We start from the raw sequence: 72,089 nt of genomic DNA, 5'->3' as shown, positions 1-72,089 counted from the left end.
ATATCTATATATATATATATATATATATATATATATATATATATATATATATATATATATATATATATATATATATATATATATATATATATATATATATATATATATATATATATAACGGCTACAAAATAAAAAAAGAGTACAATCCTCGAACTACCAGATAAAACTTTTCTTCATAAACCGCGGTTAAAAAAAAAGTCCATTACCCTCTCAGATGGAACATCATTACGTGAGCATCCAAGGGAAGACATGTTGGCCGCATTAGTTGCGTCTAGGCGTATTTTCCATTCCAGAGTAGCTGAAGAAAACATACCAAGTGACAAAAGGTCGAACTCGCTAATCAGTTTGTACCTATGATTTTAACTCTACATCGAATGATTGAGGCACAAGTTTAAAAAGAAAAACAACTGAAAATACTTTCTATTTCATGACAGTTTCTAATATTTAGAAAGTAACTAAACTTTAAAATTTGGATAAAATAATATTCATGACGAAGCTTGATTTTCGTCGACCTAATATTTTTTTTTCATTATGGCCTTGACATCAAATAATACTTGTGATAACAGTATTGACGGAAGTAGAAATCATTAATTATATATGTGTGTGTGTGTGTGTGTGTGTGTGTGTGTGTGTGTGTGTGTGTCTATGTGTGTCTGTGTGTGTGTATGTGTGTGTATGTGTTCGATTTTCCTCATCATTTGTTCCATGACCAAAACGTAATATAACATGTATGTTTATACTCTTATCTGTTCGTTTTAAACATTATTGTTTGTTTGCCAGAGGGCCAGGCACAAATTTTAAAACTTCTGTTTTATCCTTACCCCAATAATACAAATACTCATGTATTTCAATCCATTATATTCCAGTTTTTGCATTACAGATATAGTGAATTAGAATGAAAACACTGTATTAAATATTAATAAAAACTTAAAGTAGCAGGTACTGCATACATACGTACGTACGTACATGAATTCATACATACATACATACATACATACATACATACATACATACATACATACATGCATGCATACATACATATATACTTACAGGAATATTACAGATTTTGAAGACAAATTTAAATCCAAAGACGAACTTTGAGATTAACACCGTGTCAGATGTATTATAAAATAATGTTGGCTTATTCTCACCTTATCATTCATACATATTTTCTTTTTGTTTATCAATATTTCGCCTTACGTTTTGGAAAGTTATTTACATGCCAAGAGGACCTCCCAAGTAGAGCGACCTCACAAGAGGCGGGAGCGGACTGAAGTCAAACCTGGCAACCAGCATTAATTGGCAGCTTCCAGTCCAAGATGGAATACAAAAAAATGTAGGGCTTATTTGTCAATTGTTAAGCTAGATATGAAGTCATATTATTGCAATTAATAGCAACTTCATAGGTGTCATAAATTAACCCATTTGAGAAATGATACAGGCAGACGAAGAAAAGTCGACGAATGAAAAAATATTTATTAGTTGAGTACAGACGTTAAATGGCATCATGTATCATGACGTTAATGACTGAATACGTATTTTTGTCCTTTGTCTTACTTTTTTGCCGCCAGCCAGCATAGAAACGCTATTAAAACAAAGATATCGTTAGGGCATCATAAGCCGACGTGATAACCTTGCAGTACAAAAAATTGGCATTATGTATGTATGTTGTTAATTGTCAATTTAAAATAGATTTATATTCATTAGATGACTTCAGCTTCCTATCTTGGATCACGACAGCTGTATCCTCTCTTAAGCATGAAAGAGAAATGTTGAAATTATAGCTTTTCTCTAGTCTAAACATTTTGATCAAAGAAAAATGTTCACATATATTTCACGCAGCAATATGCCTTACTCTTCTCTGGGTCGTCAATTTATAGAACCATACTGATTTGCATTAGGAAAGAGTATTACTTTGTTCACGAAATATACTTCTTATCAGTCTGGAAAAATTATTTCTCAACTCCCATGTCTTATTTTATTTCCGAGTTTACTGAAACCATCTTATGCTGTTATAGCACTGGTTGTTTCTAGGTATAACGTAAGTGCCCGTCCCAGAAAAGCGTCATAAGGTTAGGTTTGGCCGACATTGCCAGTTACTATACTTCCGTGAATCCATATACCTTTTCAATTCATGTAGGGACACACTGTTAAATTAAATTAAACATATTTGGAAAATACCTTTATCCTCAGCTCGTTATCGTTGATGAACTTCATATGCATCTTCATAGTTGCTTTCTACGAGAACTTAATTGTGGCATAAAACTTATTATGCTAATGTCGGTAATTGTAATTGTACGTAGTCAAAAGCATTGTCCGACGATCAGACATATTTTATGACATGCACTAAGGCCTTTATATAAACTTTTTTGCCAATAAACTGTTATAACTAAAGTCAAACTAAATCGGGTCGGCCTTGCGGCTGAGAGGTGTCTAGTAGAAAATCTTGCATATATGAGGTCTTTGGGACCTCTGAAGGGTCCATACCCGCCCCCTCCCCGAAAGAAATCTCTTGGCTGACTTCGCATTTTTTTTTCGTGAGATGCCAGTTCTCGTGGATTTCTTGGTTGCCACACGGTAAAACGTTTCAAACACAACGTACACGAGTCCTTCTTTTGAAGCAGCAAGACCCAAATCCGAAAATATTCATGCAAGTATTAACGAAAATATCACTTTGAAGCAACTGAATCCAATTAGCGAATTTACATGTACGTACAGACGAAAATGTAATTTTAAAGCAATCGGACCTCAGTTCACGAAAATACATTTAAGAATAAAGTTGAATTTTTATGCAAAAGGACAACAATCTACGAATATATATTTTAGTACTGGCTAAACTGTAATTTTCCCCAAAAAAGTTACGAAAATTAATATTCAGGAAAATGAATGAATTTAAAGTCGGTAAACGAACTATATTTGTTAGCTTCCTCTGTCGCGCTATTTTCTTTCAATTTTTGGGGGGTAAAAGTCTTGACTTTTATTAACTCTTGAGAGCAGTATCGACCTTAAGCCCACTGGATTGATTTGGCCCAATCGGTTTCCACGCTCGCAGGGACCCCGCGCGTTAGTAATTATTTTCAAAAATATATCTTTAGAGAGAAAATAATTTTATAGCGATTGAAGAAAATGTTAAGTTCAACATCATATAAAACATAAATTTCTAAATGCCGCGCTCACAGAGGGCCCCGCTCGTAAATCGGGGGGGGGGGGGCCGCCAAAATTATCCAAATCGGGATGAGAGAGAGAGAGAGAGAGAGAGAGAGAGAGAGAGAGAGAGAGACTATTTCTTATCTTCTTTATACCCTTTTCCGATTCGGAAGTCTTTGGTCGAGTTTCTACTGGTTTGAAAAAGGGAGGGATTTGTTTTTATTTAAGTTAAGTGCGAACAGATTAGTGAACCAATCTGACGAATTTTAGTAAGAAAGGTATCTAATTCAAGAAATGGCTGATGTTGTAAATTGATCTAAGCTGGAACCGTCTGCGCAAAAGTCCAAAGAGGAAAACCTGGAAGCTTGGACTTTATCGGGCCAGGGTTTTGTTAATTTTCTCCGATATTTATAACTTTTATGCAAACTGTATTGCCAAATGCCAACATAGGGAATCTCGTGTGCAATCGCCCTTATACCAATACGTAAAATGATTATTATTTATTTATTCATTTTGGCACAGCTAGGATTGGGTAGCATGCCATGCCTAGAAACGCCCTCTTCCAATCACAGGACGATGGAAAGTAGAATTATAAAGACAGAGATAATAACTGGCAACATAATAATAATAATAATAATAATAGTCATATTTATTATTATTATTATTATTATTATTATTATTATTATTAGTATTAGTATTATCATTATTATTATTATTATTATTATCATCATCATTATTATTATTATTATTATTATTATTATTATTATTATTATTATTATTATTATTGTATGAAATATTACACGGGTTCGAGTTTTGGTTCGGCCAGTGTGGGTACGTGGGTAGCTTCCCGTGGGGCGGTGGTTTCTTACCGAGATTTTCCTGGGTTCTTTCTAAACCAGTTATACTGGCAGTCATGTGTGCTGAAAATGGCGTTAAACCAACAATAACAACAACAGGGATAAAACAAAATATGGTACAACCACGAAACATAACAATATTAGTATTAACACACTGACTCTCTAATTTTCATACAATTTACCAGATAAAATAAAAGAAAAACATATGTTGGAAATTACTATTTTATTATTAATTTTCTATATAAAGTTATACATCTTTATGTGATTTGCATTACAATGAACATCTGAATGTAAAGCAGCATTATCATACACGGCGCATTTAGCAGCAAACTGAAACTTAAGTTCAATATCTGCACAAAAAGGGCAGAGTCTTTCAGCATAGGGGATATCTTAAAATCTGTTTAATTTACCTTTATTGGAAAGGTTGTATTTCTGAACATACATAGGAAGCAAACTGTGAGTAGAGCTTAAACAATCTATAGTCAACCCAAATTGTTCTGATCTTAGTATATAATCGTAATCTATTTATTGGGGTTAATTTTATGTTAACTTTTGCAGAAAAAAAAATGTTCATGACATTATTGAAATATAAGGAAAAAGAACTTCTCGGCAGATTCTTGACTTTATCTGTCCTTCAATCTCAGTGTTCGCCCCATGTCAATTGTAAGTTATAGCTTTTTCTGGGAAAGCTATCATCCGTTATCTTTTACTGGCAATTCTACATAATCCGTTATAGATTAAATCACTTGGAATTTGTAATGTAACACCCATAGTATATTCACACAAAGATGTACGCACAGCAATGTCATTTGCTTTGTAAAACACAAAATTTCTGACCCATAATTCAAAACTGAAGCTGGTTTAGTATCAAATATTTGAAACAGAGTTTATGTAGACATTTTACCAAAATGATTAAGTATGGTCTTCAAACTATTAGGTGCCTTTGCTATATGTGTTGCTAGCGTTTTTTTTTTTTTGCTTTTTTTTTTTGTCTTTCTTTTTTTCTTTGAACATGTATATGAGTTCAAAAGAAAATACACGTATAATAAGATACCGTCTATATCAGGCAAACAGCAACATATCAGCTTTCGTATCCTCTAAAATACCGCCCGTTTTTGAAAAACAAAACTGTAGTTTTATTGAAATTTAAGTTTATCTTTAATTTCCAGATACTTCTGTATTCTTTTGGTTTATTTTATTATTATCTGACCCCTCCTGTGGAAATGTGGTTAGAGCGTCCGCCTCGGATGCGGGTTGTCGCGGATTTGAATCCCGGCCGAATCATGCCAAAGACATAAAGATAGTACTTAAGCTGTCTCGCTAGGCGCTTAGCATTAAGAGTTTAGTGTTAGAACTGGTCGGCCTGGTGTCAGGATAATGCGACTGGGTAAGACATCATGCTACATGTGTGCCGCATGATGATCCAGTGCTAGACATAGCTGTAAACTGTCACACTGCAGACATCGTAGCGATGTGACTCATTTTTTTTAAAAAAAAGCTACATTAAAAATCCAAATTACACATACACGCACACACGCACGCACACACACGCACACGCACACTATTCTCTGACGCTAATTAGCAGTCTCTCTGCAAAGGCAGCAAAGTCATCTGCATACAACAGTGCAAATAACTTTAATGTTACATAGTTATTATGGTCAGGATTTTTTCATTAGATTCTTTATAAATAATGAAAATACAATAGGTGATAAAATACATCCTTGCCTTACCTCAGCCGGGCAGTTAAATATTTACGTCAAACTATTTGGCGTTTTTACACAAGCTTTAACATTTGCCTATGTCTATTAGTACCGTAAGCATTTTACCGCTTATTTTTCATTTACAAATGAATCTCCAGTCAATACGATTTTTTTTTCCATTGTTCTTCAAATACAATATCATTTTCTTTGATCCAATTAAACAGTCTTTCATTTAAAAGTGAAGTAAATATTTTGCTGATCAAAGGATAAATCCCTTTATAATTTTCAGGCATATTTATTTTCCAGGTTTTTGTGAATGGATGACATATCACGCGTTGTCCAAAATCTCAAGAAGTATCCGATACAAAACAATTTTTGGAAAGTAGTAAAATAAGTTCCGTAATAATTCCACTCGAAAGGCCATTAATGCCACCAACTTTTCCAGACTTTAACTTTTGATAGCACGATGCATTTCTTCAGTTATTAAATATTTTTCCGTTCTTATTTTCATGACGGATATTAGTTGCTTCGTTTGTCTGATATTTTTGTCCATCCCATAACTGATATGAAATAAATCAGAAAAGTACTGGTACCATCTGGTGACGTCTATTACTTCATGCCACGCCGTGTTTATACATTTTAAAAGTCTCCAGAGCGTTTCGAAGTTTTGTCTGAAAGTACTTTATTCAAGTCTTGCAGTTTCCCTTTTTTTCTATACAGGTTTCGTTTATGCCTAGTTTATTTTTTGTACATTCGTGTATTTCTAAGCTGCAAAACTGTCTGTCATGTTATTATTTTGTAAGTTTCTAATTTCATCAATTACGCGATATTTTGCTGCTTTACAGTCTGTATCCTACCACAGCTGTCTGTTGACCAAAACTCGATCCCTTTTATACTTGTATTTATAACGTTTTGATCGATTTTCATCGTATGCGCTGATTCATAAATAATCTCCACGAAAGAATTAATAGCAGTATCGAGCTAATTTTTCTCTATCGTATTTAGTATAGTGTGAGACAACAACAACTACTACTACCACTACTACTAGTACTACCACTACCACTACTACTACTATTACTACTACTACTACCACTACTACTACTATTACTACTACTACTACCACTTCTACTATCTCTACTACTACTACTACTACCAATAATAATAATAATAATAATAATAATAATTAATAATAATAATAATAATTTTTGAGTTATTATTTATACAGTTAATAAATCAGATGTGTGTGTGTAATCGAGTTCCATTATTATGTGATACACTGATTGTAACATTTAACGACATAATGGATGACTTTAACGCACTGTATATTTAATACACCTTTTGTTACCTTGATTACAAGTTGAGTGGATTTATTTTCTATCGCAAAAAAATCTAGTTTTCTCTGCTTCACCTTTTTGTTTTAATAATTTATATGTGTTATCCAAAGTTCTTTCTTTGTACTATTTTTAATATATTTCAGAGAAGGCATCGTCTATAATTGCAAATTTCACAGGGACTTGATTATATTGTTTGATCGTGCATACTATATATATTTACTAATTTTTCTTCTTAATTAATGATTAACTTCTATACTTTAGATCTGCTGCTTTTACCTTTAGGAATCAAATAATAATTCTAAGAAACTCTTATCTTACCTGTGTAGTAAAAGAAATAAAACAAATTATAATGTTAAATAATACGAAGCGGCAACACGAGCAGCCTCACCCTTTTTGTTCCGCTCTACAGTAAAGCTAGTAAGACCTTCTAATAAAGTAACAAATACAAGAAAAAGTTGTACTCAGTTGCAAGAAACATACATTAGCTAATGTTGGCATACCTCTATCTTACTTTCATGGAATGTGACTGAAATACCTTTATGTGTGGCATTGTGTAATAACATGCAGCCAAGTGCAGGCAACTGATCCAAAATGACTGTTCCCATGTGCTCAAGAGTCCAACGTACAATAACATTGACATGTTATTAAGATAGACAAAATAAATGCCACCAGAGTACAAGCTTTTGAAAGTGCCAGAAAGAAATTATAAAACTAACTTTAAAAAAGTCATCAGTTAATTTTATTTCAAATTTACCTGTGAAGTCATTCACCACTTCAAAGTCAGTCCTGTGGATCACACCTAGAATTTTGTCGATAGCCGCCATTTGTTGCCATTCGCATCGCCTCTGTTATTAAAGAACAAGCCAGTGACCGAGAAGTTGCAAATGCATCGAAAAAAATTTCATTCGCAACTTGTCGGTCAATCCTTAGTTAATCTAGTTATAGGAATTTCAGCTGTGGTCCGAATAGATTTTTTTTTTGGGAGGAGGGGAGGAGGTGTTAGAAGAAATGTCCGGCTAACAAAATGTATGCTTTTTCTGAAAATTACTGCGCCCATGTAGTTTTGTCTCGCAGAGAAAGCCAAGATTGTCCAAATGTTCTGATGTCCAGAAGGTGAAACAATCGGAACATCATTTGGCCTTTTATGTGAAGCCCGGAAAGAAACATCAGATGTAATTCACCTCCATTGAGAAGTATATTCGGAGCTACCTTTGTTTACATGACATAAAATGGCGAAGGAAGGAGACAATCAGAAAATTTTCGACCTTGACTTTCTTGACTTTAAAAAAATGGGTGGGCTATGTTCCAATTGGATGAAAATGACAACGCGGCGCTAACAGTCTTTTAAGAAATGAACTCTCTGCAGCCCAAATCATATTCATCAATCATACACCAAAATAAATGGAGTTAAAATGGTTGTCTCTAACATATCCGATATTTGTTTGCTTTTCTTCTTCTTCAAGTTAAAAGAATTGGCTGATGTCGTAAGTTATATTCACTTTGCCTTTGCCTTAGTTATTGAGTGTGTAAAGAAAATTCAAAAATTAATACAATTTAATTAATTATACAACATTTAAAAAATCAGTTTGAAATCTTTAAAAATGAAGGTGTAAATTTTATTGTAAACACATTTTTATAAGTTGAGACAATTGTTTATTAAGAATAAAGTATAATTTTGCACGACCTTTAAGTTACTGACTGTAGTTCTTTATAAAATTGAAATCGATTGCAGATGTAGAGTGTATGTTTTTCATTCTTTACAAAATGTTGATTAGTGTACTATTAGGGCGCTGTAGTTAAGTGGTTAGCATCCTGGACTCGGGTAAGAAGACCGAGTTCAGTCCCAGGTGAGGTCACGTCGACTGCCGTGTTGTGTTTTTAGGCACACCGCTTTATATTACCCTTTTCCCTTGTTGCAAAGGACGTTTCTGGTACTGTTTAAGTGGTTTAAGTTACTACAATACAATATCGACAAGGTCATAATAAAATTTATATTGTCGCTTGTAGCTGCTTTTTAAAATTATTTTTGCAAAAAAAATGTTAATTTTATGTCAGTCGCACACCACGCTCAAGTGTGAGTGTGTGTGATTTGGATTTTTAACGAAGCATTACAAATTTTTCAGTCATATCGCTACGACGTCGCAGTGTGGCATTTTATAGTGATGTCTAGCACTGGGACACATGTAGCATGATGTCCCACCCAGACACATTATCCTGACACAGGCCGACCAGTCCTAACACTAACCTCTTAATGCTGAGCGCCAAGCGAGGCAGCTGTTGGTACCATTTTTATAAGTCTTTAGTATGACTCGGCCGGGGATCGAACCCACGACCTCCCGCATCCGAGGCGGTCGCTCTAACCACTAGGCCACCGGAGCGGTCTCCGCGCTCAAGACTATTTTATATGGTGCGCTTACAGATATCCCAATATGGCTCTGTTATGGCAATATTGGACCTGAGCTTGACACCGCATTTATTTTCGACCAACTATACCTCAAAAGAAGACTTGGAGAAACACTCATGGCAATATAACTTTTCACCCAGGAGGGCTAGCAGTAACAATATAGCCATTGTGGCTATCATATCGGACCTAAAATCTATACCATTTTAATTTAGGAAGTCTTTTACTGGAAACCTCACAACCTCACTCTGATTTGCCCATCCTTTCAAAAGGAGTGACGATTACATGATATTCAAGATGACCGCTGTAGCAGCCATATTGCTTAACAGATTGGCAACATTTTCTTTAGGCCCAAATCAGACTTCAAAGAAAGTCTTTTGGTGAAAATCCCGTGTCAGTGTGACTTTCCGTTCAGGATGGGCAGCGATAAGAAGATTTTCAAGGTGGCCGCTAAGGCGGACATATTGGATATTAACTTGGCATGGTTTTCATTCAGGACCAACCAGACATCATAAGTGAAAACCCCAAGTTGATAGCATCAGCCATTCAAAAGGAAAAGCAATAGCAAGATTTTCAAGATAGTCACTGTGATGGCCATACTTTGAATGTCCGAGCGACAATTTCATTAGGACAAAGTAAACAATGGGATGAATGTGCAAGTGTCATGGCAATCCTCTAAGTTGTTAAGAAAGAATAGCAAAAACAAACTTGTGCTGACTGACAGACGACGGACGAATGACGACTGACGGACGACGGATCATCCAATAAGTACCTCTAACCAGTGGAGCTATATAAAAAAAAAAAAAAAAAAAAAAAAAAAACCACTGTCCATGAGTGAGAGACTACATACCCTTGCACCAAGCCGAACTTCAATCGACACGAAATGGAGGAATTGCAAAGCGAGGGCGCCATAGCTATCCAGGCCGTTATAGGTAGTTAATCGCTTCTTTCATCCCATTTGCAGTCGCTCCTGTATTTGTTTCTTCCTTATTCTAAATATCACAGCGGGATTTCGCTCTACACGCTTATTATTTCTCATGTTTCCTCTCCGCTTGCAAACCCAGCGCCTCTCGCTCTCCACTAATTTATATCTTTTGATAGCCTATGTTAAAGCATGTTTGCAGTTCCACTTGAACATTGTTTACAATACTATATAGTTTCACACCAATCTCTCTCTGATAACGGTATAAGAGAGGATGAAACAGTTCGATGTGTGTGGCAACCACAACTATGTTGCTGATTGACACATACACAAATACATGTGACATTCAAAGGGCATAAATGTAGCCTATCGCTTGTCAAAAAAACCCCGCCATCTTGACCTTTGCGGTGTGGTATAATTTGTTTGGGACCATCTTCAAAGTCTCAAGAGCTGATTTTAAACACCTGTTTGATATCTCTATAATCTGTCCCATTGCTAACTACAAAAAGGCAATACTTAAAACTTTTTTCAGTTTGCTGTAGAAAGAGTTACAAGAAATGCAAAGATCCTTCTCCAGTGTTTGGTACAAGATAATGGTTTGATCTTATCGACTCGCAAGCTTCAACACAAAAGTAATTTCGAAAAAATATGGGCTTATGAGACCCTCTGACAGTATCTCATAACGGAAAAGTTTTCATTTAACACCGTTTATACATATAACATCTGCTTCGAGTTATCGGACACCTGATTATAACGGACAGAATGAGCGAAACAAATACTCTTATATAAATGTACATTTGCAAACATTTTAACAACAAATTTTACCACAAATTGTGAGACGAATATTAATTTCACCTCAGTCTTGTGTGTTATCTCTTAACTTCATTGTTTCTTAATAATGTCATTATTTTAGCCTTTGTTTATTTTTAATGGTTTTGCTGTCATGTGCAATTTTCTAGGTTACATCACGGTATATGAGCAATTCATACTTGACTTAATATACCACATATAATGTTCTCACCTTCGCTTATTTTCTAAATGTATTTTTCACTTTTAGATTTATCTCACTCTCGAGCTTATATTTCTTAACAAAATTGACTTAAGCTAAATCAATATGTAAGCAGACAGAACTTGAAACAGTCTGTAAAGAGTTTTTAATTCCATGCGTGCACGACTCATTCATCGTTTATCAGATTATTCTCTTCGCAAACAAACAAAAAACAAAACAAAACAAAACAAACAAAAACTCTCATACATATGTCGGTCAGATATATCATGCACTTGCCCCCCCCCCCCCCTCCGAGTACCATCTGTAAAATAGTTATCTTGCATTACTGGCCTTATAGGGATTTGGATTGAGTTACTTAGTCATCAATTTGATAGATAACTAAGTATGTTGATATTAGATTTCGTATAAGTTTACCTTTTCCAGAGGACAACTGCGCAAGAAAAACAAAGAGTGGAGAATAAAAAATATTTAAAAAAATCAATAAAACAAACAGCACTCCTTTAAGTATATCACACAAATCCAGATGTGACGAATTTTGTACAATATTACAGTGCTACCAATATATCTTAAGCTCTGATTTTTTGCAAGCCTTGCTTTCTGCCAATTATTTTGTAAATATTTTTCACCAAACTCTGATTGACACCGTCTTCCTATATATATGAATGTTGTCGACAAATCGAGGAAGCAGTGTATGATGAAAAGAAGGAATTATTTCTAGGTCTCCGTGAGAGAAAGCTTTAATCAAAGGTGTTTTTAAACAACGAATCCTACGACATGATGTACACAACAATTTACAAACATGTAAAATAAGGAATTACTTTAATCATTACAATAATACAATCTGAGATGCCACTAATCTTTCGATATGTTATGAACGCTATAAACCCCTTTTAGTGCAGCAAGGTAATATGGTGTACATTGCATAAGTATGTACGATTATTAAAACAAGCTAGAATCCTCCTCCCTTGAATTTACAAGAGGCACAAAATGAATAAACCATAACGCCCCTCTCCTCCTCCACAATTGCTCCAAGAGACAAACAAGAAAGCTAGATTCCAACTTCTGCGGCTGTACTGGAAGTAATGTCATGTCCGAGCAATTACGATTTATACGAAAGTCTCAGATCCGATGGGACGCAGCAAGGGCATCATAAAAAGCTAGAGTTACGCATGTCAGAATCGTTGATACATGAACTAAAATAAATGCTTCATTTATAAATGTGTATTCTCTCTTCATGCTGCGCGTTTAAATACAGATATATATTTCATCAACCCACTTAAAATTACATTTAATAAATATATTTTCTAGAGCTAATCTCTCACTTGTTCAAGTTTGCATTGCAAGTTCGTGAAATAGTTCCATCCATGAATTGTTTTCTGGTAACAGTGGCATCAATTGCCGGAAGTTTTGTTTAATCCGAAACGTGAACATTTACTGAATGTAGTTCATGCTTATCGACACTGCCTATGCATTGCTACATTTTGTAATGTCAACAGAAGCGAAACATCTCATAACCCGTACAAATATCATAAAGACCACATTTTCTGAAAAGCTATTGCAAGCACGGTTAATGGCAGTTTTATCCATGGAAACGTAGGAGTCAACAATTTCACATTCATCTGTTTTATATATATATATATATATATATATATATATATATATATATATATATATATATATATATATATATATATAAAAGAGGCTTTTCAATTTACACACTTGGTGAAATCACAAAACCTGAAATTTGTATAAATGGGATACACTTGGTATGTATATTCCTTTGCCAATCTCGCCAAACTGATGTGATTATGCCTGATAGTACACAACCAAATATTCATGCTTCTTTGCGTCGGGGTCTATATTTTGAATAACCATCCTCTGTATCGTCTTTTCATGGAAAACTGCAACTCCAAACAGCCGAGTTCCACCGATCTCTCGTCAAGTACCCTAAATGTTATGCCATAGTCACCCTGTAAAAAACAAAGATACACGAGGTTTTTAACAGGTAGTTATTAATATCTACTTTTTTAAAAAAATCTTATTCTACTTGATACTTCTCGAAGTTCTTTTGGTTGGACTTCTAAAGAATTTGAAGAAATGTATCCAGAAGAATATGGAGAATTTTAAATATCGTGAAATGCACCACACACTAATCGAACACTAAGATGTGTGCGTACGCTATGAGTCGTCTATTTCCCTATTTTGGTACAAGTCGCTCATGAACAAAGCCTCCGGAAAAAGAAAATTAGTGTAAAACATTCCATTATTTTTCGCGTCATCTAGCGAATGCATGATAAGAATAAAGGTGGGTTCTAATTGTATAACGGTGTGTTCTCTTTTCTACAAAGACTCAGTTGCAATTTGCTAAAGTGTTCAGAGAACCAGTCAGGCCAATGGTTCGAACAAACCTAAAATCAGAAAGTAATGTTACAGATGCAACTGAATGGATAAGGATGGATACGGGGAAGGCAATGAAATTAGCTAGGTAGCTCATTTTAAAAAGACCTGTTTAGCATATATTTGCATCACTGATGCATTGAGTTCGATCGCGGTCCCAGCACGCGCAAGGGTTTGTAGTCGTCCATTTGTGATCGGTATTTTTTTTCTGCTTGTTCTCTTCGCCTCAAAGATCCCTCCCGCAAAAACCATCATCATTATCATTTGACCTATCCAGAAAACGTTACATAAGTTGATTACGTTTTCTGAGCAAATCGACTTAAATGGTTTAAAACTGAAATCTAATTAGGAGCACATGCTCTTAAGCTAATTTCTTTTAAGCGGTTGCAGGTGGTTACCAGTAATAGGTAATATGTGTTTTTATTGATCAACTTTTATCCCATTTTGCTTGGTATTGATTTTGACATGCTACATCCTTCTATCAAATATGAAAGAAAAACAGAAGACCCTACTCAAATGTTTCTATTGGTAAGGCAAAAACCATTGAATCGTCTGCAGAGTGGAGGCGGGTACCGAACGAATGAGATCAAGATTGTATTGTTTTTTTTTAGTTTATTCCCATATGATGATAAAATCACTTACACTTTACTACTGTAACTGGCATACGAGCACGACATTTCTTTTAGTTCCATATTTTACTGACAAGAAAAACCTTCTTCAATAGAGAACCAGTATGAAATCAATTAGTACACCAAACGAAAGATAAGAGTAACGAGTGGGTGACATTGAATGGCAGGTCACGGACGATTTGTGTCAGGGGTGCCTGTAATCCTCGAACGGTACTGTTCTAAACTGCATTTGTGAGCGTAAACATCCCATTAAAAAAGTATTAATCTCGGTTCGTTTCTTCATGTAACCCTTTCAGAATCTCACCGAACCGACAATGTCAGATAAAAAAAATAAAAGGTACCGATAATCTCTGCTCAAAATATAAAAGGCACTATTTCATCTCAGGCACATTGTTATTGTTTGGTAGCATTTGTGTAGTTAAACTGAAAATGACAGTTGATAGCCGACAAACATTTTTCTCTGGTCAACAATAAGGTACACATTTAGTGACAAGCTTGCTCGAAGAACGCCATAGCCGAAATGAGATTGCTTCGCAGTAGAAGAAAATAAATGGAGGTCGTTCGGTCCAACAATAGAGGGCTTAATCCAATACGTTCTGGTTGACTTAGTACTGGTTCATACCATTCTTACCTATTGATATTTATTTTAAAAAAAGACTAAAGAAATGGTTTCTTGGGTATATGTTGCAATACAAATTTGATTAACTTAACGAGTAGAAAGAAAAGAAGGATGATGGTATACTTTGCTCACACGAATTTATGTGCAAATCTCGTATGTGCCGAATCACTTATATTTGCATTAGCCGCAGCTGCAGGAACGGCCTTAGCAAATGCGGGGCCCGATTTGGATCATTTTAGCACACACACCCCCACCCGAGCTTATATTCTTTAAATACTTTTTTTTTTTTAAAATACCAACTTATCTTTTCCAAGATTATTTGAAGACAGATTGTCATAGTCAAGCCCATCAAATCGACGAATAAACTCTTAAGAAGTGCTCCAGTATTTGGGAGTCTCTTGTTTGGTAAAATTATTTATAGTTTGTTTCGATACGATCTTTATTCACTTTAATGTGGATTACTTTCTCTTATAATCCAGTCGCCTTCGAAATACATTTGCCCAGTATCGTTGAACTTAAAGGTGTGCAGAAATTGCATTAGCAGTGTAGCTCATCCACGTAGAACATACTAATACCACATTTATTTTACAAAATATATTATTTGAATACAAGCTACAGGTCTTAAATCCGTCACCAGACGTAAAACTTAACCTAAGTGTCACGGGCGGAGGCTTTTGTTTCTGTTTTTGTTGGTTTTAAAGGCATTTGTAACACATTACTAGCGATACAATGAGAGAAAAAAAAAAACGTGATAAGCGCCTTTCCCCAGGAATTAGAGAGGAAGCCACCGTACTGTCCTGTGCTACCCATGGACGCTCTACCAGCTCAGCTACCATGTCTCTCTACGGACGGACGAAGGATCGGACTGCTTCCATATAGCATTGGTATCATCTTCTTAAGGCAAGGGGTGTCGGTAAACTTCGTTCTGCGTTAATCCATGGTATATGTATCTTATCAGTCTTTTAGACGTGTTTCCTATCGGATAAAAGAGTTACTTCTGTGGAAGGCAAAATTAAATCAACGCGAAAGCTTGTAACATCTGTTAGGTATTTAAGATGAAGAATCTATTGGTATTCACTGCCCTGACTTGGAAAAGGTTGCAAATGACCACAATTTATGTGCGAGAAACCGATACGCGACACGTGAGAAGACTGCAGAGATTATTTTTGACTATCACTGTAGCTAAACGTAAAATCTAATTGGCTCTGGCAACTGCATCCAACCATCCAGTGAAGTTGTAGATATTGATTCGGTCAGCTACATACCCAACGGTCGATGTGGAAAAAGTGGATGGACAGCCCTTGGCTAGCCAAGATGACAACGTGCGTGACCATTCTTATTAAAATCATATCTTCACTGTCCTATGTGAAGATCTGAACGTGATCGCTTTGAATTAGGCAATGGAAATGCAGCTTTCAAAACGTTGAAAGTGAATCAAATCGTTTGGCACTCATAAATACTCTTCACCCATACGGCCCAGTCTCCTAAACGCAAAGGTATAAGACTTCATCTGAATGGCTGATAAAATTAGCAATTATGAAAATAACATAGGTCACCTGAAGTGGTCGCTGTCAGATATTCACGTAGAACAGTATATATTTCATTTTAATTAGATTGTGTATGTGACGGGACATTAAAACATTGTATGCAATGGAATGAACGCATCGGACATGCACAAGTCAAATTACTTTCAGAATTTACTTCGTTTGCCCCTTTTGGATCTAGCTGAAGAAAAAATACAATTTTTTATCTACTAACTGTGGATAATGAAGCATAATTATTTTATACATTAACAAAACTGGAATAGAACGAGTATGTGTTTTGTTACAAAATAACGACTCTCATAATGATTATAATACGTATTACTTAACTGATAACGCCCACCTTTGAGGGCCTTAGAAAAAGATTATCGTATGAAAAGATGAAAAAATACTAGAGCCAAAAAGTTTTTCCTCGTCTCTAATAATTACCTTTACCGTATATTCAGTTATGATGTTCAATTAAATACCATTATATCCAAATACTGACTATTCAAACAACAGACCGCTACCTGTATCTACCTAAGCTGTCCGTCAGCTATTGTTCACAATTTTCTCAAGTGGCCATAAATGAGATGCCTTGAGTTGGCGGTGTATATGATTACAACCATTATCATGATCAGAATACGGGGAATAAACCACAGGTCCTCGACGCTAGCTTGATGTTAAGAAAAAAACAAACAACCAATAATCTGATGGAAAAAAATCATACAGAATGACAAAAATACCTTAGATTAGCCCCATGACCCGTTCTGACATAGGACCCTCTCTATCATAATACATAAGAGAGAAGGTGCGTAACTTCCAAATACTTCGTTCCATCCATGACCCTCGATTTCCTTCTGCTATTTCCGTCTTTAAAGGCACACGTCCATACTATCTGGCTTGTTTTACTTATGAGATACTTTTTCTATTCATCAAGCCATCATTGACTTTTCTGCGTTGTACCAAACCGAAGTTACGGGCAGTAACAACGTACATTTATAGTTCTGGGTTAAGCTACTATCTGCACTAACAATATAAACTGGGAACACTAGGTTAAGATAATATTTGCAGTGGTAATGTAAACTGGGAGTACTGGGCTGAGATACAATCTGCAGTAAAAATGCAATACATTTTGAATACTGGGCAAATATAATACCTACAGTGACAATGTAACTATGGAGTACTGGGTTAAGTTACTATCTGCATTAACGATATAAATTTTGGAGTACTCGGTTAAGATACTATATGCAGTGACAATCTAAATTTGATTCATGTAGCTCTCGAAAGTGATGACAAATTCTGTAACATTAACTAAGCTTGATGCCAGGGGCCAGTTTGTGATCCAGAGCAATTTTCTGATACGAGAAAGGGAGACCTGTTGGCCTTGGTTATGTGGTCGATTTGCACCTCTACATTCATAGATTCGATTCTCGGTTAAGACAAGTACAATTGAAAGCAGTAACTCATTCAAAGCCAGTGGCTCTCTTTATGGTTCTTCAGTTAGTTACATATCAAACACTACATAATACCGACATCTGAACTTTGGAGAACTCGTTTCGTTTCTCGAGGAACATTCTCGTAGAATCCATGAAATATGTACCTAAACAAAGTATTTGAAAAGGAGAAATTATTTTTCATACGAACAAAATTTGTCTAGGTTAGGATATCTTGATAAGGTGATAAGCTCCAGACTTGTGTCATTGCGACGTTTGTTAGGGCCTAAGACAAGCTCTCCTTGTGTCATTGCGACGTTTGTTAGGGCCTAAGACAAGCTCTACTTGTGTCATTGCGACGTTTGTTAGGGCCTAAGACAAGCTCTCCTTGTGTCATTGCGACGTTTGTTAGGGCCTAAGACAAGCTCTCCTTGTGTCATTGCGACGTTTGTTAGGGCTAAGACAAGCTCTCCTTGTATCATTGCGACGTTTGTTAGGGCCTAAGACAAGCTCTCCTTGTGTCATTGCGACGTTTGTTAGGGCCTAAGACAAGCTCTCCTTGTGTCATTGCGACGTTTGTTAGGGCTAAGACAAGCTCTCCTTTTTTCCAGACTTGTGTCATTGTGACTTTTATTAGGGCCTTAGACAAGCTCTCCTTTACTCCAGACTTGTGTCATTGCGACGATTGTTAGGGCCTAAGACAAACTCTCCTTTACTCCAGACTTGTGTCATTGCGACGTTTGTTAGGGCCTAAGACAAGCTATCCTTTACTCATGAACTCTGAGGTTGAGCTTGACACTAATTTTTAAACTCAACAGCTAGTCTGAAGTGACGTAACCAAAGGAAAGTCTTTTGTGATGGGCCAGAAATGACAGAACAAATGGAATGTCTTTTTTGACTGGCTGACACAAGATTTCAAGCTCAAACTCTTTCTCCTAACAGTTTTGATCTCCCTACCTAGTCCTAAAAGGCCTACTTGGTGGACGAACTAGTTTATCGGACCTAGATCTGATCCAAGTTTGTTTTCACTTGGTGAATAATATACAGTCCATCATGTAACTAATTTAAAATGTTTTGAACATAGGAATGTAACCACGAATAAGCGTGTTATTCCACTACCAATCCAGTATATCCAATGTCTAATAAGACCGTTCACAATTACACGGTACATTTGAGGCAAATATTTTTCGATTTAATTCTGAACCATCTGATAAAAAAGATGAAAAATTATCTCCAACGATTATACTTTCGAAGCAGTAGATTGGGATCGGTTATCAAATTTACAGAATGTTTTAATGACAAATTTTAGCAAAGAAACGGACTAAAGTTCAGCCGCTAGATCATTGTAGTCATTTAGACCACCCAGCATATCTATCTATTCCTTCAAAGTATACCCATTAAAACACATAGAAAAACCTATCGTCTGACCATATGTTCAGATAACTTCACGAACGAATTCGCTATTTGAAAAGGCTGACTACGCTTTTTCAGCATTTTATTACTTGTTTTGATTCAAAAGAGAACGTGTAGATATATTAGCCAATTGGCTTACATGACAGAACCTTGATAATTGCATGTAATTAGAATGAAGTAAAGCGCCCATCCACTCCTTTTTCATAGATAATCGAGTGAAAAAATGAATGAAACAATATTAGGTGTCACTTTGTGTGGTTGGAATGTACTTTTAGAACACAAAATTGATTTACAATCCATATGAAAGTATTTTGGGGCTCGGCAAACCATTCTAGACTAATATCGTATAAGTACACGCAAACATTCTTTAAGTGGGCATTAGTCGTTTCTGCACTCGGGTGGATCTAAGAGTCAGTTCGAAGGGGTTCAGAATCAAGACTAAATTCAAGTATATCGATGCTTTCTCTAATACCCACGCGCGTCTTTGATACTCCCGATACAAAAGGCGTATTTATGACTTTAACATGTCTATAGCCGTGTTTCTGATTCAGTCAGCGAGCCACGAACTTGAAAAATACGTTGCATGAAGACTTGAGTAAAAGCTATCGTCCATGTTTGACACTCATGTACGAGCATTAAATGATAGATGAAGATGCTGTCATCAGCCTTATGTATTTAGGTCCAAATTTAAGGTCAAATGTCCACTGAGTACAGAAGCCAATTATTGCAATCCCATGAGCATTATTGTTTGATCATTAATTGCCTATTGAATGCAGTAATGCTAGGACGAGAATCAGAATGGCCCATTCATACTTATCATGTTTATGTATCATTTAAAGGATTTATTAATTAATGCAGATTATCAGAAACCGATAATCTTCTGTTTGGATACTGCTGCAATTGTGGGGAATGATGCATACGGGTCATACACATTTGTTACATTGATCGGTCATACGCATTTGTTAAACTGATCGGTCATACATATTTGTTACATTGATCGGTCATACGCATTTATTACACTGATCCAAGATATCATGCACCAATGCAAACGTTCTTGATTTCATTTTGCCAACAAAATTGCATGTAATCTATCGACACTTTTAAACTTTCAAAAGTTATTGATTCCGAAAATTAATTAAACAAACAACGTACTGAAAGTGTTTCATAACATAAATTATCGCAGAAAATGTTGACTACGGATTTAAATGTAAAAGCAATAACTGCATACTTAATGCATGGCATTAATAGTATTTGTCCCTAAAGCAAAAACATGGCGATTATTCGAGTTGCAGGTCATCACAGGATGTGGAGAGATTATTCGAGTTGTTGGCATCACAGGGCGCGGTGAGATTATTCGAGGTGCCAGTCATCACAGGATGTGGAGAGATTATTCGAGGTGCCGGTCATCACAGGATGTGGAGAGATTATTCGAGTTGCCGGTCATCACAGGATGTGGAGATATTATTCGAGTTGTTGGCATCACAGGGCGTGGATAGATTATTCACGTTCTTGCCTTCACAGAGCACCACTGGGATTAATTTTGAATACCATATACTTCTGGACTTGTGCTAAAACTTTAAGGACTATATGGGATTCAATTCACAATACTGTAAAGTCTTTCTTCATGTCCACTTTATATTCATGGGAAATAAATTATATGTTGTATTTTACAAACCTTGTTATTTTTCGGAAATAAATTATTTGTTGAATTTTATAATCCTTGTTATTTTTCTTTCTTTTATGTTACTTAATTTAAGACCATAAAGTCGTAACAATGATGTGAAGTTGATATGAAAAAGAAAACAGATTCTTTGAAGCTTTACAAAATCAGTCAGGCGGTTACAACACCGTTTGCAAAATCAAATGATAGGGTTTGCTTGGCAGCATAACAATCCGGAGAATTATTAGAAAAATAAATCCAAAGAAATCGTAATTTAGCAAAAAGTTCAACAGAGTACATGCCTAGGAGATTGTCCACCACGATTCTTTCCATTGATTTTACTCACTTATTTTCATTTTTATATTCTTTGGGATATGACTAATTTAAAAAATAAAATTTAAATCAAATCCGAACAGTGAATTTGCACTGATTTGACCTTTGACCCCAGTGCTTACCCTTACAGTGTCTGAATGAGAGTACTACCTACTTCTTTTATTAGGTTGATCTTTGAAGATTTGATTACACATGGATAAGAGTTTCACTTAAACTCGATCAAGGCTGTTATCATGCCCAAGGCTGTCTGATTATATAGTTACCATGACCTTAATTAGATAGGATTTGACCGAAAGGACAGACAGACAGACAGGTAATTGTACAGGTAAATTTGACGTTCAATACTCCATAGGGGGGCGCTCAACAGTTATTATGTACTTTCGAGAGAGTGACGTATGTAAGGTGATGTTGTTAGCATTTGAAACATGCACAGTGGAGAGAATGTTGATATACCTCTATGCTACTTTGATGTAATGTGGCTGACATTTCTTTGGATATTGTACTTATGGAAATTGTACATGATATAAGCACACTGCTAACTAAAATGACTGCTCCCTTATGCTAAACAAATCAGCCTGAATTATTCTAAAGTACATTATCTTTAGCACCTATTAAAATTGGGAAAATGAATTTTGCCAAACTAGACGATACCAGCTTCTGAAAGTGCAATGGATGAATTACTACATATAAAAAATGTATTTAAAAAAAAGTTATCGGCTCTTTTTTTATAACAATTTACCTCTAAAGTCCAGGAAGTGGAAATGACCAAGAGCTAGCAGTTTTTGAAAGATGCACATCTGGAGTAAGGCCAAGCTGTACACTCTATAACCCATATACCTATCAATCATACACCAAAATAAAGGGAATTAAAGGTTCTTTGAACAATACATAAGATATACAAGGTCTTTTTTAAACAGCCAGTGTAACCAGTGAGGAAACCCGGGGAAATTCTTTTTCTTTAAAATTCTATGCAAAATAGGAAATTGTAGAGCGCCACCATAGCTCATGACTGATTGACGATTCTTGTCAAAACGTTTTACGTTTTTGTTGTAAGATTATAGTAAAGTTTCATTCTACAGTACATTGGCAGCTACTTGACCTATGATACTTCACATACAAGATCCTAGATGGCATCCATCCGCACCATAACTTAGAACAGGGTTATAAATGAAACGAGGGTATGCTTGTACTGCTATTAAATGAACAGGTCCAACTTTTGGATACCTTTGAACCGTATCATACACCCTGACTGATGATTCTCCAATGCTTCCAAAAGCAGATATTATCCAAACCAGTCGTAGAAAATATTGAAAACCAGACCTTATCCCGACTAGTCCTAGAAAATATTGAAAACCAGACCTTATCCCGACTAGTCCTAGAAAATATTGAAAGCCAGACCTTATCCCGACTAGTCCTAGAAAATATTGAAAACCAGACCTTATCCCGACTAGTCCTAGAAAATATTGAAAGCCAGACCTTATCCCGACTAGTCCTAGAAAATATTGAAAACCAGACCTTATCCCGACTAGTCCTAGAAAATATTGAAAACCAGACCTTATCCCGACTAGTCCTAGAAAATATTGAAAAGCAGATCTTATATTAGTCCTAAAAATCTTGAACCTCAGATCTTATCCAATCAAGTCCTAGAAAATCTTCAGAAACAGGTCTTATCCAATCAAGTCCTAGAAAATCTTCAGAAACAGGTCTTATCCAATCAAGTCCTAGAAAATCTTCAGAAACAGATCTTATCCAATCAAGTCCTAGAAAATCTTCAGAAACAGATCTTATCCAATCAAGTCCTAGAAAATCTTCAGAAACAGATCTTATCCAATCAAGTCCTAGAAAATCTTCAGAAACAGGTCTTATCCAATCAAGTCCTAGAAAATCTTCAGAAACAGGTCTTATCCAATCAAGTCCTAGAAAATCTTCAGAAACAGATCTTATCCAATCAAGTCCTAGAAAATCTTCAGAAACAGATCTTATCCAATCAAGTCCTAGAAAATCTTCAGAAACAGATCTTATCCAATCAAGTCCTAGAAAATCTTCAGAAACAGATCTTATCCAATCAAGTCCTAGAAAATCTTGAACCTCAGATCTTATCCAATCAAGTCCTAGAAAATCTTCAGAAACAGATCTTATCCAATCAAGTCCTAGAAAATCTTGAACCTCAGATCTTATCCAATCAAGTCCTAGAAAATCTTGAACCTCAGATCTTATCCAATCAAGTCCTAGAAAATCTTAAGAAACAGATCTTATCCAATCAAGTCCTAGAAAATCTTCAGAAACAGATCTTATCCAATCAAGTCCTAGAAAATCTTCAGAAACAGATCTTATCCAATCAAGTCCTAGAAAATCTTGAACCTCAGATCTTATCCAATCAAGTCCTAGAAAATCTTCAGAAACAGATCTTATCCAATCAAGTCCTAGAAAATCTTGAACCTCAGATCTTATCCAATCAAGTCCTAGAAAATCTTGAACCTCAGATCTTATCCAATCAAGTCCTAGAAAATCTTCAGAAACAGATCTTATCCAATCAAGTCCTAGAAAATCTTCAGAAACAGATCTTATGCAATCAAGTTCTAGAAAATCTTCAGAAACAGATCTTATCCAATCAAGTCCTAGAAAATCTTCAGAAACAGATCTTATCCAATCAAGTCCTAGAAAATCTTCAGAAACAGATCTTATCCAATCAAGTCCTAGAAAATCTTCAGAAACAGATCTTATCCAATCAAGTCCTAGAAAATCTTCAGAAACAGATCTTATCCAATCAAGTCCTAGAAAATCTTGAACCTCAGATCTTATCCAATCAAGTCCTAGAAAATCTTCAGAAACAGATCTTATCCAATCAAGTCCTAGAAAATCTTCAGAAACAGATCTTATCCAATCAAGTCCTAGAAAATCTTCAGAAACAGATCTTATCCAATCAAGTCCTAGAAAATCTTCAGAAACAGATCTTATCCAATCAAGTCCTAGAAAATCTTGAACCTCAGATCTTATCCAATCAAGTCCTAGAAAATCTTGAACCTCAGATCTTATCCAATCAAGTCCTAGAAAATCTTGAACCTCAGATCTTATCCAATCAAGTCCTAGAAAATCTTCAGAAACAGATCTTATCCAATCAAGTCCTAGAAAATCTTCAGAAACAGATCTTATCCAATCAAGTCCTAGAAAATCTTCAGAAACAGATCTTATCCAATCAAGTCCTAGAAAATCTTCAGAAACAGATCTTATCCAATCAAGTCCTAGAAAATCTTCAGAAACAGATCTTATCCAATCAAGTCCTAGAAAATCTTCAGAAACAGATCTTATCCAATCAAGTCCTAGAAAATCTTCAGAAACAGGTCTTTTCCAAACTAGTCCTACAAAATCTTGACACTAGCTATGCTACTTCCATCCTATCCAGCGGACATAGGTACCATCGCGGTTGAATGATTTCTGTTGAAATGTCACTGGTGATGGAGGGTGTGAGGGTGGAGTTGGAGTTGGGGTATAACCTGAGGAAAAACTCAACAGAATGTAACATTTCAAAGAAGTTACATTTGTAGGTCATGACCATGACTTCCACCAAATCTCACCTTGATTCAAAAACAGTCGTGAAACTATTTGCTCACACAAGATTTTGTTACAGACGGACAGAGACGAAGAGAAGGATGGACATGGCTAACGTTGTACGCCTTTGGCTATATTGATGGTGGGTTAAGTTATATCCAACTTAAATGAACACAATTTTCAATCCAATTGCAGCTATAACTTGAGAGCCCTCGGAAAAAAAATATTTTATATGTAATGTCTGAAATATATCATTCATGAAGGAATGAAAATAGTTCATATAGTTCAAAAATCAAATATATTTGTTTCTAAATTTTAGGACATATCTAAGTAAATGACTAAAATAATGATGCGCAAAGTAACTACTATAAGTAAAAAAAACGCGTAAATATTTCGAACATTCTACATTTCTGATATACTTGTCTGCTAAATATAAACTAATTCAGATTTTATGTTAGTTTTTTCAGCTTGTAACAGTGATGACATTATTGTGTTAAATTACTAAGCTGGTATACGAAAGATTGAGCATGGTTTAGTAGAGGCACTACTAAATAGATTGTAGAAAATTACGTTTTATGCAAATCCGTGCCATTAATAACTTCTTGCTTTTCATTGTAATTTCAACTTTTCACGCTATTTACAGATGACGTTGTGGTCCTATTTGAATAACACTTCTATGATGCTATGTCTGAAAGTTCTTTTCATGATCAGTGCACGTGCACTGAAATTTGGCAGCATAAATTGAACAGGTAAAAATCGGTGTATTAACGCAGTTAAGGTTTCGTTCACAAAATTGTTTACGTTCTACTTTCTCATACTTACTTCAAAGTATGACCCGTTTACTTGTTTAGACTGGTAGTTAATTAAGGAAGAAAGGAAGAAGCGGCGAAGATGTCTAACAAAAAAAGTACCATAACCTACAAACTGAGATTTTTTTCTGCAGAATCTGTGCCGCGTGCTGAAATGTGGCTTTTTCAATAGTATCGAGATACTTCTGCAACCATGGGCAAGGATTAAGAGGTCGCAATCGGCACATGCCGAGAGAGAAGTCTGGTTTCTGCCTGAAAAGAGCAGATGCTTGCGGATGGCCCCACATGAAGGACATCTGCAAATGGAATGTGCCAGATAAAGCTGGATCATGTTCGGAACATCTCAGCCTTGGGCCGCCTTTCATTCAGATTGAAAGTTCATTCATCGCCGTGTTATGGTTAAAACGACGAACTTAATTTGAGTTAATTTATCTGAATCCAACATACGAAGTTGGTTCCAGGTTTGAACAATCTCAAGATTCAATTTATTGATCGAAGAAGGAAGTTAATAAGTGAGAGAATACTTAATGGGACAACATTAGCATAAAAGCGAAGTGAGTGCTTTGCATCCATATTTTAATTATGTGTAATGACTGACGTTTGTACTCTGTCTTGGATTTTTTTGTTTGCTTTCCTATTTTACCTCTGCCTCTAACGTTACCCTATGACAGCGTATTATAGAGAAATAAGTAACAAAACAAGGAAGCCAAAAACAAAAAAAAACCACTGAAAGAATAATTATTTCTGTGAATTTATATTACTAATCATAGGTTGGAAAGGGAATGGATTGTTTTATTTAAACGTTTTAGCAGAATGTCACTAAAATGTGCTTTGGCACGTAGGAAAATAGCAAATCAATGTCATGTTCAGTTATAAGTGTGTGTCGATTTGATTTGAAGATAATTCGTTAGTAATATTATCAATTAAGATATGACACAGTAAAAGTTGACAATGAATTGTTCATGTGTTGTCTGTAACAAAATATATGTCAAGAGGTTCGGGTGTCTTCTGGAAAACTAAATAAAGACTGGTAAATATCGACAAGGAAGCATGAAATAATTCTCCTGACAGTGCGTTATTATCATCTTGACCGTCGTGTCACGCTCTTTAATCGACCGCCAGAGTGTACCCTGGCAGGGAGAAATTCCAAGCATTTAATCGTGCATATCAGAAGCCTTGAAGACTCATTCACGTCTTTCTTAGTTCTCGTATTCTGTGGTATGGAAGGTTTTGTTTTTAGTTTTTCTGTATACCTTATAAAAAGATATAATATTTACTCTTCTCTGTTAATAATAAAGCAGATAACGTTCGTGAGAGTATCAAGACGCCATTGTAATTTTCGGCATATGTATAATTGTCGAAAAAATATGGATTTGGACCAATTTCGCACATTTATGTTCTTTGTACATTCTTGCAACGACTAAATTTAAGATAAAGTTGAATTGCGACATGTACCCATTCATAACCAAACATTATTGGGGCCCCGGATGACCGTGTGGTCTAAGGCGCTCGCCTTTACAAATCACTGACACGCAGTGTTACCATGTCTGTATCATGGTCACGTCCGTGGTAAATTTCGTTTCCGCTCAGTAATTTTAATAGACTTCTTGACTAAAGTTGTATGTTAAGGCTACATAGAGCAATTCCAATTATCAACATTACCGACAAAATATAACAGAGTTATCGTCCCTATTTATATTTGCCATGCGAATGCATCATATTGGCATATTGCTTAAGTGTCGTATGGAAACGGTTTTTGGGGTGGGGTGGGTGGGGCCTTTTTATTGTTCTTCAAAGTTGATACCTTAATTAGATGCCCAAGGTTTGTGGTTCGCGCAGATTAATGAATGCCTGCTATTAGACCAGGCCTGGTGGTGGGCTGAGTGATCAAAATCGCTTGCCTTTACCAATCACTGTCATCTCATCTCTGTCTGCATGGATTTGAGTCTCGGAAAATGTAGGTATGTAAGAAAGCTGCCAGTAGCGTCACGTGGGTCGGTGGTTCTTATCGGGTTTGTCCGGGTTCTTCCGTCATCAGTTATACTGGCCGCCGTATATATCTTGCACTGAGAACTGGTGCTAAATCCCAAAACAACAACAAGAACAACAACCTGCCATGGAGCTCAAACAACTCAGAGTTTCGTTATTTTATTATGAGATTAAACGTTTTCTCTCAGCCATTTAAAAGAAACTGTCATAAGTAAAGACATAAGGAATTTGTCAGAATAAAATCGAAAGTTTCAAAATAAAAATCGAACATATTATCTTTCATCCGTAATAACATTTAGTACCAGAGATCGTCATATAGGAACAAGAGTATAAAATTTTGAACATCATTTTGTTGTCGGATACCTCCTTCGATCAGACAACTTTGAAACCTAGTTTGCGTTTTTCCGCTGTACATCCTCAGATATAATTTCTTTATAGGAAGCATTTGTGTGACACATGTAATCATGTTTATGGTATTGTCCATCCTTTAGCATTTTCAAAAGAAATCCTTCTGCGGCGGAACAAGGACCATATCACTGCCATGACTATGAAGAGAAAACAGTGAACTGAATGAGAGAGCAGTTCTTACATCTACTTGTCATAAAGAATGGAACTCATCCATCCGTCTTGATTGTTACTTGATGGCGCATGTCTATTATGGGGTTTCAAGACTGGTTCTCTGTTTACCAAGGCGTGTTCATGAGCGACACCATAAAAATACGGAGCTATAATATTTACATGCTATCTAGAGGATTCATTTTTGGATGAATTAATTTTTCAAAAGAAGACATACATACACCTCCAAATAAGACATATAGAGATCTCCAAAGAAGACAAAGGAGAAAACTGCCTGATCATAGCTTACTCTTACACTGACAAAGGCTCCGGCAAATCCTCCGATCTTTGGAATATTCAGCGGAAGATTCCGTAGTGAAAAGTCTCCCGCTTGAAACGGACAATGACACTGGATATTGTACTGCTTGAACTTTTTGGGACATCCCCTGTATTCGTATTGGGCTAAGTTGGCGCATATATTACTGTACAAACTGAAAGAAATTAGGAAAATTGAAACATAAATTAGTCAATGACCTGATACAATAGTTATTCTTTAAAACATAAAGAATTTTTATAATAATTAACACAACAGCTAACAATAAATGAAAAATCAAGTAATTTCTTACAGAGCTCGGAATATTTTTGGGAAAAAATCTAATAGTTACTTCACGTGACAATAAAGTAAAAATAAATCAAAGTACGAACAAAAATAAAGATAAAACATTATTTATAAAGTCTTTTTCTTAATCTTAGTTTTTGAAATAGCAACTGTTCATCATTTCGTTTTGGGCACCATGAATTAAAAAAAATATCTTTATTTAGCTCATGCGCACTGCTTTTATCTTCTGTATACAGTCCGAAGTAATTTTCTTTAGACTGATTCTTTACGGATATATAGAACCATTCCCATATTTCAACCCTTTATGCCAATATCATCAGAAAGTGTATTCAGTATAAGACTGTTTATAGAAAGCCTGAAACAAAACCTACATGATACCTGTATATATGAGAAAGGAAACAAAATAAATGCGGTATGTGTTAAATGTTAAAAACTATATCAGCGTAAATTTCACTGCATCACGTAGAGTTAAGGTGCAAACCATAAATGAAAAGAGATGTGTAAATATTTGTAGTTCTAGGCAACTAGTCAATTAATCCAGTCGCAGATTCATACGTCACGAGCATGCAGAAAAATAATTTGGGCAGTGGCTTCGTGTTTCATCCAATCGCAACCATCGATTGAATGGTTTGAAGACATTAAGCCACTAAAACAAGAAACTAGCAGGGGTAAATATCAACTTTGGTGAGCTACACATTCCTTCCGGTGACGTTTATTATAGTAAACTTACGACCAAAAGCTTGACTCGAACCGGATGCCGCCATCTGGAAAAACACGTTAAATTGCCTCGAATATTGAAATAAAAATGTTCTGTGAAAATGACGTGCGCACGAATGAGATAAAGTAGCAGCTATTTATCTAAACCGGTATTCTTCTCTGAGCCGATTATATTATTTCAGATAACTCGTCCGAAATGTTTCAAAATCCGCCAAGCTTTAAAGCTAAAAATGCCCAAAGTGATCTGAAAATATACATATCACGTTGGATAGCAAGATTATGAAGTAATAATCGTTTTCCATCCTCACCCCACCCACCCAAAAATACACAATGTATGAACCTATGGCGTCACTTGTTTAAAATTATCAATCCAAACGGCGATTAGATTACCACTAACAGCAACAACAGCATATCGTCCTGGGAGAAAAAAAAAAAACTATTGTAAAAGTTATTCATTAAACTCTATAATTTGTGTGTTCTATAATATTTCAACTTTCAGTAGCAGCGGTTACAAGTTTCTCAAACTGTCGACAAGGTGGATATTTTAAAGGCACAAACATTTTTATTTACTTTTCAAAAGGCATGATAAGGTTTGGTGGTTTTGTTGTAAGATATATTTTGGGCTAAACTCCGATTTCATATATATCCAAAGCAGATGTACTCAGATTTACTTGGTCGAGAAACGTTATTACCAAGGCAAAGCTTACGTTCATCTCGTTTCTTAATTTTTCCGTTTTTTATTATACCACGTCCGCAATCAAAGCTACTTTTATTTATAATTTAGAAAATGGAATGGTTCAGCTTTGAGAAGAGAATCTCTGATAATCCATGGAAGCGGTGAATGAGCCGTGAAAACTGCTTTGATGGGACTATGATTGAATTCAAAATTGTTTTCACATCTCTCTATCTCTCTCTTATTGGTGGAACACTTTCCTTTGATGAAGGCAGTATAAGAAAGAACTGAGGAAATTCAGCCTTTGAAAGTCTTGTGGAAGGCATATATTTTTATAAGCATAATCAAAGTCTGGCTCAGATCTGTTAACCACGTGATTACAACAGGAACACTGACACCCACGAGGAAACATCACATACAGGCACATGCTGTAACATACAAAACATGCTTGGCTAAATTCATAAAGGTATTGATAAAATCTCGACATGCTAGTAAACGACCTCAAATGTGAGTAGTGCCGGTTAGGAATTCTAGCCCTACGGCTGTCATATCAGGATAAGGTGATCACGGCACAACAGCTCAATTACTTTCTTAAACACTTTAAACCCTAAAATTATTAGATCCCACCAAAAATCAGGAACGGGTTTTCTATATAAAAATTGGACTGCAGCAACAAACAAAATACTTTAATAAAAACAGGATTAAGATTTTTTTGATTTCGTCGACTGCTATTTTTATATTTGTCTTTCTTCCTGCAAATTCGCTGCTTTGCATATCCAACCAGATGTTTATTATTTAAGTAGCATTACGATTCCCTCCGAATTCCTTTCAAAAGACGAACGTATCCGACTCTCATCTAAGGAGACGGTTTTTTTCCCTAGGGACTACATTTAAATTTTCTTCAACATTGCTCTGCGCCAGCTTGTGTGTCTTATGAATATTTCATTTTTTTAAGATAAAATAAATGAGAATTAGTTCACAACTGAAAGAAATGGTATACAATAAATGTATATACTGTGGTACGAGTATATCAGAATCAAGAGACAGTCCGAATAGAACTTATTAATAAGGAGATCTGACAGGCACCGATTAAAGTTAATGTGCTGGTGACTTTTGGAATTCCCGGTTAACTTATATTTAATAGCCTATCAAATATTCAAACTGGTGCATGTAATATTAATAAATGTGAATGATTGGTGAATCGAAAGGTCAACAGAATATGACCTCGTGTTTGGCGTCAGTCAGATCTCCATTGTGTCGGAGGTCTCTGTTTTCGTCATATTATGGCAAGAAATAGTAACTAAGGAATGAAATACTTATTCGTGCTGGTATGACTTACCATGAACCAAGATGATTATCAAAACACGGTAAAGGGAATGGAATTCCTATCATGTATTTGACAACTCCAAGTTCTACTGATATTCCTCTTGGCAAGTCTTTTGTAATATTTCCAGAAAACGTTAAATACACCGTCCCTGGGGTGACTATTGGCATAGGATGCACACGAACGTCATAGAAAACAATCGGTCGTCGTGGATCTTTTCCTGAAAATGAAATAAAACTATGCAGCGAGTCAAACGTTAAGAAATGACCAATACATTTATTCACAAAGGTATATAAAGTTGCTTCCATTTGCGAATCAGTACAGAGAAATAATGTGCCCACAAAGTGCTTACATGTTCAGAAACAAACACGCAAACAAACAACAAACAAACACCAAATATACACTTTCACTTTTTCACATGAAAAAGAGACAGAAGCATGGTACTTGGATACTAGTAAATAAAAACAAATACCAAAAGTGAAAGAATGATGTGAGTCAACAAGTAAGTTTAAAATATTCTACAATGTCACAAAACCTATTTTCAGTTTGCTTATTCTTTAACAGTGGACAAAATAACCTTTAACGTCTTAAGACTATGAATTAAAACATACAACTTTGAAAATAAAGGAACTCTGTTTAAATAAATAACAGATCTTGTATACTTAATTCCATACCACAAAATACCTATCTATACGAGCTTTTAATCTAAACAAAAGACCATGCAAATATGTTTCTGTCGATTTCCTTTGAAAACTTTACACACACACACACACACACACACACACACACACACAGAGTTTGTGAAGTAAATGATTAGCAATCTAACAGGTGACTGAAATTGCGAAATGGTCTTAAGTTTGATTTAACGGTCAAAGATTCGACGTTTTGTATTCGTTTTAATGCAAAATGCGACGTTTCAGTTTTGATGCTAATTTAGTTGTATTCCGCGTCAACGTTAAACTTTAATTTTATGTGACGAAATAGCGAAATTTCCACCGAGAAATACGAAGCAAATTACGAAAAAGAAAATATGTGATTGAGAACGTCGGAGACAAGAATAAAAATTGTATGAGGCTAGCCTGCATTTTGGAGAAAGTTTTTGCTCATGCATCCACCATTTATGATTACATTTCTAACCAATTTGTGACACGTCCCTAAAAGGAAAGATATATGACCATGAAAAATTCTAAACGCGTGAGCACTCATTAAATTTGCATCTTTTTTATATAAAAAAAAAACGATGACAAAAATTTCACCAAGTTTATTTTTGTTCGCAATTTCCCTTTTCATGATTTTTTTTTGGCACAGTGAAATTTTAAAATGGAGACTCGCACGCTGGAACTATGTGCTTGCTTTCATTTACGAAGCAAAATGCGACATGGTTGGTTGGGGTGTGACGAAGAAAAGTACGACATGGTTGATTGGAGTGTGACGAATAAAAGTAAGACAAAGTTAGATGGGTACGAATCCACATACACTCCGAGACACGACTCTTTACGATAAATTGTGTGCTCTTTATATCGCTTATTTCATTGCTTTAACAGAGGCCTGCGCAATTAAAAATGTGTATCTCGCGTCTAATACTAACTTATTTATTTCCGCATCCTGCGTCACCGTTCATACCAATCATTGTATTTAGTCACTGTTCACTTCAAGATAATGGCAAGGGCGATATGGTAAACAATACTTCATTCTATAAAAAAAAAAAAAAATACCCTATTATGAAGACATTTGTCACAGAATTAAAACGGATTCACATTTCAATTAGTGACGCTGTGTTTTGCTGCTTGAATAAAGACAAGCTGTACTTTTACTGCCTTGTCTTAAAGATTTGCACGGAACTAGCCTCCCCCCCCACCCAATTTGTTATATATCTAAGCAGCAGAAATTCGATCTACAGGTAACTTTCACCATACTAGTTAACTACAGTAATAATTTTACGAAGATATTCTTTTTCACTGCTCTGCCAACAGTCAAGTAAGTTTCGGCCTTTTATCTATTCTAAAATTTTAATCTTTAATGTAAAAAATTAGTTGATGTTTGTCTTTTCTTCATAATTTGATTTTGATACACAGGACAAACCTTTTTAATTCGAATTTAAATTACGTTACTCACATGGCATCAGCCAAAAAAAGTCGTTTCATCACTTTTATTGAAACATTAATCCTGACTGCCAAGAAACCTGTTCATTGGAGAAAGAGTTGAAGTAACAAACGACGAAAATACCTTGGATTCCAATAAGCGCAACATTCATAATGAACATGCTTTCATTAGAATGTAGACTATACATTGTCTTAGGTTTAAATGAACATTATTTCAGAGTGCCCCAAAACCATCACCACCGCCTCTGCTGCTGATAATACCACTACTGCTATTAATACTGCTTCTGCTACTGTTGCGGTGACAACGACGACTACAAAGATTTATGTTACCGCGACTATTACGAACACGACACACGACACTCGAGAGGGCAACGACGACCGTCAAAAACAAAATGGCACTCATATCATACTATGGGCATTTGAATCCTCTTCCAGTTTTCATGATATGTAAGAAAATTACCATTCATGTGTTGCAAATAATATTATGTGCTAAAGGGTTTGTATGATTTTTACTGACTCAGTTACAGTCTACAATTAAGTCTGAAAAGCTAGTCCTAAGTTTACAAATGCTTTAAAAAAGTACGACAAAGAATTATAAAAAGATATAATAATTTCTATTTGTTTATTTGTTTTATTATGGGGCATTTTGTCGTTTTAAATAACTGTGAATTACGTTAGAGCTGATATGGAACCAGTTGCAGAAGAATGGAAAATTATTAAACAGATACACTTCATCAAAGTCTCTCTCTCTCTCTCTCTCTCTCTCTCTCTCTCATAAAAATTCGTTTAGGAAATGTGCTCGACTACTTGTAACAAGCAACATTGAGTCATTGACCTTTCGACAAAATATCATTGAAGCATTTGGAAACAATATACCGTCGACAAAACGAGTTAATTTTCCCACTCAACTTCTATTATTAATAGAAAGCCCGTCCTATTCATAGAAAACCCAGATTTCTTTAAAAAGATGACATACTTATCTAATAAAGAGAATACTTGGCAGATAATTGGGACTTATTTATCAGGCTCCACTGTAAAGCTCAAAATAGATCACATGAGATCGAGTTCTTCAAATATCTGCTGGCATAACGTTCCTTGTATTTCATTTCGGCTTGTGTTGTCTTGGGTTATGAGCCACTGAAATAATTTGATCTCACGGATGAGCACGCGCCTGTCGATCAAGTGCCACATAAAAGCCATTACAATGGTCCACTGATCAATTAATTCTCGGGAATGAATATTTCAACACCCTTTGGGTCAAACAGACGGACAGGAGCCCATGCGGTTTGCACAATTATAATAAGTAATATTGCAAATCTGCATAATTTCAACATTTCTCTTCCAATTTTCATGAAATTGTCACCATATATATAAAATCTCCCCATGATTAGTAGCAGTGACGATTCTCTACCTCAAGGAAAGAAGCGCTGCTCATAAACAGATGAAGAATAATTAGTCCATACAATTTAAAAGGGATATATCGTTTATGTTGCTATTATTATTATTATTATCATTATTATTATTATTATTATTATTACCAGCTGCTACACGTCTTACGTGATTTCAATGGGTGAATACGAACGAGATAAACCTGGCATGTTTGACACCTGTATACATGACAAGATGTGTCTAAACATACTAGTGGGGAATTTACAACCGATCCCTATCAAAGTTCTTTTTTTTTGAGACAAAGTTTTTGCCAAGGAATTTGTTACGGCTGTTTATTGCCTATCTATCTGCCTCCCCCATATCTATATCTACACAAGAATGCATATACTACAAGCAGTGGCTTCACAACCGCCCAATAAACTCCAGTAGCTCACTGGGGGAGGGGGGCGGGGCAGGTCCTTGAGTGATAAAAATTACCACTAAACATTTTATTTATTGGGAGGCGGCCCTAGAATGAAGCTTCGCGGGAGGGGGAGGGGCGTGATTTCATCGTTTATCACTGATTAACAATTCACAATAATCTGAGTAGTGGTAAGAAGGCTGCGTACCTGTAATAAGGTATAGAAGATAAATACTAATAAACGTACTGCATGGGATATCATTTTTATTGCATATGCAAAGGTAACAGTTGCAGTGTTGCAGTTCTGGCGAGTTTCCTATCCACCTGTCCTATCGTATAGATCTATCGTCTCTCCGCATCATATAGCCCTGTGCTATAGCCTTATTATATACCCCTAACCTATATCCTTATTATACAGAGATAACATATGGCCTTATTATATAACATGATCCATATCATACAGCTCTGTCCAATATAGCCCTATCATTGTAGCCGTATTTTACAGCCGTATCCTATAACCCTATCATATAGCCGTATCGTATAGCCCTATCCTATACCTTTATCCTGTAGCCGTATCCTATAACCCTATCGTTTAGCCGTATCATATAGCCCTATCAAATAGCCTTATCCTATAAACCTATCCTATAGCCGTATCATATAGCCCTATCTTATACCTTTATCCTGTAGCCATATCCTATAACCCTATCATTTAGACTTATATAACCCTGTTCCATAGCCATATCCTATACCCTTTTCTTATAGGCCTATCCGATAGCCATATCATATAGGCCTATCATATAGCCTTATCATATAGCCTTATCCTACAACCGTATCTTATAGCCCTATCCTATACACGTATCATATAATTCTAACAAATAGCATTATCCTATAGCCCTATCCTATAGCCTTATGCTGTAGCCCTATCCTATATCCGTATAATATAGCCCTATAATAATCCCGTATCTTATAACTGTTTCTTATATACTTGCCGTATCATATAGCTCTATCATATAGCCGTATCAAATAACTTAATCCTATAGCCGTATCACATAACTATCATATAGCCGTATCCTGTGGCCCTATCCTATGCTAGTTGACAGGCTCAAAGACATACAAAAACAACACCTAAATAATACAGTAACTAAACATAGACATTACATATTCGAGTTATGTGTAAAGATCTGCATGTGAAGACGAAGGCAATGAAATAACATTACGCTGATAAAAATATAACAAGATTCAAGCCGCGTAGAACAGTTGATAGAGCGACGGACTCGTAATCCAAGGGTCGGGGGTTGGATGCCCGACTTGATAAACCTGGGTCGGCTGCCTCGGATGTCTATGGGAAAAGCATTTTTCTCTGTCTCCAATTTTGGCAAAATGATATTAGCCAATAATGTTTCAAAAGTGCAATTTAAAAAATGCAGTAAAAAACGAAACAAAAAGAACAGCAATCTTTAGCTTGGCAGGCGGTCGTGTCATCCACTATACTATGGGCGCGGGACGAATATGCAAGTCACACAATTGGAGTGGAACCAGTATTCTTGGCACCACCTTTATATTTATTTGAATATACCTTGAAGTTGCTTGACATCCTATTTTTCATTGATTTTATTATGATAACGCGTGCGCTGTCTCACTGTCCCATGACGACATTTTTGTTCATTTGAAGAGCTGATTTATTTATCGCGCTGGCTCCTTCAGCTTCAGTGATAAATGCAATCCAGAAAAAAAATTTCTCCTTGAACTGGAAAGATTGTGTCAGGAGAAGCATAGTTACATATATTCTCCTGATTTTCTTGGCTTTATCGAAAATAGTTCATAATTACTGATGCAAAGATTGTAACAGATAAGTGTTAATAAGGTCGGATTATGTGAAACTGTGGATTTTTATGCATTAAAATCTATCCAGTCCGGTCATACAAGGTGCTTATAGATTTATGCTGTTTAGGGCAGTAAACCGTTAAGGACCTTTCTATAAAGAGCAAAGCAAGAGTACACTCTAATGCCACAATAGCCAGGTATGACGTGGATCCATAATACTCACGGGCCGGTTTATACAGGTTTCATTTATAACCAAACAACACACTGGATAATCCATGTTTTAGATTATGCATACAACACAGAATAATCGGTGATGGTAAATGGGGTATGGTATAATGCAAAAATGGATCTATTGAGTAGAAAAAAAGGCATGGACAAAAGTCAAACAAAAAAGTAAAAAAGAGAGGGTTTAATTTCTCAAATTCAACCTACTTAGGTATGTTGTGACGAACAGCTGTTGGAAAAATGTCGATGTCAATGATTTAATACAACATAAGAATAACGTATTATTCTTACGAAGGAAATATCCCTGAAACATACAACTTGATACCAAAAGTAAAATGAGAAAAGGTTTGATAAATAATTTGTACAATCGATGTAGTTCTAGTCACGAGTAGAATGATATACACCAGTAGTACATTCGCACCTATAGCAGCGTTTGAAATTGAAAATAAATGTAATCCTACACATAGGTTACCAGAAAGTACTGAACTGACGAATAGTCAAATCGCGCTAACCACGTTATCCCATTCGCCTAATATTTTCTTTAAATCCAGTCAGTTTCCTTTCTTTAAAAAATATTATCACTCTATGAGAAACATATTTTCAGTTGATACTGGATATTTCAGAAAAAGTAAATATAAACTGATAAAGTTGTTACAAACATTTAATTTATATAATTATGCGTCATCTTAGTCGGAAAATGTGTTATTACCTAATGGTTTACACACAGTTTGGGGTATGCTTGGCTTGCGGTCCATTTTATAAACCTTATCCATAGTAATATGGTAGTTTCATAGTCATTTGAATTCGTTTTGACACTACGCTGCTCTTCATGTCCGGTTGGGATATTGAAACATGCCAAGCTTTTCATTCATGACAGACAATTTTAAGCAAGTCACATGTCATACGTGAAATCAGCCTGCTTAAAAGTTCTCGTAATGGCTGGATATAAACTATTTCAGCACGCCCGAATTCCTCCGGTACCATATGTGTTTGCAACGCTATTAGTCCGACCCGGCGTGTCAACCGTACCCAGTCAATAACAACGTGACACGCAAGTGGCACAAAGTTGACATCCTCCTACCTCCTCTGTGACTGGAAATTATTGTTGTCGAGTATGTCACATTCATTGTTATATCTAATCTAAAACATTTACTAAACAGGATGGGATAATGAAAAACATTTACAAATGCTAGACAGGGGTTTTGTAGTGCACGACTTTTACTTGTTAGTGGACCAAAAACATGTGCAACATTGATGACATCAAACATTTTCAAGTGAATCAAATGTAATTACTTTGCATATACAGTAATATCTTGAATAATCACTAAGATAATAAATAGATTAAAAAGATTAATTTATCAAAAGTACAATCGACCCCAATCGGATAGCAATAATTGCTCACAATAAACAAGCAGAGAATGTATGGCAATAGTTGATAATATTCTTTAGGATAATATTTTTACATTTTTTTCTTTTACATGTTACTTATTTATTTGGAGAAATACATTCGACCACAGACAAGCAAATATTCTTTCTTTTTTGTTGTTATTTGCTTGCTTGTTTTTCTTTGTTTCCCGCCCAACAACACCCAACCCCACCGCTTACCGTATTTAAACGAAAAGCTGTTACGTATTATTCAACCGTATCCACATGCTCGGTTTCTGCTGGTAATAAGGATAGCTGAGGGGCGTATTATTACATGTGACCGCTTGTTTTGGATGTTCGATGATGGCACCAAGGTCAGTGATGCTACAAAACAGAATTCCAGATCGCAGAGATCCGGATGGATGAGTTAAAATAAAACGCACTATCAAGAAACTATACAGAGATATTCTCCAACAAGTTCTCAGCGTTTCTACGTTATAACAAGAGTCCCTCGAAGTGACTGACGGTCTAGTGGGAAAAACCATGTCTGATAATCTTCAGGTGACATGGTCCAGTTTCGTAAATTGGTCGCCGGCAAATTTCTTAACTTGAGGTTATGGTGTGACTTTTTATAGCTATTATTGTTTTCTATTTAAAGATATTGATATATTTGTGAACTAGATGTTTCGGGCTTGTGTTGTTCTTGAAACTAATGTCAGGCATGTACACCTTCCATATTTACTCTGCAGTATGTTGATAGTGAAAGAGCTAGCCTCCAATAACAGTAAATTGTAATCTTGGATAAGGGCTTGTGTTTGCACTGTGAGCATCACATGGTGTCAAAAATGACCTTCAGACATGAAAATTGCAGGTAGAAATTTGGATTTGGTTTGCATACACTTCTTCTGCTATGAATTGCAATTGACTTCTTTGGTCAAGTAGATACTATTTGTATGCTATGTTTTAATATAGATATCCAAAATTATGAACAACCTCACTTGTGTATTTGAGTTTTTATGGTTTTTTAAACTAGGTTGCTAGTTTGTACATACAAACTGGCCCCTGGCCCCTCAGTAATAACTAGATCTTAAAATTAGCTGATGTGGTACACATACTGGATGTCAGCTTGGCACCATTTTCGTTTAGGTCAAAGTAGATATCATTAGATGTGTTTTGGTGAAAACCCCGTGTCATCCAATTCGGGGACTTAGTGGCCATAAGAGTTTTAAGACAGTTGCCGTGGCAGCCATATTATACGTATGACTGGCACGAGTTTTATTTAGGACCAACATGGTGTCATATGAGGGATACTGGTATAAATACCATCTTGATATAAGCCATCCATTTGGAATAACACTATTTTCAGAATGTGTATTTCTATTCAGGAGGAGTAGCAATAATAATATTTCCAATATGGATACTGTGGCGGCCATATTGGAAGTCAGACTGACACCAATTTCAGCTAAGACCACCAGGACATCGTAAGAAAACGCCCATTGAAAACCATACGAAAATATGACTTTTGTTCAGTTAAAGTTGTGATAACAGGATTTTAGGATGGCTTCCATGGCGACCATATTTGATGTGACATCGGCGCCATTTACATCCAGGACCAGCTAAACATCATAAATAGTCTTTAGTGAAAACCCAGTGTTCAAATGACAATTCATGTAGGAGCAGGAGTGATAACAAGATTTTCAAGATGGTCACTTTGGCTGCCATATTGGATGTTAGATCGGTACTGTATGTACTTAGAGTCAACTAGACATCATCACAAGTCTTTAAGCGAACACCCCATATTGATATCACCATCCATTCAGGAGGAGTAGCAACGAGATTTACAAAATGGCTGCAATAGCGGCCGTGTTCGAGTCATCTCAGCAACATTTTCATTTATGACCAATTAGATTCTTAAAAAGTCTTTTAGTGAAAAGCACATGTTGATAAGACCATGCCTGAAGGAGGAGTAGTGATAACAAGATTTTCAAGATGGCCACCACGTAACGAGTAGCACCATTTTCATTCGGGATCGACTATACCAAGGGATGTGTGTGTGTGTGCGTGTGTGTGTCTGTGTGTGTGTGTGTGTGTGTGTGAGAGAGAGAGAGAGAGAGAGTGTGTGTGTGTGTGTGTGTGTGAATTTTCATGGCAATCCTCCATATAGTTTACGAGGAGTAGCCGTAATAAACTTTTACTAACGGAGATGCGGACGACGGACGACCGACAACAGACCATCCATTTTCTGGTCTATAATGGACTTTATTACTCTCAATAAACTATCAAAGCTGTATAGGGCATGCGATTACAAGATTGGCCTAGCTTTTTGAAAATAAAAGTTTTAATCCCAGTGGTTTTATTTGCTAAAAGGCAAACAAATACGTGATCATGACACAGTGGAAATTCCAAGAAATGACTGGAAAGCAAATTGGTACAGATTCTTGTTAGTGCGTCATAATTTAACGATTTTTGTCGCAACGGAAACATCCAGACATGTGCGATAGCGATCTGTACTCCTGATACAACAAGTTAACGTCATGATTCTGAGCGCTAAAGTTGAGCAATTAAAATGAAAGCTCAGTGGTTGACGTTTAGCTCTAAAGCATTGAACGCTAGTAAAAGAAACGAGTTTTGATAGGATCATTGGGATTGCATATGCGAATATGGGTATGAGGGGAGGAGGGGAGAAGTCGCTTAACACTTGTAAAAAGAGCATTCTCTCGTCACTCCAGTCCTCTTGTTTTGACCATATTTTACTTTTACAAGAATGTCAGTTCATGCAAAATTTTGAACATTATTAATCTAGAATAAATGTTTCATGCCAGAATGAAAGTTCTGTTTTCAGATATAACGAATCCATGCTTATTAACGAGGCTGCAAAAGAAACCGATGCCAAGACATTAGGAGACAAAGTAAAGAAAACCCGCAAGGACATACTTTTTATGAAAACAGTGCATTGTTATGGCGTCTTAGTTACAAATGTGATTGACTCGCTAAAATCTAAAAGAATGCCGTCTTAATTCTTGTCCAATTTAAAAGATACTAAATATGACCACCTGTGATCTGTGATTTGTGCCAAGTCTAGACCATGAAAATGGTCTATTAACTGTTTTTAAAAAAATAGGTACACATTATTATTTGGTATATACAGCAGAAACTAAGCCCCGCCTAGTGTATCTAGAATGGCGTAAGAATACATTACATATAAGGTCGTTACGACGAGATACGTTCCACATTCTATGTGTAAAATGAAAATTCTCTCGACTCGGAAAAACTCTTACATGTGCTTTAGTATTTAGTGTATACAGATTGTTTCTTTTTCCCCACATGTTTGTAAATATACCACTTAAAAAGAATTGGGATGTATTACAGGCCAGTTTCATGCATTTAAATATAACCGTGCGTGAACGATGATGTAAAAACGTTTACTATTATCTGTAGGACACACACGACGCTGTTGAACTTATTTTTAGATAATAGTTTTAAACAGTTAAGCATAATTTATTTACAAAACTTCAGTCAAATTTTTATTGTATGCATGTGGAAAGTAATTCTAGTCTGGCTAAGCGATATGAAATTCTTAGTGACGTACGGATTGAATCAAGCGTCCAATCAAAAATGTAGGATTGGAAATGTGTGTAATAAAAACACGGTTATATATCTATATATTATTACGTAGTGTTCGATTCGAAAGTTTAATCCGTATTTCCATATCTAACATCCAGTGGCGTAATAATGATAAATAACGTACAACGATTTTCCTGCAACTTAAGTTTTATCAGCTGTTTCGGTATCCGAAGACAGGTCGCATTTAAGGCAACCACCCAGTCGCCCCCCACCCACAATCCCCGTTAGTATGCTACTGTGGACATCCAACCTGAAATTATATACGTGTTTACACTAACCTTCTCCCATATATAGCTTCGATCATTAAATCAGGCTCTAGGGAATCTCGATATGTTTTCAATTTCATTCACAATGCATAGCGGAAAACATAATAATGTAAGAAAGGGAATGGAACTGTAAGAAATGGAACGGAAATATAAGAAAGGGAGTATGCATTGCATTCATGACCGCATTTGAGTTTGGCTCGAGCTGGGAAAAGAACAAATTTTATATGGCGTATGAATAGGTCTCAAAAAGAATGAAAACTTTTTTTTTACATAAGGTATGAATACGTTAGTCTTATGGTTTAAAAAGGATATGCCAGCCATACTGAACAAAAAGGATATGCCCTATTTAGCTCGTATGTACCAGCCATACTGAGCAAAAAGGATATGCCATATTTAGCTCGTATGTACCAGCCATATTGAACAAAAAGGATATGCCATATTTAGCTCGTATGTACCAGCCATACTGAATATCAGATCAGCATCGTGTTTATTTAGAATTAGCTAGAAATTATGAAAAGTCTTTTAGGAAAACCCCCAATGCTAATCTGACCATCCATTGAAAAGGAGTAGGGATGCTAAATTTTTTCAAGATGCCGCTGTGGTGGCCATATTGTACATCGTATTGGTAACATTTTCGTTTAGGATAAACTAGACATCAAATAAGTCTTCCGATGAAAACCCCGTGTTAATATGACATTCTGTTCAGGCGGAAGAGTGAGAACAAGATTTGTTTAATAATGGCCATTGTGGCGATCATATTGGACATCAGATCGGTACCATTATTTTCGGACAAATAAGCATCATAAGCAGTCTTTTCGTGAAAACTCCATGACTATCCTTTCAGGAAAAATAGAGAAATACAGATTTTTAAGATTGCCACTATACTGGATGTCCATGCAGCACCATTTTAATTTTGAGACCAACCAGATCTTGGAATGAATATGTATGTAAATTTTATGGTAATCCTCCAAGTTCTCTAAGAGGTTAACAATAACAAACTTGAGTTAATGGACGGACGGACTACGGACAATAGACCTTCCCACGAACTCTTCTGATCTATGACCAGTAGAGCTAGAAAAAAAAAAGGATTTAGCTATTCGTATATATTACATTCACACACAGTATCCGATGAAACATGCGTGCTATCGAAGTTTTTCTTGTAGTGATTCCTGTTTCATGATCTGTAAAGACACATTTACGCCAGTAATAATGTATATAACATTTGTTAAGGACATTCTTAACATGTTGGGGATCTCTGATGCACAAGACAGCGTTAAGGGAAATACTGCTGATGCGTTTGTACATACTGTATAAGTATTATAAAGAACACTAAAATAACTGCCATGTACCTCAATATTGCACGTCTGAGCCTTTTTTGCTTTGTTTTGCTTGGGGTTTTGTAAACTTGTTTTAATCCACGAAATTTTGGCATCGGATACATACACCTCTCCCCCCCCCCCCCAGGGAAACAAGCCGAAGCGTTCCGATTGTCCCTGGTCGAAATGGAACTTGTGTCTTATGGTATCTGGGCGTCTATGTGCTAACAAGTCAGATTCATAAAATTCTATCGTTAGCTGAATGAAGAAATAAAATGACCATACAATTTATTTCCGTACCTGGGAAATCCTTGTGTTACTAATAAAGGAGAAGAGCATAAATTCTTTAACTACATTCCTTGTTTGAGTGATTCATATTGATATAGACAGTAGAATGTCAGTAATTAGCTGTCATTGTTACATAAATTTTATAACACACTTTTTCTTTAGCCAAATAAGGGCATTTAATCAATGACTAATTTCCTAAAATCTATTATCTGTTCCATGCGTATAACTTTATGACTTCATGTCTCTGACCAGGAACAGTAACTTTTTTTTGTTTAAAAATATTGGATCAATTTAAAAAACGATTTACGCGCAATACTCTGAAATAATTTGAATATGCCATTTACCTACCACGTCGATCTGGCGATATAAGCACATTAACAGATATAAACCCAGAAAAGGTTTCATTGATCATATTAAGTCCGCCACAGCTATCACATTAAAATCCTTCAGTATTAAAGATCAAATCAAAATGAACACTTTTGAAGTCAGTTTTGATCATTATATTTATTGCACGATATTTTATGCGACAATGAGATGTATTTTAGTCCAAGAGATAAGTAGAGAGTGCAGGGGATTTTTACTAGGTTTTTTGGCAATTACTCTCTGATAAAGTAGACTTCAGTCATGTCATTATCTTGTAATTATTACAGCAACACTTTGTGATTACGATAGTGCTTTATGAGGTTTTTCCCCACGTAAGTTTTCAAGATAAGAAAACACTAATCAGTACAATGTTATTTAAAAAAAGACTAAAGTATAATGTTTCATTTGACAAAAGCTGTTTTAAGAGTGATTTCTAGAACAAGAACTCTTATGTTATTAGTGCTGAATCTGAGCATGCGCAGTATATATACTTTTGGCGGCGATATATGAGCATGAAGAACATAATTATTTCATGCTTCACCACGACTTACACAAAGACAGAAGAAATCGTTATTATTTATTCAAAGTATGCTCTCCAAAACTAATTCAACGTGTCGTCAGATTTTCCCGACGTATGCTATAAAACTAATTCGCCACGTCGTCGGATTTTCATGACGCATGCTAGAAAAAGAATTCTGAACCTCTTTCAGAGACCACTAGTTATTCGACTTGATGCGAGAAAAGATATGTGTGTGTGTGTTTGTGTGTGTGTGTGTGTGTGTGTGTGTGCGTGAGAGAGAGAGAGCGAGAAAGAGAGTGTTTATTTCCATGCTTGCTTCAAGCTCGTGGATTTTACAACACAAAAAAGATCAGATGAAAAGAACAGTAAAGAAATAAAAAATGATCGATATTGGAACGCACTTGTGTTCGGGCCAATAAGTGGTATTACACCGTCTTTAGTTCTCGAAGCAGAGTCTCTGGGATCGATGCAGTGACAAGTGCCATTAGGAGCCACATGTTTCCATAAAAAGTATTTTCTACATTTTACAGAACGAGCATTGAATTATATGAAAATTAAGCCTCTGAGGGATTTCCCATTTCCTTGCAACGTACACGGAGATATTTACATCATCAGCTTAAAGTGGCAGTTTAACAAACTTTGATACAGGAAGTTTGATTAAAACAACAGAAAGAAACAAACATGTTTATTTACATGTTGGATAAAGTCTTATATTTCTGTTAATTATTAAATTTTCAGGTGAATCATGGCAAAGATTTCTTAATGAGAAGATGAAAACTGGGGAGATGAAAAAACGTCGTTTGTTTGGATGGAAAAAGTTAGCTACAATTGTCAATCGGAATATCTCACGGCCATTTCCGTCAGGTCGTGAAATAATCTCGGCAGCAGTTAGTTCTAGAACAACACATCAATTTGATGTATTTAGTGATTCACCTCTGGTGGAGTGCACCATATGTTTTACGACAATAAAGACCGAGATCGGTCCGATTGTGATTTTGTCTCTGTCCACCGCAATATTGCTCCATGTGAACTAAAGTAGTTCAGAATGTAGTTCTTCAATTCGACGAATTACATCCGCAGTTTCTTTCCCGACTTAACGGAAAAGGCCAGATATGATCCGATCGCTACGTTCGTCTCAGTGTAAATATAGCAACAAACGTATTAGCTTCAGGGTCACTTGTATAGGAATGAACAAGACCGATACAAACAACCTTGAGAACGACTAGGTTGAGTAATTACCTGTAGAGTGCACGCGATCTTACGTTATATTAATTATGAGCTATGAGCTAAAGATAGGTAGATGATAATTATGCTTTGTTCACCTGTTGTTTAATATGAATAGCAAATACTATTTTCCAGGTAAACAAAATTTGTTTCTATGCTTCTGATTATAGGTAAAAGTGAATAAAGTTTGTCTTCAAGGACACAAGTGCTATTTTAATTTTTTTAAAATATATTTTCAACTTTTCTGGTAGAAACCACTTACAAACATTTACGTTCTTTCAGCATTTAATAATCATATATGATGTAATATATTTTGTGGGGGAAGATTCCGAGAATCCGGATGAACCACTGACCCACGAGGAGCTACAAGCAAGCGTTTTCACATACCTGCGTTGGCCATGTCCAAGACTCGAACCCACGCAAACAGAAGTGAGATGTCAGTTATCTGTAAATTGGAGCGCCTTGGATCACCCAGGGCCCCTTATTTACATTTGGTGTATTTTCCGACAAGAATTACGTTAAACTGCATATATTTAAAGCAAAATAAATTACGACTGTGATTTTTACAAAAGGTGGTGATTAAATAAAAGCCACTATTTTTTATGATGACTGGAAAGATATTTCGTTTTCTATCTAGTTTTCTAGATCAAAAATCAGTAAATACAAGAAAGCCGTAAATATTGCAATTTCATAATTTTATAAATATCTTTTATAAAATTTAATATAGCTTTGTTAATTAAATGCAGAAATCCTAGTCTATGATAAATGCTAACTCAGACTGTATAATAAACGAGGGAAAATTGAAGTCATTGTTTGTTTGTACTCGCGTATAAGACAGGTCAAACTGCAAACAACGTGGACATTTCTCGACCGCTCCGGTGGCCTAGTGGTTAGAGCGTCCGCCTCGGATGCGAGAGGTCGCGGGTTTAAACCAAAAAATGATACTTTAGCTGCTTCGCTAGGCGATCAGCGTTCAGAGGTTAGTGTTAGGACTGGTCGGCCTGGTGTCAGGATAATGTGAATGGGTGGGATATCATGAAACGTGTCTGCACTACAAACTGCCACACTGCAGACGTCGTAGCGATATAACTGAAGAAAAAGAAAAAAAAAAACTACACACACAAGTATCTGCCATAACATAACATGATGGTAGGTTGTGGTCTATATTGTTTGTTCTACTGAATAACTCTTAAACGAACTTCACAAACAAGCATTATGCCAACGCAGATCTGGGTCTATGTAAATTGCAGTTGGTTCAACTTGTACGCCAGTATATATGGTAGTCAAAATCTTTATTTTTTAAAACAAATATATTCAATAAAATCAGTCTTTGTTATTTAAATTGTTTATCTTTAATTTAATTTTGAATGTCATCCAGTAAAGTACGTCGATTATTCTATACTGAAATTAAAAGTTTCTTTTGCGACCGAACGAGTTTACAGAAGTGTAGACAATGACAAGGTCTGTTAGATTTATTTGATATTGGATTTTTAACGTAGCTGTAACAATTTATCAATTGCTACGATGTCTGCAGTGTGACAGTGTTTAGTGATGTCTAGCACTGGGGTATCATGCCGCAGATATGTAGCATCATGTCCCACCCTATCACATTATTCTGATACCAGTCATAGCAGTAACCCCTTAATGCTGTACACTTGGCGAGTTAGCTGTTAGTGCCATTTTTATAAAGTCCTTGGTATGTTTCAGTCGGGGTTCGAACCTGCGGCCTCCCGCATCCGAGGCGTACGCTCTAACGACTAAGCCAACGGAGCGATCCGGTAACATTTAATAATGATGTGTTTAAATTGCTTCCTTACAATTTAAATAGTTAAAGCTTACCGCGCGTTTTTCTCATGTTCTCTAAAAGAAACGATGTTCTTTGTAAGAAGTCGGTCAGCTAAGAGAGATATATAGCCAGAAAAAATATCTTCAGAACGAGGATTTCATTTTAAATGACACATCCACTTTTTTACCATACATTGCTACCATCCACCCCTCCCCTGCACAAACATTTATGCTGTGTATTTTTTTTCTTTCTTCTATTATTGACGCAATTTTGAGCCGATTTAATAAAGATTAATTATCGTGTATGCATCAACATCGTACTGGAACAGAAAAATAAGCTAATCGCATGATAGGTGTGCTTGATATACGTCACGCTAAATTTTAACACTTGCTGCTACTGCTGGTGCTGTTTCTCTTGTTCCCGAACGTGTCGAATAGTACTAAAATATCATGTTATACTAGCAGTCCGTACAAACGTGTGTACGTGAGTACTCTATTAAGTAATTGCTCTCTCTAACCGATGAAAGTACATATTTTAAACTTTTCAATGTGCCTCTATGTTCGTGTGGGAAGCTTTCGAGTGGTGATCTGGTATGAGTGGCATGAGGGTGGGACCTATAAATGTATAATTGAGATGAATGCATTACGAATTTCTTGTTGTTGTTATTATTATTATTATTATTATCATTATTCCATCACAAACGCTACCACCACCACCAGCTATTACCCCTACTCCTTGTAAAATTAGGGCCACACATGCTTAAAATAGTACAGAAATAGGCTGCAAACTTTTTGTGATATCGATGTTTATACAATCATTTCGCATTAATATATTTAAATTCTACAAAACATGAACAATTATAAGTATGCGAACATCATTAGACCAACAAATTGTTCTCAGCCTACTTTTCTGACATGACTGTCAGAATATAACAAAATAATGGTGGATAAAAACTGTTTAGGTCTGTAGACATGTTAAATCCACTTGCACAGTAAAGCCTCACTAAAACACGGCATCGCGTGGTATATCAGCTTCTACAATAAAGGCTCGTTCAAGCACAGCATCATGTGTTACATCCTATCAATACAGTTAAGGCACCGCGTTTTAACAGGCAAATCATCAACGAATTGGTATCTATTTTGCAAATGATTTTAACGATTGTCAAGCTAGGATATGCTGCATGCTATTTTAAAGTCGTTGTATATACAACAGCTTTTGAAATCTTCAGTTTTGCAGCAGAATAGGCTAATGACTTCGGGGCAAAACCCCCACACTTATGTCGGAAACTCTTTCCTCGAAATCTTGAGCCTCACCAGCCATACCTAGTTTGGATCGCCGCTGATTCTTGGCATTGTGCTTAGATATTATCAAATAACATTAAAATATAGTTTTCAGTTTGTCTCTAAAATCATATTTTTTGTTCACTTTTTAAAATTCCTAAATTGTTACATTCATAGGATCAGACTCGTTTATATTTATATATCTTTCTCTTTTTTAATCAAGAGAGAGCTGGAATTTTATGGTCATTTTCGGGAAGTATAAAACCAATATCAATGTTTTCTGATTCCGTTATCACCATACTCTCAAACGAGGTTGGAACTACACGCGTTTCATGAAACTATGACGCTGATGCGCATATCTGCCGATCAAAATGTAATCGGATTTATATCGTACGATTAAGTTCATATTAAAAAAAGGCTGAAATGTTTTTCAGTTAAGTATAGGAATTTTTTAAAAAATTATCTGAAAGTAAATAACAAAAACATCATTCTCATGGCAATTCTATCTTGATCGCTAGATCTCGACTTCTCGTTGTTGTCAACATCAGAAAATTAGGATCACAAGTCGACACTTCGCGTCTCGTAATGATCCGGATTTTTTTATGCCGACAGCTTGACATGATCAAATTCTCTCTCTCTCTGTCTATCTATCTATCTATCTATCTATCTATCTATCTATATATATATATATATATATATATATATATATATATATATATATATATATATATATATATATATATATATTCAGAAGCTAGCGAAAGTTATGAATCGGTTGCTAAAAATATTCCGTAAAGTAAAATTCTATTTTTCACTAACGTAGTACTGCTAGAAATGTTTATAAATCCAGCTTAACAGTAAGGATGATGAGAAATACTGCAGTGAAGTTAAGAAAGCAGAAAACCATACCCTCTGCCAACATAAATGGTTTCTTAAAGTACGTAGTTTCTTGCTACAAGTAATGGCATTCTATAACAATATCGAATTGTGCATACCGAATTTGGTATCGATTAAAAGGCTGTCTTCCAAAACACAACGCCAGGTGCTACTATAATATAGCAGCTAACCTGTAATCTTACCAGTTAATTATCTTTGGATGTTTTTATTAACCTAGCTAATATTTGCCTTTTCGTAAAAAATATACATGGACGATGTTATTGATTCGCGAAGTGAACGTCATTTCGAAAACTGTTACGAGTTAACTGAACATTAAATTACAGCGGATTTTTTTTTCTTTTCTTTTAACAAAACATTTTTGTTTAACTTATCTTTTTTTCTTCGTTTGACTGAAAAGAATTGTTTTGTACTCACCGCAATCTGTGTATCGCAAAGGAGTCTTTGCTCTTTTTCTCCTGGCCGTGACGCCACGCGAGTCCGAGTGTACAAGCAGTACACAAACGGTGAAAACAATAACCGATCTGATCATCTGATCGATCAACATCGTCGATAATCGACGATTATCACAGACAGGAGCAACAACTGTTTTTGGAAAATTTCAGAAGAAATAATTAGAAAAACATGCTTCGAAGAAGACTTGAGACAGTTGATGAGACAGTGCAAGTTCTGATTCTAGTTGATATTTTCAACATGACGTTTTCTTGCATAAAATTCATTTTTGTTTTGTCCTTGGGACTGGATTTTCTTCACAAGAAGTTGCTCATAAAAAGTCATCAAGTTTTTTTTTTCTGGAGTTCGTTATACACTTAATATATTCTTCATTGATCTTGCTTATGTGTTTTTGTTAGAAGTACTGGACTGGACTTTTGAAGTTGGCTCCACAGACAGGCCAGCACAATTGATCGTCTTAAAATCTCTCTAAATACTGAGGAAATATCCAGGTTTCTCATAATTTTTGTTTCCGGAATTTCATCCCATTTCTCATGCGTGTCACTTGTTTACAGATCAACGCAGTAGTCACATGCCTTGCAAATCCAATACATTGACGACCCTGCGTCCGTCAAGGACCCCACACGAAATGAGTATCAACCAAGCCCCTCCTCCGTATTTCTAAGTCTGTTCACAGTTTACGAAATACCGAGCACCTTCGAAATTCCTTTCACAGACTAATCAGGGCAAATTGGTCGGACTATCCAGTAGATGAAAATTAAAATTACTCGCCCGTAAATACACTAGGAGTTTCAATTGACAGATCACTCAACTGTATAATTGCTAGATAAAAAATACAAACCAATGAATTACGGTTTAAACAGTTTGATAAAATCGATTTAACGCACTACTTGTCACAAAAACGACGAACTTATTAATATTTCACTTTTTCCATGCCAACCATGCCAATATAACATCTGTACTAATAACAATGGTCTTTCGGAGCATCGTAGCTGGGGCGGTCCTGTTGCGCCAATGGATACCGTTTACCCTACCTGAGCGGCGGTCACTTTCAAGCGCTGGTATACAATTTATTTTCCCCGCCTTCTCTGGGCCACACACGACGCACCTCCAGTGAGAAATTTAGCTGCTTTACTAGTGTGGAGAGGTAGTTAGCCCTGCAGAAAGAATATTCAATGATTAAGGGCCCTCACTTGTTTCGAGCACTAGGTTACTACCTGTTCGTTTACCCACCTAGATGTGGACCCATTCGCTACGAACAGCACACCCTCACTGTATGCGTATGGAAATCGTAGGCCAGTGGATTTTTCAAACTATCTTGTATGCGATATCAACAATACTGAATCAAAATCTCGATAAGGAAAGGTATAGGAGGTCGTCAAATTCGAAAACGGACAGACACACATATAGACAGACGGATATAAAAGAGCAAATGGCTAAGGATTAGCACAATATGTACGCCTTAAACATGTGAGAATAAATTGGACATTAGGAAAGGAGACAGTCGTAAATTTGAGGTCATCTTCTCATAAAGCAGTTTCTCGCTCTGTGTGTGTGTGTGTGTGTGTGTGCGAGTTTTAAAATCCAGATAAATATTATAATTGTAAACCTAGCATGACCTCTAGACATAAAAATATTGTCACAGCGTGTGACCAATTGGTGTACGTAATTTTACAAAGTGGCAGCATGAAACTTTATATAAGTACTGTATGTAGTTCATTACACAGTCGTGGAAACTAACGACAATTCAGACTTGATGTGTAATCAGTCGTTGGCGTCAAATGCCATTCATGACCTACGCGAACCTAGTAATTGGATTTTTTCCCTCACACGTTCATTTGGTTCAATAAAATGCAAGCAAAATGAAGTCTTTTTTATAAAATAAAATTAGGAACTTGTTAATTTTAGCTCAACTGTAGGGTCAATAGAGTTTGATACGGTCCGACGCTTGTCGTCCGTGTTCAGTGTTTATTTACAGCTTCTTGTAAAAGAAAAAAAAATATAAACGAGTGACCAATTTGCACAGAATTTTGCAGGAAATATTATAGCATCAAGTCCTCTCAAATCTATTTAGATGATGCTGATCTGCCATAAAATATGCATACAATTACTAAAAATAGTTAAACATTTAATCGACATCTCGTAAGCAGGACAAAAGAACATTACAGAATGTGACAAAAACATCCTATAAAGAAATTTCTTATTTATACAGACAATATTGACCATCCATCAGACACGAATGCTTTTGTTCTGAAATTAAAGGAAAAGAAAATAAAGAATAAAGACAACAACATTTTAACGATAAATTCTAAAGAAATTTCTCAACAGAATTTGATAAAATTTAAAAGAAATCAGTATTGCGCGAAGGGTTTTCTATTGAAGCAAAGAATACCGAAACCTGCAAACAACGATTCATGAAGAAAAATAAAAACAATAATAAACAAACAATCAGAGGCTAAACAGGATTTTAAATATTTTGCAAAAATCGTCCTGACATAAAGTTTTGACATTTTTGTAACAAACGATGCCGATCTGCCATCAAATACGATGCACGTTACTAAACATGGAACAACGTTTAACCGTTTTCACTCTCATAAAGACACTGAACACACTTAGGTCAAATTTGACAAACATCATCCTGGCATTCGGACCTTTCAGTTACTTATAAAGGATGTCAATCTGAAATCAAATATGGCCCCTGCTACTGAAAGTGGAAAACATTGTAATGTCTCCTTCTCGACACCCGACACCAACAGAATTGGACAAAATTTGACGGAAAGCACAGACGCACAAAGAGCCTTTAAATTTATACATATGATAATGATCCAAAATAAATAATGGCAGCCATTACTAAAAATACAAACAAGAAATGCCTAGTTTAAAGAACTGCCGCAACACGAAATTTTACCAACTTCGACAGAAACCATCGAGTCTTATAAAAGCCTTTTAACATTGGACAAATTATACCAATATACTGTCAAATGTGTGTGAAGATACAAAACGGATATAAACCTCGAAACAGTTGTTTTGGATCAAGAACGGAAAACCTTTTACCGAAAGCATCTTACTGACTCAGTTAATTGGACCAACTGCTCATGTGTTTTGGCTATTAGGCAAATTTCACCCAGGTGAGTGATTTCAGGGTCACTGAGCCTGTTGTTCAGTTTTTTAAGCATGACATTTTAAATGATTATTTATAATTTTAAATCTGTGTTAATCTATTTCAGACTCGTCTTAAGAACCTATGTGAAAATAATCAAATTCAAAGTTGACAATTGAGAACTAATTGCTTAAACGCTCTTCCATTGTAATTTATTGCATAGACGACAACATATTTACTCAATTATATTATTGTCATCGCTGCGTAATATGTGCTCCCTGGGAAATAATCTGCTTATTAGAAATATCGCGCCTGACCAGTAATGCAGTTATGGCTGTATCGAGATTGTCGAACGCTTTTGACCCTTCTGGAATCAGGTCACAATTAATAGTTCCGGTTCGGTACCCACGAATGTAGTCCCAGTCTACTTTTAGAGCATTTCTTCTTCTCTCCTTTTGGTGGTGATACAAGGCATTATTGGCATGGATTTAAAGGAAATTGTTTATTGTTTAGAATATGAGCTTATTGTCTGGTTGTCTGTGTGTGTTTCGGCGACGGTTTACAGTAATAAGGTATTGGTGATGATCCGGAAGTGAAATCTGTGTTCCATTGCACGCTGGTTTGTTTACAGTCCAGCCTTTCAAAAAGATGCCGGTGAACCTTTGACAAAAACTTCACTGTGAAGTCATCTTTGAAGGTATTTTAGATTAACATATGATTTGTATTGATTGTCAGACAGTGGAAAGTTCAGTACTCAAAAACAAATGTAGAGAATATATAGTACAATTAATTGTATTCTATGTCCTGTTCTGGTCACCTTGGAATATAAGGGTTATGTTTCATTCGGCAGAAGTGTAAACTTAGTACATATCGTTAAAGTATGGGCAAGTTCAAGACTTTAACTTCCGTTACATTTTCAGTGATATTATGCAATAGCCCTGACTGTCATGATACACTAACCCTGATTGTCATGATACACTAACCCCAACTGTCATGATACACTAACCCTGATTGTTATGGTACACTAACATGACTGTCATGACACACTAACCTTGACTGTCATGATACACTAACCCTGACTGTCACGATACACTAACCATGACTGTAATTATACACTAATCCTGACTGTCATTATACACTAACCATGACTGTCATGATACAATAATCCTGATTGTCATGATACACTAACCCCAACTTTCATTATACACTAATCCTGATTGGTATGGTACACTAACCTTGACTGTCATGATACACTAACCTGACTGTCATGATACACTAACCCTGATTGTCATGATACACTTACCCTGACTGTCATGATACACTAACCTGACTGTCATTGATACACTAACCCTGATTGTCATGATACACTTAGCCTGACTGTCATGATACACTAATGCTGATTGTTATGGTACACTAAACTGACTGTCATGATACACTGACCTTGACTGTCATGATACACTAACCTTGAATGTCATGATACACTAACACTGACTGTCATGATACACTAACCCTGATTGTCATGATACACTTACCCTGACTGTCATGATACACTAACCTGACTGTCATTGATACACTAACCCTGATTGTCATGATACACTTAACCTGACTGTCATGATACACTAATCCTGATTGTTATGGTACACTAAACTGACTGTCATGATACACTGACCTTGACTGTCATGATACACTAACCTTGAATGTCATGATACACTAACACTGACTGTCATGATACACTAACCATGACTGTCATGATACACTAACCCTGACTATCATGATATACTAACCCTGACTGTGATGATACACTAATCCTTATTGTCATGATACAATAACCATGACTGTCATGATACACTAACCCCGACTTCAGGATACACTAACCCTGACTGTCATGTAATAATGAAGAGACCAGTTGTAAAAAATGCAATACCATTTTACTAATTTACTAGTCATTTGACTAAAAGTATCGTTATTGTTCTTTTTTTTTCAAAGCTGAATGACAAGCACGACAAAAGAATATAATAATCAACCATTCTGATAAGATGGAAACAACTACTAATCTCGCTGAATGCCATATCAAAATCCGCAAACACTATCAAACGGCCAACATATGTCAATCAACCGTTGTTTATTCATACTTCCTATGCACCACATACCTATTACAGTAGGTCCAGGGTAAGGTATGACTACGTAATAACATCTGATTGGTTAGCTAGTCCGACTAAGAGGGCGTCTAATCGTTACTGTCAGACACCTGGATATTTTGCACCGCATAACATTCATAAATACAATTTATAATAAAGTAATTTTTTTTCTTTCAATATCAACCTAAAATATACCTCTTACAATTTTAAAGAAGAAAAAAAAACCTGGTTAGAAGAAAATGGTATGATAATGACTATCTCCGTTATTGCGATTTATCAATTCTGAATGAAGTCTAATGAGCAATGGCCAAACCAACGGGTGGTTTTTGTTCCTGCGTTGTCTGCCAAATTTGATACAAAGAAGGCAAGGACACGACACGGATGCTAATAGAGACAGCATAATCTTAAAGGTTTTGCATACCATAAATTCCATCACACTGTAACAGTCCATATTTTTTTTTACCAAGAGCTATAGTTCGAAAACTCAATTTTGCATAGTGTTCGGAAAGTGATCTCCTCATTGTTTTAACAGGATGTAAACTGCACGGAGGTTATATACTCGTCGACCCTGTCTTTCGCAGCCAAATTGCGAAGAACAAACGCCATTTATAATTCACTGTTTACTTCCTAACCTTAAAGTTTAGATAATCGGCCATATCATTTGCAGCTTAAATCATCTATGTTTTATTCATTAACTTCAGATGGAAGTTTTAGAGTCGTTAATCATAGAAATATGTACTCCCGTCAGGCCCGAGTGTGTAATTTTAATTATAATAACTGTTATCAAATAGCATAATTATACCGCTCCAGTGGCATAGTGGTTAAAGCATCCGCCTCAGATGCAGGAGGTCGCGGGTTCGAACCCCGGCGCAAAGTCATACCAATGACTCATAAAAATGGTACTAACAGCTGATTCGCTTGGCGCTCAGCATTAAAAGGCTGGTGCTTGGGTTTGTCGGCCTGGTGTCAGGATAATGTGACAGGATGGGACATGATGCTACATGTCTGCGGCAATATGCCCCAGTGCTAGGCATCGCTATAAATTGCCACAACTACATTCAAAATCCAAATTACACACACAAACACACACCAATTAGCGCAATATATTACGTTAATTAATTATAATTCAATTTAATAAAACAAACACGTACTTTTTACTAACTTACTAAATTATTTCCTTTCTTCTACTACTTTACTTGCTTCCTTTCTCACGTGCTTACTTGTTTGTATATTTACTTACCCAGCGTCCTTATTTGCTTGATTATTTACTTACTTGTTTTCGCATATTCCACCATCCAAGTTTTATTTTCTTTCTTGTAAAGGCGAGAGATTGCCATACAAATTTATCATGTTCCACTCCCTCTAGATCCTGTTACCTTGTAAAAAAAAATGCTTTTTTACATCGTTCATGCAGAATGTAATTTATATTATTTCCCGATTCATACTACGAACTATAAATTGTGCTTGTTCCTCAGTCCTGTGTTTTTACACTGTATGTTTTGCTAAGAAAAGGTCTGCAGTATAGTAAACCAAAAGGGCCACTTTAGCCACCCTTTGAGGTCATTTACTTGGTGGTAACTATTAGATATGACATGATGCTAATACTGTAAGAACAAGCAACCACTCCACCTCTCTCTCTCTCTCTCTCTCTCCGATACAAGTGGGGTAGGGTAAGAGTCATTTGATTCCTTGTCTAATGAAACAAAACATACAAAGTGAAAAGGACAAAGTTGGCCATTTTAAGGAAATGATTAACGTTGTATGTAAAATCCCACCCTGGCGGTAAATTTCACCCCTCCTCTAGTTTTCTCTCTCTCAATACAGTTGGGTTTGTTAAACCAATAAGTCATTCTAGGTAGGGCTCATTGAGAATTGTTTGTAAGGAAAGCAAACTCTTTCACTATGGATGTTTTGTGCTACGAAATCTAAATGACAGGGATACCTGAGTAGCTACATGTAAAAATCTCATTTTTCTATTTTACAATAAAGATTTTTCCTTGGTTGTCAGAATACATTTTATGCATATCTTTGAAGTTATTTGAATGACTTAATTACGTGTTAAAAACGGCCAAGTGTTCAATAGTAAATAGGTAGTCAATACTGAATATATCAGAATCCCATACAGAGACTGGTTGACAAGATTACAGACTATCACTAAGAGTCTGTTCAGCTGTAATTTTCTCAGCAAAAGTCGAGAACCCGACTGGTTAGGGAATAATACATTTCGCCAACCGATCTATCCGGGATAACCGCCGAATTTACTGTATGCATTGTTTGATATAAAAGGCTAGATGCGACCACGTAATGTTCATAACAATGACTGATAGATCATTTTATGCGACGTGGTAGTAAGTAGAGTTTGCTGTCTTTTTGCCGTTACTTATATCTCTTTGAATGAGCTACACCTGTATTGAAACTGATGCAGCGGGGAGAATCCTGTTTTCTAATAGCAACTACAAATCATGCACGAATAATGAGTATTGAAGGCTATCCTTTAACGCACGGTACTTGTACTCAGAAACGTCAGACATTTCCTATCATTCAGGATATGCCAATACGCCGTGTAGTCTTGAACCTTAAGTAAAGGTATACACGCCTTTTATGTAAACTAGTGCTCATGAAAAAGTCGTCACTTGAAGTAACCAGCCTTGGCTTTCCTGTTTTGGATCTACTTCTGGCGTCTTTACTTCAACATGTGTCGCATCGTGTTTTTGCATGCTGTCTGTGCACAGGTGGACGTGACATTTTTGTTTACAAAATGTTTGCATGGACCGACAAAAGTTACCGATGACTAAAGAGGGAAAAATAACTCTTCGTTTATGAGAAAAAACAAAGTGGTCTTAATACAGGTTTCATGTTAACATGTTGATGCTTTATGTTTATGCTTCAGAAGATCAAAGCTAACAGGAATATTTTAATGACATTTTATTCACGACACGTTATTTCCAAGAAAACGTTTTTCTTATGATAATTGGAAAATGTGCGACAGGTACATAATGATGATATTAGTTAAACATGTGAAGAGAAAATAGTCTTACTGAGAAATGGCAGATAAAATTTATGCAAATTAGGCTTCTCTAAATAAGCATCTTGTGAAAAGTAGAAAGTAAATTAATTTTTATAATTTTGTATTTGTAGTATTGTTATAATCTGGTTATGGTCTACATTGTGAAAAAGTCGATACGTAGTCAGTATTTAAATATATTGTGAACACCCTAGGTATTATTGGTTAAGATTTAAAAAAAAATGCTGTAATTTTCTAGTCGTGATCTCGAATAACTTGTAAAATCTTATTCGAGATCCTGACTAGTCTAGGAATAACGCTCTGTAGAATTTCCGGAATATATCTCTGTGTCTATCTATATCCTATCCATCCGGATTTGACACTATTTTGTATGACAGTCTTAAACTCTCAAAAGACCAGATAGATCTTGTGATATTCAATAATCGATAGATCGTTTTATGTGATATTGTAATAAGCGGAGTTTGCTATGTTTGTATAGATGCTAGCGGCCTTTTGAATGAACTACCTGCGTTTTCAACACGTTTTCGGACAGTACATAGGAAAACAGGTTCAAGTAAAGACATCATTTAGTAGTTAACTTTACCTGAGACGTGGGATCCTGGGTGACCGATTGGTCTAAAGCCCTCGCGCCTTTACCGATCACTACCGTTTTACCTCTGTCTGCGTAGGTTCGAGTTTCAGGCTTGACCAACGGGGGTATGAGACAAAGTTTGCCAGTAGCTCCCAGTGGGTCGGTGGTTCTTACCGGGGTTTTCCCTGGTCATTTCTCCACCTATTATACTGGCCCCATGAATACCTTATGCTGAAAATTGGCGATAAACCCACAACAACAACCTGAAACGTCCTCACCCTTTATGCGTTCTAGTGCCTATTAAACAAAATCACCATGGAATTAAATTGTCCAACAGATAAATCACTTTGATAGCCCCTCGTCCTCTTCTCATCCCCAACTCCAAATACATAGTCACCCTATTACATCCATTTCTTACCCATGTGAGAGAAAATATTTTCTTGTTTCGGGATGGATATCTCGGATAGTTGTCTCAGTGTTACTGTAAGAGACACGTACACACGAATCACAAATGTCAAAATTATACAATTTAACAACCCCCGCAGCTTGAGGGTTAGGTGATATCTAAAAGTTATTAGATCGAGTATTGTTAATAAGTAAGAGCACTTGTTTCTTGTAGGAATGAAAACAAATTGTTATTTTTGCAGGAATCATTCGTAAAATACAATAATAAACAAATGGGTGAGAAAAATTAATGAATGTAGGGTTTGGCACTGAGACAACGAAAACTCGTCCTCGCAGAGCATCGCAAGAGACAAATAATGTGTGATTAACGTTTCTCCTTGACAAACCGATCATAGATCTTCTTATACTAGGTTCGTCTCTGGCGTTTTGCTTCAAATCGTGTTATCGCATGTTGCCTGGGATCGGCCGGCACACGATGACAACAAAAAACCTTTTCATTAAAGAGTCGGAACAAAGTGGGCTTAATCCTGTTTCATGTTAACATGTTGAATGTTTTATGTTTTGCTGCTGAAGATCAAAGCTAACAAGAATATTGTAATTACATTTTAGTCATGAATCAGTATTTCAAAGAAATCGTTTTTTATGATAACTAGAAAATATGCCACAGTTGATTAAACATTTATAACAATTAGACTTTTCTAAATATGTTTATTGTGAAAAGGAGATAATTACTTGAACTTTGTATTTGATAAAAATGGGTATAATTCTATTCTGGCCAACAGTGATGAACAGATGCAAAGTTTGGCCATAAAGGTAACAACGATTGGCATACATTTTATCAGGCATTTTAGAATACATAATTTCAAATTGTCTCTCGATCTTTTTACTAGTTGATAAAATAATTGTTGTATTTTTAATTTGTCATTGACTACCTTATTTTGTCATGTCGCAGAGGTTCGATAAAATATGTTATGACAATTATTTCAGCAGTTCAGATATCCGAAACAGTTTCATGAAAAATCAGTCGTCATCATCATCGTCGTCATCGCCACATCATCGTCGTCATATCATCTTCCTTCATCCAACTCCTCCGCCTCCTCATCTGTTATCTCATCAGCTGTGTCATCATGATAATCATCGTCTTTTTCGCCATTATCATTATTATCATTAACACTGTCACCACTATCACTTTCATTTTTACTTCATTATTTATTTCCTTTTTTTTTTTTCTTTCTATTCTTCTTAGTTTTGGTCACCATCATTTTGTTTCTCTTTTCATCATCTTCGTAGTCTTCTTCCTTTTATATCATGGTCTTCTTCGTCTTTGTAGCATACTTCTTATTCGTTTCGTGAATCTTCTTTGCCCATAAATACGTTAAGTTTTAGCATAACCAGTTCATTTTAATAAATTTTAACCAGTTTATTTTAAGAAAGTTGAACTAGTCCATTTTAATAAAATTTTAACCAGATCATTGTAAAAATGTAAACTAGTTCATTTTAATACAATTAGCACATAATAAGATCTACCACAAACAGGGGCAACAGCTCCTGGTTTGTATGTCGACACTATTTTATAGTAAAGTAAGCTGAGAAGACGATGAAATGGTGGGCATTCGTCCTTTTCATCATAAGGAATTCGAGTGAAATATAACTAATCTGGACAGTTACTGGACATTCGTCCTTTTCACCATAAGGTGTACAAGCGATGTAGAACAAATCTGGATATTTACTGGACATTCGTAACTTTTAACATAGGGTTTACAGGTGATGTAGAACTAATTCGGACATTTGGTATTAAAAGCTTTAAAGCCTGCCAAATGAGGATCTGGTAAAAATAGAAAATATGGCAAACAATATTATTTATTGCATGGAGATGAAAATGTTTTTCCTAAAAGTATTTTATGGACCGAAAATGATTGATTAAGCACCATAAATTGCGTGTAACAGCTTCATAGGGATTCAAATAATAAGTACAAAGGGAAGAAATAACTAGTGCAAAATAATCTCGGCAAAAGCATAGGATAAAGGCTAGTAAAAATTCGAATATTTGTCTTTTTTATAGCAAGGTAACTTTATGAGAATTTTTCCTTGACTTAAAGGATGACTCAAACTGTCACGAGGTATCGATGAAATTATTTGCTATATGATGATTCAGCTTCGTATTTCCTATCAGGTTGATCTACTGTCATTTAGAAAACGATTAATCTATGTTACATTTTATGGTGAGTAAACCTGGAAAGGTAATTCATCGAATGATATTCATTCACTCGGTTATCAAGGACGGCTTTTATTCTTTGTATCCTCGTATTGAAATCCGTGTATCGTTGCATTGGAATCCGTGTATCTGCGTAGCTAATAATCGAAATGATCTCCATATTTATCTCTCCCATTACAAGTCATCTGTCTTCATTTCTAAGACCTATATCGATAACTTCAGAATCAGAAGGGACGCTGTGCGAGCAAAAAGTTAATCCATTTTACGGTATGGATAATCTCTTTTGCACTCGAATAGTTTTTTCTTTCTTTCGTTCTCAGTAAGCCAGACACATGCTCTTAGATACTATCATATGACGGTTTAAACTCATTGACAAAAGCCACGTTTCACATCTTTGGGGTCGAGGTTGCCAGTAAGTTCTATATTGTTGAACTACTTTCGACCATACTGATTCTATTGGAATGCGCAGCATCAGAATGACGTTGTTTGTCCACGTAACCTCTTGGGGTGAAGACCGGAACTTCACATCTCCCCAACCGACTTTCTCATTCCTCTTGAATTTCTTGAATACAGATAAGTGTAGCTGATACCAATGATACCTATACATTTACGAAAACTGCATCATGGCATGCAAGAGACAAAATCAGTGGCACGTTAAAGGGGACGCCCCTGTATTTGACAATAGTGAAGGTGGTGTGAATTGTTCAGAACTATCGCTTACACCAAATAATGAGGCCCAAAAACTGTTGTCGTTTGAAATGTTCTAATGTGAAAGTCGCGACGTAAAAACCATCTTGATGTAGATAAGCTTTACATAACGACGTCTCCACGTGATTATCGACTTAAACTGTTGAAATATAAACAGCGTAAATACATAATTATCGTATAAATCAAAGTTTAAAAATTTCATTTGTTTGACTTTAATTGCAGATTTTCACTCTATTAGATTTTGGACGACTTTATATTAAAAGAGATAGTCGGTCAACGGTATTTTCTCTGTTTATCTGAATGTCAGTCTTTTTGGCATGAACATTATCCGCGATGGCGCCAGGTGATGTCATTCAATGTTCGGCGAAAAATGGACTTAAAGGTAAAGCAGGATCAACACACAAGCATTTTAGTCTGCAAACATTACTTACCCAAGATCTATGGTAGACTGTTGAGAACATTTTTTTCTCTTGACGTTGAAGGTTTACGAGAATTGTCACTTAAATACTGGTACATACATGACTCGTACTTTACTACTATTTATGAATGAAAAAGGAAATTGACAGGTATATACTTCTTCCTTGAAGTACATATTGACAAAGAAATCCATCGATATATATATATATATATATATATATATATATATATATATATATATATATATATATATATATATATATATATATATATAATAATAATAATAATGCGGACTTTGTATAGCGCCTAATCTTTAGAAGCTCTAAGCGCTTTACAACATTAAACAACACCTATAAGATAAAAAAAACATATAATGATATGATTACAAAAACAAACACCATGAAATTAGAAAACATTAAAAAAAACACATGCTGAGAATATTTAAGGTAGGAATCGTTATAAGGTCTTTAAGTTTGTTCTTGCAGTCGAAATGTCGAAATAAGTGAGTTTTGAGAGCACTCTTAAATGGGATCACTGTGTCTTTGTGTCTAAGTTCAGTGGGCAATTCATTCCACGTTGCTGGGCCCTGGTATGCAAAAGAACGCTGTCCATATTACTTTATTTTCATAGTGGGAATAATGAGTATACGATTGTCAGAAGAGGAGCGTAAGTATCTTGCTGGTGTGTACACATAGGTGAGGTTGGATAGGTATGCTGGACTAGAGTCCGGCAGTGAAACGTAGCACAGAGAACAAATTTTGTGTTTGATTCTGGAGTAGGGTTCAGAGCAGCGGAGAGGTGTGCTCTGATCGTGGTACTCTAAGTATGATCCGAGCAGCTGTGTTTTGAACCTTTTGGAGTTTCTGGAGCAGATATTGAGATGAACCAGACATAATTGAGTTACAATAGTCCAGTCTTGAAAGTGCTAATGAACACACAAGTGTTTTAGTGGCATCAACTGAAAGATATTTGCGAATTGATGCATCTCAGCTCAAGATATGCAGCCTTGCATATGTTCATGACATGTTGGTGCAATGTGAGAGTACTGTCCAGAGTAATACCTAGGTTTCGTACTGATTGTTGAATTTAATGTTGGTGTTGCTGATATCTATTGTTTGAGGTAAAGGATGTGAATGAGAAAGTCTTTGTGTTGTGATCAGAATGGCCTCAGTTTTATTATCATTCATCTGCAGCTTGTTACATGTCATCCATGATTTCACATCAGAAATGCACATCTCTACACCTTGGATGGTAGCATCAACTTCAGTTGGGTGGCTAGATTTGTATATTTGGGTGTCACCAGCGTACAATTGGTGAGACACTGGATGACGATCTATAACACTTGAGAGCGACTGAGTGTACAGAATGAAGAGAACAGGTCCAAGAACAGACCCCTGTGGAACACCACAACATAGATCAACTGGGCTGGAGTGTATACCATTTGCAGATACAATTTGTGTCCTATTGACCAAGTAGGACTTGCACCACAGTAAGGCTGTATCATGACTGCCAAATACATGCTGGAGACGGTGAAGTAATACATCATGGTATATTGTGTCAAATGCTGCAGACAAATCAAGGAGGGTGAGGACTGTAATCTTTCCGCTATCCAACGCAGAGAGAATGTCATTAACTACTTTAAGAAAAATAGTTTCAGTACTGTGGCAAGGGCGATATGCAGATTGTACATTGCTAAAAAGACTGTTTGAATTCAAAAGAGATACAAGCTGGGATAGAACAACCTTTTCTAAGATTTTTTATATGAATGGGAGATTAGAAACTGGGCGGTAATTCTTTAAATCGTTATGGCCTAGTGTTTGTTTGTTCAGCAGAGGCTTTACAATGGCAGTTTTGAAAAATGATGGGAATTCCCCGGATGAAAGAGAGGTATTAATAACATCAGTTAGTGAAGGCAATACTGGATCTAAGCACTCAAGCAGCAGTGACGTTGGAATTGGATCAAGTTCACATGACTTTAGTGCACTCTTCATCAGGATTGTACGTCGAAATCCATAGAGACAGGTTCAAATGCTGCTAATGGTTGCCGCTCAAATTCTGTATCCCAACTGTAGGGTGACGACGAGTCAATTTAAATTTTGGTGTCAAGCTTATCTCTAATGGTTTGTACTTTGTCACGGAAGAAATTTGCAAACATGTCCGGAAGGTCGACTGTAGAGAAGGTAGTTGGAAGTGGTGTAGATTTGTTCCTTGACATTAGCTTGTTAGTAATCTCGAAGAGCTCTTTGCAGCTGGAACTTTCCATGATCTTAGTAGTTTGGTGGGCTGATTTCGCTGCTTGGACTATATCTGTGACATTCTTCTTAGAGGCTTGATAGATTTGCTTATGAATAGTGAGTCTGGTGGAAAGCCAAAGCCTCTCAGCTTTACGGCGGTATCTTTTGGCAGTGCGAAGCTGGTCCCTAGCACTGCTATACCATGGAGAACACTTTTGAATTGATACTCTGCACTTGGTATCTGGGACATGTTTGTCAAGCAATGAACGCAATCAGTTTTCGAGTTGTTCTGCTGTAGGAGGTAAGCAAGTTGTTAGGTTAGATTGGATGTCGTGCATTAGTTTGGTTCTATTTATCATACAGAGGTTTCTCTTAATAGCAGATACAGGTGGAGGGTTAGGGACTGATACGTCAAGATGGCATAGAATGCAGAGGTGATCTGATTCAAGGTCATGGGATACCAGGGAGGACCTTAGAATGTTATCATCAGGTCTATGAAGAATCCAGTCTAAAATGTGACCACGTTTATGGGTGGGTTGGTTAATTGACTGTTTGAGGTTGAAAACATTAATGGAATCTATGAGTTTTGATGTATTTGGGTTTCCGAGACAGTCAAAGTAAAAGTTGAAATCTCCAAGAATAATCAGGTTGCCACCTATTGAATTTCCATAGTCCAGGAGATTCGCAAACTGCTCCAAAAAGAGAGAGTCAGCTAGCTTGTTTTTTTCTACTAGGAGGAGGGCGGTATAGGCAGAAACAATGGACTGACCTTTGCTCAGTGTAAGTGTGGTTTGGACTAGTTCAAACGATGTGTGGTCGAAATTTAATGTTGTGGTGTGGTTAAGACGTTTAATTATGGAGTTCTTTGTGATGACAGCAATTCTACCTCCGCGAGAATTACGGGGGAACGACTTGATGGAGTAACCAGTGGGTGTTAGATCCGCACACTTGGGCTCATCGCCTGATGTTTTGCCATGTTTCTGTCAGGAAAAAAACGTCAATATTGTGGTCGTTGATAAAATTACTATTTCGGTGCGCTTTTCCGGTGATCCTACTGACTGGGCATTGAATAATGCAATACGCAGAGGTATCTCTTGGATAGTTGACACAAAGGTTGACGAATTAATGGGGATTTGAATTAGGTTATTTAAATTAATGGTCGAATTTTTTTTTAAATTGTTGAGCCGAAAAAGGGATATAACTGGAATTCTTCTTCCTGTTCTACGCCGGCCAGCTTTGAAACAACGTTTCTTTTTTCGCTTCTGTTTACATTTAGGTAATGATGAATGTAGTCCCAGTTCGTTTAGTCTAGAGCACAGTATAGTATGAAGAGCCAAGAAGTGATTTTTACAGCAATTAATGAGTGTCCATCATGACATAAACGGGTTGACTGGCGAGTATCACGTGATGGCGGTTTGTTCAAAAACAGTAAAGCAAGACAGCTGAGAAACAGTCTACTTGTTCTCATTTCCAAAACAAGGAGATGAAGAAACACACACGAATTGAACAGCCAATACATAATGAACACAATAACGTAAATGGAGACAGGCAACAAGCACAAATATATATGGTGAGACTAATTAATACAGTTTATATGCAGTGTATCCCTAAAACGATACGAAAACTCTCATTGACACAGTCTGTACACTTTTCTACATGGCTATTCACGACACGAATACCCTGTTTAACCCATTCTATATAGTATTCTATAAAGTGATACACGACACAAAGCTCACCTTGACCCAATATATAGCTTTCAACAAAGAGGTTCACGACACAAAGCTCACCTTGACCCAATATATAGCTTTCAACAAAGAGGTTCACGACACAAAGCTCACCTTGACCCAATATATAGCTTTCACCAAAGAGGTTCACGACACAAAGCTCACCTTGACCCAATATATAGCTTTCAACAAAGAGGTTCACGACACAAAGCTCACATTGACCCAATATATAGCTTTCAATAAAGAGGTTCACGACACAAAGCTTACCTTGACCCAGTCTATATACTTTTCTACAAAGGGATGCACGGCACGAAAACTCTATACATGAGATGCACGTATGAGGAAGACAGTGGAATGTATGTCAGACAGTATTTATATATGAGCAGAAAATTATATCCTTCATTCAGTACCATAATTTGTGTTTGTTATTTTGCCACACACTGAGAGTATATTTCCTATTTATTAACGAAATTTCTCTCATGCATTTGCAGTGTAGGGAAATATAGTTTTACATCACATTCACTACTGTCTGCATCCTTTTTTTTCAACCACGCTTATCTTGTTTTTGGTCTGCAACTGATGCAGTAAGCAGGTTATTCATACTGGCATCCACTTTCCATCTTCTGCCTGCCCTTACCTCACCCACAATCAATCGTCCATCATATAACACGCCTCGTTTAGCACGCTCTTGCAAACAAAATTACACGTTGCTTCGGTCTGTATGCATTCCATTCTTTAAAACCAGATATTTAACATGTAATCGACATTTACTGATTCGTTTGTTTTACCACACATAGGTACCACAAACAACTGCAATACAAACACTTTTTTATTGGTAATTTATTCTGATGACATCTAGAGACGAATCTATATTTTATTTCATATCATAATTCTACATATTTCATGCTATCTTTTTCATGGTAGTGAAGGCTGATTCATTGTCAAAGCCGTGAAATGCTTGAATCGCTCTAAATTGTTTGAACATCTTTCTCGGAGCTTGCAGGAATTGGTACGCATTTATCCATCTTAAAGGCAATCTCATTATACATAGATGTTTCGATTCTGAATAACTAAAATATAAACAAAATCAGGCTTCACAGTTAAAATAACTCACTTTTAAGAGTATCCTTTTCCTTCATCAACCAAGCGAAGGAAAATGCGACTACCGTACTCCCTATGGAAGCTGGGTGTGGGAAAGGAATTCAGTGCTATTTCAAGAAATGTTATAATTGTCTTTTGACTCAAGCTTGCGCATATGGGTAAATGGGCATATATGTATATGGGCATATGGGTATATTGGCAGATGTGTATATGGGCATATGTTTATATGGGCATATGTGTATATGGGCGTATTGGTATATGGGAGAACTAAAATGGAAAGCATCTACTTTTTAATACTTGATCAAAGAAATACAACTGTTACAAGAAAAAGTATTGGCTTCACGTAAATAAATAACAAACAATCCTTCCTTTTCCAGGAAATGCAAGCGGAATAATATCATAAATTGCCTCGATTACTCTGATTTCTGGTCTCACAGGTCTCTGAGATCAAAACAAATATGAGAGCTTTGAAGTTAGCTATTAAATGTTTTGTTTTTTTTTTTTGTTTTTGTGCTGGGCTTGTGATCATCATATTTGGTATTGTTGTCTGGTGTTGATGTCATGTTTAAAATGTGTGTTGTTTTTTTTTGTTTGTTTTTTTGTTTTTTTTACCAGTCCTGATATGAATAGAGATATAATAAGTGAGTGATTTAGATTTTTAACGTAGTTTGAAAAATATTTCAGTCATATAACTACGATGTCTGCAATGTGGCAGTTTATAGTGATGTCTAGCACTGAGCATTATGCCATAGACATGTAGCATGACGACCCACCCCGTCACATTGTCCTGACTCCAGGCTGACCAGTCCTAACACTAACCTCTTAATGCTGAGCATCAAGCGAGGCAGCTGTTAGTACTATTTTTAAAAATTCTTTGGTAGGACTCAGTCGGGGTTCGAATCCGCAAACTCCCACATCTGAGGCGAACGCTCTAACCACTTAGATCACAAGAATGGTCCATGAAACTTGATAACACTTGAACGCCTAGCGAGGCAGCTGTTAGTGCCATTTTGATAAGAATTTTTTTATATGACGCGACCGGGGCTCGAACCCGCAACCTCAGCATTAAGAGGTGAGTGTTAGGACTAGTCGGCCTGGTGTCAGGATAATGTGACTTTGTGGGACAAGATGCTATATGTCTGCGGCATGATGCCACAGTGATAGACATCACTATAAATTGTCACACTGCCGACATCGTAGCGATATAACAACATTTTTTTTTCAAGCTGCCTTAAAATCTATCAAAAAAAACCACACACACACCAATAGCAGTCGCTTATTTGAAAGACATGTGCAAAATCCATAGAATGAATTAGGTTGATAGACTTAGTGAAGCCTTTTTTTTCATTCTAACAAGGACGTTTATGTAAAATAAAAATAGAAAGGTGATATATGCTTTTGCATTGTTTTAAACTCTGTCGTAGCTACAAAAACAAGAACATAACATTTGTCACGACGTTTTGGGGTCGGAAAGAAAAAAGCATCCAAGATCGGAGAGATTCTTATAAGTAAATCAATGTGTGGTAACATGGTTGATCACTTAAGAGCAAGAACAATATCGTTTGCAGATGGCTTCCAAAGAAATTCATCGCAATTTAATAATATAATTTGATAAGAACACTTATATCTATAAAAAAAATGTTGATAAATATGTGATCTGGAAAGGTTAGAGGTTATTATGATGAATTTCTTTAGAACATCAAATACATTGATCAATGATAAGACGAGTATGCCATTACATGACCTACTTAATTTTCCAGTTAAAGGTCAGTAGAACCTCTTGAATGCGTGAAAAGTAACCAGTTTAGTGACTCTAAGACTCTAACCTCTTGAATGCGTGAAAAGTAACCAATTTAGTGACTGAAACCTCTTGAATGCGTGAAAGGTAACCAATTTAGTGACTGAAACCTCTTGAATGCACGAAAAGTAACCAATTTAGTGACTGACCTCTTGAATGCGTGAAAAGTAACCAATTTAGTGACTCAAACCTCTTGAATGCACGAAAAGTAATCAATTTAGTGACTGAAACCTCTTGAATGAGTGAAAAGTATCCAATTTAGTGACTGAAACCTCTTGAATGCACGAAAAGTAATCAATTTAGTGACTCTAACATCTTGAATGCACGAAAAGTAATCAATTTAGTGACTGAAACCTCATGAATGCGCAAAAAGTAATCAATTTAGTGACTCTAACATCTTGAATGCACGAAAAGTAATCAATTTAGTGACTGAAACCTCATGAATGCGCGAAAAGTAACCAATTTAGTGACTCTAATCTCTTGAATGCGCGAAAAGTAACCAATTTAGTGACTCTAACCTCTTGAATGCGCGAAAAGTAACCAAGTTAGTGACTCTGATCACTTGAATGCGCGAAAAGTAAAAATTTAGTAACTCTAACCTCATGAATGCGTGAAAAGTAACAAATTCAGTGACTCTAACCTCTTGAATGCACGAAATGTAACCAATTTAGTGACTGAAACCTCTTGAATGCACTAAAAGTAACCAATTTAGTGATTGAAACCTCTTGAATGTGTGAAAAGTAACCAATTTAGTGAATCTAACCTCTTGAATGCACGAAATGTAACCAATTTAGTGAATCTAACCTCTTGAATGCGCGAAATGTAACCAATTCTAGAGATTAATGCTATCTGCCTGTACATATTTTCGCATGACGCAACTTGAAAACTTCTTAAATGTTTCTTCACATTCCTAATTATTTTCTTTTTCCTTTGGGTTGGGGGGGGGATGGGTTAATAGCATTTTTAACATATTATTGGTTATATCAAGCCAAGGAAATGGGAGCTAGGTGCCTTTCCCAAGGACACGCCGATGCAGCCAACCTTTGGAATACGACTATAGTGAACTCACTCGAATGCCAATGGTAATGTTACTATGATTAGATATATAATTATTTTTTTTTAATCTGGTGAAATAAAACACATGCTAGACGTCTCAAAAACTCAGCGAAATGATGTTTTAAAACTGGTTAATGTCAGCGATAGTGTAGCATAAATTTCTGAAATTTTATCTTGCGAGTCATCGATACGTGATGAACAGATTTAACATCTGACACGGAAAGCACGAAGCTTTCCATTCCATATGTATGTATTAGGGTTTAAGGCACGTCAGCACAACACTGGGTATTCGCTGTCAATTAAAAGTGTAGATTCCCATAAGGAGTGGATGGTTACATTTTATACTTGTAGTGCACAAATAAAAATCCAAATAGGTAAATGTAAACAGTGTGACCCAATATATATATATATATATATATATATATATATATATATATATATATATATATATATATATATATATATATATATATATATATATATATATATATATATATATATATTAGAATTCAGAGGGTATTTGAGACAGATTGTTTCTAAGAGAACTAATATATAAATTATTTTTACGGACACATTCAACTAATACTAATGTACACAATAATAAATAAGCAGTTTGTTTGCACAGAATAATAAAGGGTTTTATGTCTATCTATTTATCAATTTTTT

The 72,089-nt window shown here is 36.0% G+C and overlaps 1 protein-coding gene across 2 annotated transcripts; it reads right to left on the bottom strand.

Annotated features, from left to right (window-relative positions):
* Positions 1-12,091: 12,091 nt before the first annotated feature.
* On the bottom strand, positions 12,092-52,174 carry LOC149797715 (ganglioside GM2 activator-like). Of its 2 annotated transcripts, none has more exons than XM_089960469.1 (4): positions 50,896-52,174; positions 31,628-31,832; positions 28,590-28,770; positions 12,092-13,340 (listed from the first exon to the last, which is right to left on the bottom strand). In XM_089960469.1, the coding sequence occupies exons 1-4, from the start codon at positions 51,023-51,025 to the stop codon at positions 13,227-13,229; spliced, it is 630 nt and encodes a 209-aa protein (XP_089816595.1). In that variant the 5' UTR covers positions 51,026-52,174; the 3' UTR covers positions 12,092-13,226. The 2 variants fall into 2 exon arrangements, with proteins under 2 accessions (XP_089816595.1, XP_089816596.1); XM_089960470.1 differs by having other exon boundaries at positions 28,596-28,770; positions 50,896-52,172.
* Positions 52,175-72,089: the final 19,915 nt, after the last annotated feature.

The sequence above is a fragment of the Sinohyriopsis cumingii genome, chromosome 6, assembly GCF_028554795.1.
Source record: "Sinohyriopsis cumingii isolate HCF-2022 chromosome 6, ASM2855479v2, whole genome shotgun sequence".
In the NCBI taxonomy this organism is placed as follows: Eukaryota; Metazoa; Mollusca; class Bivalvia; order Unionida; family Unionidae; genus Sinohyriopsis; species Sinohyriopsis cumingii.
This window is presented reverse-complemented; position numbering and strand designations above follow the sequence as displayed.

Coding starts and splice junctions, on each gene's coding strand:
- LOC149797715 (XM_089960469.1), bottom strand. CDS start 51,025: ATGTTGATCGATCAGATGATCAGATCGGTTATTGTTTTCACCGTTTGT. Junction 31,833..50,895: donor TTTGCGATACACAGATTGCG/GTGAGTACAAAA, acceptor TTTCATTTTCAG/GAAAAGATCCACGACGACCG. Junction 28,771..31,627: donor GATAATCATCTTGGTTCATG/GTAAGTCATACC, acceptor AATTTCTTTCAG/TTTGTACAGTAATATATGCG.